The sequence below is a fragment of the Pelodiscus sinensis genome, chromosome 3 (genome assembly GCF_052426305.1).
Source record: "Pelodiscus sinensis isolate ZL-2025 chromosome 3, ASM5242630v1, whole genome shotgun sequence".
Taxonomy (NCBI): domain Eukaryota; kingdom Metazoa; phylum Chordata; order Testudines; family Trionychidae; genus Pelodiscus; species Pelodiscus sinensis.
The window spans coordinates 3,004,970-3,075,926 of NC_143054.1; the positions used below are offsets into that span (position 1 = coordinate 3,004,970).

The 70,957-nt window shown below is 50.7% G+C and overlaps 2 protein-coding genes across 2 annotated transcripts in view; one reads left to right on the plus strand and one right to left on the minus strand.

The window, feature by feature from the left end:
• Window positions 1-3,453: 3,453 nt before the first annotated feature.
• LOC149524597 (interferon-induced very large GTPase 1-like) lies at window positions 3,454-30,096 on the minus strand. Its single transcript, XM_089776977.1, has 2 exons — window positions 30,026-30,096; window positions 3,454-14,365 (listed from the first exon to the last, which is right to left on the minus strand). The coding sequence occupies exon 2, from the start codon at window positions 14,296-14,298 to the stop codon at window positions 7,051-7,053; it is 7,248 nt and encodes a 2,415-aa protein (XP_089633103.1). The 5' UTR covers window positions 14,299-14,365; window positions 30,026-30,096; the 3' UTR covers window positions 3,454-7,050.
• A 7,009-nt stretch (window positions 30,097-37,105) lies between these two features.
• Window positions 37,106-70,957, plus strand: part of LOC149524598 (interferon-induced very large GTPase 1-like) — a 35,807-nt gene continuing 1,955 nt past the window's right edge. The window contains exons 1-4 of the mRNA XM_089776978.1: window positions 37,106-37,305; window positions 60,690-60,768; window positions 61,712-61,865; window positions 62,616-70,957. The exon at window positions 62,616-70,957 is cut by the window's right edge and continues 1,955 nt beyond it. Coding sequence (XP_089633104.1) covers window positions 60,748-60,768; window positions 61,712-61,865; window positions 62,616-69,922 — 7,482 coding nt within the window. The 5' untranslated portion in view covers window positions 37,106-37,305; window positions 60,690-60,747 and the 3' untranslated portion in view covers window positions 69,923-70,957. The remainder of the gene's footprint in view (window positions 37,306-60,689; window positions 60,769-61,711; window positions 61,866-62,615) is intronic.

The window sequence follows — 70,957 nt, forward strand, 5'->3', positions numbered from 1 at the left end:
CTCCATCCCTAGAGGTGTTTAAGCCTTGGCTTGACAAAGCCCTGGCTGGGTTGATTTAATTGGAATTGGTCCTGCCTTGGGCAGGGGGCTGGACTTGATGGCCTTCTGAGGTCTCTATGAGTCTATGAGAGAAGCAAAACTGCACAAAAGAGGCAAAATTCCCAAATAAGGAGTCAGAGAGGGGAGAACTTGACAAAGGACATTCCATTGCTTATTGCTCATGGCTAGGCAAGCAGAATTGGGTGTTGTAAGCAGGATTTTCCAACATCAGTTGTGAACACGTTCACAGACCTCATCCCCACTCGAACTGTCCCTCGTTGAGGAGAATATATACCATTCCAATTTGCCACATGGGTTGGAGTCCATCGATTTGGTATATTGGGGGTGACGTGCATGCCGGACTCTTGCCTCAACCAAATTCACCAACAGTACCTGGGGTTTGGCCAGCCCGTGTGAGTGGTGTGTGTGAATGTGCTTATGAGAGTGTGTATCAAAATTGGGCTAAGAATCAGAGTGTGACATTGGATTAAGAATTAGACTGTTAACTATTCAAGTTAAGTACTGCTTTTGAGCTGCTTTCTAATTGCTTACTATAGATTTAAACATTGCTTTTGAACTGCTTCTTAATTATCTGTAATAAAGTTTGTTAAAGGCATATTTTGTCTGCTGTGAATTTATTGTTCCGTGTCAGCCTGACACATCAGAGTGTTGTTAGCCTGATCAACCATGCAACAGGACCCTCTTGTGACAGACACCTCATGCTCCTTACTCCCCACCCCCTTACTCCTGCAGAAAGGGGGAATAGTAGCACTCTGCCAGCAAGTGGGGTGTGCCAGACCCACTGGGGCAGTACATGAGCCACTGCCCTGTTCCGCTGGCATGCTCGTCCAGACTCTGTCTCCCCTACCACCCACAGGATCATGCCTTGGCAGGTCCCTTCTTGTGCCTGCCACCAAATTGAGTTCAGATGTTCCCTGAGAATTCTTGTGTACCTGCTGTACGGTGGTCCCGTGAAAACATACCTGTGGCCTTGCACAGAACACGTCTCCATTGTTTTCGGTACGTTAACAGATTAGATTTTATCTCCTGAAATGTGTGCCCTTCTAACTATTCATTACTGAGGGAACAGCACCCAGCCTGCTGCCATTCCCCCAGCCCAGCAGCTTTGCACCTTGCACAAATCCAAAGGTGAAAATGGAAAAGGGAAGACTTGTTCAAGGAGCGAATGCAACTTGCCCAGGGAGCCCGTAACCCAGTGGAAGGATACGATACGGGGATAGGGGAGGCAAGCAGAGGATCAGGAAAGGAGAGAGGTGTGTCTGGAGAGGAGAGCATGCTAGTAAGCACCAGGAGACTTGTCGTCCCCTGATGGCTGTGATGGACCACATGTCTCCTTTCCATTACATGTATATGTGCAGCATCACCCCCGTTCCGTGCAGACCAACTTTCCTGCCTCACCCAGTTGCCCTAGATCACCGGAGGTGGTTCTCAAAGGCAGCCTCACACTCCAAGGAGCATCACAAAGCAGAAGCTGCCCACTCATATTTCTGATCCCCACCGCCTGAGTGTCCCGCCATGGACTCCTTTTCTGTCCCTGCTGGGTTCCCTAAATAGAACCACATGACTTCTGAGCAGTGCTCTCTTTACTGCTTTGTATTTCAGAACTGGAGGGGTTTCCAGGCAAGCACACTGAGGGCAGGGGCACCTCGCTGAGATGTGCATGGCTCTCAAAACTGGCCATTCCGAAAACCTTCTTTCAAAGCCTCTCTGATTTGCACTGCCCAGCGCTGTCCCGGCTACTGCCCGGTACTTGGCTGCTCAAAACCTCTGGCTTGGTGATCTTCCCCCGCCCTGCCAGAGACCTTTCCCCCTTGTTCTCACAGAGATTATGGAGCACGCAGCAGGCTGCCACCAGCAAGGGAACGTGGCATTCGCTGAGGTCTAACCCAGTAAAGAGACTCTAAACCCTTCCCTTTAAACGCCCCAATGCACATTCCACCCCCGTTCTGCACTGGCCTAGCATGTAGTTGAAGAGCCCTTGCTGGGGTCCAGGCACATTGATGTCAGTGCCACCAAGGAGTACCTCAGGCAGTTTGTGTGTCCTTGGCCAGGTGGTCTGGTGCACAGAGGGGGATGTGCGTTCCCTCTACTGCCCCACTGCACTTAGGGAAGCCCATCACAGCAAAGGCATCCACTGTGGCAGCCACGTTTCCCAGTCACTACCCTCCATGGCAGACAGATATTGATCTTGCACATGCAAATGTTTTGAAGTTACTGCTGATCGTCCTGTACCTGCATCACCAGGTGATCCCACCAGTCTGTGCTTGTCTGAGGGCATGGCGTGTGGTTCGATATTTAGATCCAGGGGAAACCAGGACACTCCAGTGAGACTCAACCACTTTTTATTTATTACAAGCTTTAAGCAGTTAACGTTGTTTACATTTTACAAGCCTTAAAAACAAGACTATACAATTGAACTCATAAATAAGGTACATTCTAAAGCAATTAATACAGCACAAAGCAATGCAAAAGCAATTAAGAGAAGATTACTGCAATACAATAATTAAGCCTAATTCACTGACACTTCACCCGCATGCCACCTTCAGTACCCAGCAGGAGGTCACGGTCCGTTTGATTCCCACCTGTCGGAACGTCACACACTGAGGCTGCCGGTGTGAAGGGTCTATTACTTCTAGTTACAACAAGCAAGACCTGTGGGTCAACCCTGTTCCCTCCCTCCCATCAATTCTTCTTACTAAGCCCATTTTATAGCAAAGCGAGACTTGGTCGTTCTAATGATACCTACCAATCAACTGAATACTGTGTATGATACCTGTTATGCTCATATTTGGGATACAGCCTGCTCTATGCCTGTATCTAATTGACAGCTCTATGCCTGTATCTAATATTTTCTTAATAAAAATGTTATGTACCAGTGCTGAGTTTTTCCCAATGCTCTCGGCATGGTTTCACCACAGCATACTCCCTACGCACCATTGTTTAAAGCACGCCTGACTCTCAGAGTTCACCCTTCCTCAGCCTGGCCTGTGTGTGTATGTACAACAGACCTGAGACAGGCCTGGGTTTGCTTTGTTAGAAATCCGCACTTTGGGCAAGACAGACATTGTTAGTCTGGTGGAGGCAGGGCTGGAGAATGCAGATATTCTTATTCTGGTCAATACGGGGTTGTCCAGGCCCCCCCCCCCCAGGCCACAGGCACCAGAATTGGTGTTTCAATGTGTCCAGATGAGCGAATGCCGGCAGCACTTCCATTTTGCTCAGCTCACGGGCTCGCATGAACAGCCTGTCCGTGGCCTCCCGAGATTCATCCTCATAGACTTATAGACTCATAGACTTTAAGGTCAGAAGGGACCATTATGATCATCTAGTCTGACCCCCTGCACAGTGCAGGCCACAGAATCTCAACCACCCCTCTTAGAATAATCCTCTCACCTATATCAAAGATATTGAAGCCTTCAAATACTTTGAAGACCCCAAGATGCAGAGAATCCTCTAGCTGTGATCTGTGCCCCATGCTACAGAGGAAGGCGAAAAACCTCCAGGGCCTCTGCCAATCTACCCTGGAGGAAAATTCCTTTCCGACCCCAAATATGGCGATCAGCTAAACCCTGAGCATGTGGGCAAGACTCACCAGCCAGACACCCAGAAAGTTCTCTATAGTAACTCCTATCATCCCTCCATTGACCTAGTCCCACTGATAATGAATGGTCAATTAGTTACCAAGATCATGTTATCTCATCAAACCATCCCCTTCATAAACCCATCTAGTTTAATCTTGAAGCCAGATAGATCTTTTGCTCCCACTACTTCCCTTGGAAGGCTGTTCCAGAACCTCACTCCTCTAATGGTTAGAAACCTTCGTCTAATCTCAAGTCTAAACTTCCTACTAGCCAGCTTATATCCATTTGTTCTTGTGTCCACATTGGTATTAAGCTTAAATAATTCCTCTCCCTCCCTGGTATTTATCCCTCTAATATATTTAAAGAGAGCAATCATGTCCCCCCTCAGCCTTCTTTTGGTTAAGTTAAACAAGCCAAGCTCCTTGAGTCTCCTTTCATAAGACAGGTTTTCCAGTCCTCGGATCATCCTAGTGGCCCTTCTTTGTACCTGTTCCAGTTTGAATTCATCCTTCTTATACATGGGAGACCAGAACTGCACACAGTATTCCAAATGGGGTCTCACCAATGCCTTGTATAACGGCACTAACATCTCCTTATCCCTACTGGAAATACCTCACCTAATACATCCCAAGATCGTATTAGCCTTTTTCACAGCCATGTCACAATGGTGGCTCATAGTCATCCTATAATCAACCAGGACTCCGAGGTCCTTCTCCTCCTCCGTTACTTCCAACTGATGTGTCCCCAGCTTATAACTAAAATTCTTGTTATTAATCCCTAAATGCATAACCTTACACTTCTCACTATTAAATTTCATCCTATTGCTATCACTCCAATTTACAAGGTCATCCAGATCTTCCTGTATGATATCCCGATCCTTTTCTGAATTGGCAATAGCTCCCAACTTTGTGTCATCTGCAAATTTTATCAGGGCACTTCCACTTTTGGTGCCAAGATCAGCAATAAAAAGATTAAATAAAATTGGCCCCAAAACTGATCCCTGAGGAACTCCGCTAGTAACCTTCCTCCAACCTGACAGTTCACCTTTCAGTATGACCCGCTGTAGTCTCCCCTTTAACCAGTTGCTCATCCACCTCTCAACTTTCATATTAATCCCTATCTTTTCCAATTTAACCAATAATACCCCATGTGGTACTGTAGCAAATGCCTTACTAAAGTCGAGGTAGATTAGATCCACTGCATTTCCTTTATCTAAAAAAATCTGTTACTTTCTCAAAAAAGGAGATCAGGTTGGTTTGGCATGATCTACCTTTTGTAAAACCATGTTGTAATTTGTCCCAATTGCCATTAGCCTCAATGTCTCTAACTACTTTCTCCTTCAAAATTTTGTTCCAAGATCTTGCATACTACAGATGTCAAACTAACAGGCCTGTAGTTACCCGGGTCGCTTTTTTTCCCCTTTCTTAAAAATAGGAACTAGATTAGCAATTCTCCAGTCAAATGGTACAAGCCCTGAGTTTAGAGATTTATTAAACATTTTTGCTAATGGACTTGCAAGTTCATGTGCCAGTTCCTTTAATATTCTTGGATGAAGATTACCTGGGCCCCCCGATCAGCAGAGTCCAAAAGGCCTTTAGGAAGCAGGGCTTTGAAACACAGCACTGAGCACCCCGCAGGACGTGCACACCCAGCCCTTGCGTGTTGTCCTGATTGTTCTCCATGATCGAGGGGTTGGCGGGGCTGCCACCGCTGCTGCTCAGCTTGGCCAGGCGCTGGTTGGTGGCTGTCAGCTCGGCTCGCAGGTTAGTCACCTCCTGGCTGGCGGACTGGATAGCTCCATCGATCCGCAAGACCAGCTGCTTATTGTCGTCCATCATGCTCAGGATTTTGGCCTGTTGGACACCCCCCTTCCTCCGCCTCCCTCTCCCCGGCAGCGGGCCATGATCCTCTTTCTGGCAGGCCATGACCACTCAACACACTCCACCATTAGGTGCCCCCAGGTGAACATCCTCCTCCCAGTGCGTTTATGCACAACGGGGTCCATGAAGAGATCCCTGCTCCTGCTGCTACGGTACCTGCATGGGTAACCAGGGCCAAAAAGGGCACAAACAGACTGTTTCCTGCTGATCTCAAGCAAGGGGGGAGGGAGTAGACAGGTGCATTATGGGATGCTGAAGACATGAACCCAGAACCACCCGCTGCACAGTTTTAGTCCCAGTGTGCATTGGCAGCATAACCCAGACTACAAACTGGCATAGGCATTGTGGGATAGTTACCCATAGTGCATTGCTCTCAAAGTCGGTGGTAATCTCCCTGCTGGGGACATGTTACTGTGTCGAATTCTTGCGCACTGCGGGGACTTGGACCTTTGATGCTATAAGATCAGGTGGGAAGAAATTGACGTTGGCCTTGTCTCGTAGTGCAGACATGGCCTGCGTCAGAGGGCTATGATATGGGAAAGGTTCATTTAACAGAAGGGTACAACTTTAATTTTAATTCAAGGGAGTGATGTGGATGGAGACTGAAAGACAGGTACTTGGCACACGTCAGAGCGATAGCTTTGCTATTTATGCACGGGAGGGGTTATCTTATTTTCTGTGTCACTCAGGTGAGCACGTAGTTGAGAAATTCTCTAGCAATGCTTGTCGTACACAGCCAATCTGCCAACTGCACTTTCCCCAAACTGAGGTACACCAACACACACGGCAGTGATCAAAGCTGGGTTTTATCCAGACCAGAGCTCTCCCATGCATAACACAGTTTGGGGCAGCTGCCTGGGCCCCACACTTTGGAGACCCTGTGGCAGCTCATTCAACCATCTTATGGATGGGATCCACAGGACCAAGGGCAGCCTGGGAGAATTACCTGGCTAGCCTGGTGCAGGGTAGCAGCAGGGGTCCCCCTCCTAAAGTGTCAGGAGCTGGAGTGACATGGCAACCTACTCCACTCTGCCACCACCTCCCAGCCTCCTTCACCGGGGCTGTGGGTGGAACAGATGCCAGGCCAGTGGGGGGGGGGATTGTCCCATGCCCCCCTAGAGATGGTCCTGATTCAGACACACCCGCACCCTCTAAAATCTAAACACTTGTTGACAATAAGTATCTTGTAGCCCTACTGAGCGCTACTGGACATACTGTTCCATGAAGAGTGAATCACACGCATTAGACTGGGTGCTAACAATCCCCCGTCCTTTAATTCTCCCCTGCGCCCAAGACACAGATCTCCCCAATTTTTTAGAAAGGGCTCTGGCATGTCAACTTATAGTTACTTAAATTTGTGAGTTCAATCCTTGAGGGGGCCATTTAGAGATCTGGGGCAAATCTGTCAGGGATGGTACTTAGTCCTGCTGAGAAGGCAGGGGACTGGACTCAATGACCTTTCAAGGTCCCTTCCAGTTCTAGGAGATTGGTATTTCTCCATTCATATGTTCTTTCTGACTGACTGAAGATTACACACGGCTCAGCTCTCTGAGCAGAGCATCCTTAGTGATGGTTCCCCATTGAGGAGGGATTTCTCCTTTGCCTTCAAACTTTCTACCATGGAGTTTTTCTAGCTCAGTTTTGAAATGACACACAAACCATTTCCAGTAAGGTTCCTCTGAAGTGTCTGGTGTGATGCTCCACTCAGAGTAAGGGGGTCCTGCTTCCCAGTACCTCTTGTAGGGAATGCGTTGATCGTTGTTACGTATGATTACACAATCACTTGATACAGAACTGGAACAAATATCAGTAACGAGCTGGTCTGTGTTATGCCAACACCTGCCACTCAAAGCTTCAGGCCGATGGAAGGGCACACTGTGTTTTCCATCATGGTCAGAGATGGTGTTTGTGCAAACAGCACTGCAAAAGGGACACTTCTCCCAGCACCCGCCAAGCCCTTCAGCAAGGATCTCGTGGGGTTTTCTTGGAAATGGCTCCATATCAATAGCTGCAAAGTCTTTTCGCAGGTTTTCCACCACAGGATCCAACGCCTTACTCAGGGCTTCCTTAAGAAACTCCATGTCAGTTACCTCCTGATGTTCAATGCTTTTTAGCTCACTTCTGGGAAGAGTTAAATACTCTTGAAGCCCTCTGCAGAATTCATCCAGCCAGAAGGAGACGTTGCCACTTTTGTCTTTAGTAACTTTAGTTGAGTCACGAATAGCTGAAAGGACATGTCTATGGAAATCATCCAGGGAACTGTTTAGGAAACACTGCAGTTTTGGATTGTTCTTGTCTAAGCAATAACGATCAACATTCTGCTTGATAAAATCCTCAAAAAAGTATTTTGGGGACTGAATGTATTGCATGTACTCTGCAAAGTTTTCCTTCTCGGCCAGAGACATAAGAATATGGTTTTCTAGCTTGGATCTGTTCCCATTGAAAGCTGGATGTCTAGACTTCATCTCACTGGCGATGTCAATGACCGTCTTGTCATAGACGGCCTGGCGGAGAGCTGCAGTGAGCTTGCTGCATAAGAACTCAGCAAATGCTGTGATGGAGGTTGCTCCTTGGCAGGAAATCTGGAAGCACTTGAAGAAATCTTCCCTTTTGCTCTCCAGGTAGACGGTTGGGTCGTGTGCTTTTTTAAATGCCCTGTGCATGGCTTCAAACCTTCCTCCCGCCATTTTGCATAAAAATACTGATAAATCGGCTGTGTACTCAGGAGTCAATGTGAAATTTGGGTTCTTAGATATAGACTCCACCTCTTGTATTATTTTATTAAGTATTTCATGAATGTAACTGGGACTGTAATCCAGTCTCTCACGCTCCTTGCTACTGATGATCGCTCCAACCCCCTGCATGATACAACCTGTATCCTTCTCTATGCGGTCTCTATCACACTTATCTAAAGTCTTTTTGAACACAAGCAATGTTCTCTTCGTGGTGACATGTTTGGACAAATCAGTGGAAAACCTATCACTAGATGAAGCCTTAAGTTTTTCCACATTAACAGATTTCAAACGCTCGAGCAGGATGTTTTCTATATCAACCTTAATGTTGGGCTCCTGAGCAGGAGGGGCGTCCGAGGCCACTTCACAGACCCATTCGTTCCACAGGCGGTTAAAGTTCTCTCTCAGTTCATCGTCACTCAGTTTCTTGCCTTTTAACTTCAGAGCCAGCTCTTGGCTCTTTTTAAAAAGCTCCTTTTCATACCCTGCCTTCCTTTCATCCAGTTTGCTTTGGCTCTTCCTTAGCCTGATAAGTTCCTCAGATTTCTTCTTCATGTCGTCAATAAGAGACGATTTAAGCTCTTTCAGTTTCATTTCCATGTTTGCTTTCCACTGAATCAATATTTCAGCGTCTGAGTCTTCTCTGAAAAACTTTTCAAGTTGATCCATAGTGGCAGTGTATTTTTCTCTGACTGCTCCTTCAAGGCTTTCTCTGGTGACTTGGAGCATTTCTTTGTTCCTGATTTGATTGTTCAGTTTTATCTGCAGCTCTAGCATGTGACTTCTCAGCTGCCAGCTCCATTGGCTGAATTTTGTTTCTAACCTGTTGTAGGCTGCGATCTCCAGCGTGTTCTTAAAGCTGAAAACAAAGTTCTCGTTCAACAAAGCCTGCCACAAATCACCGATTCGGACTTTTAATTCCGACAGCCTTAAAACTCTGCCCTGGGATTCCTGCTTGGCAGCCACGAGAATCTTGCTCTTTAGCTCCTGCACGTTTTGGCTGTAGCTGGGGTTAGGCGGCGCCATCGGGGGGTCCCCTTCCCAGAGGTGAGCAAAGTAATGGATGTGAGTGTTCACATCAAATCGGATAACGTCACTAAAGCAGGTTACATCACAGAACTCTTCCTGGGCTGCAGTAACGGCCATTTCATCTAATTTCTGCTGGAGGCGTCTTTGCCCTTCCATATTCTTCTCATTTGCTGTTATTTCTCCAACATTCTGGTGCACGAACAAGCAGCTCGGGGAGAGCTTGACTTGCTTCATCCTCAGAAAGGCCTGCACAGCGATCTGCAGGATATCTTGTATTTCCGAAGGGTTCTCGCCAAAGATATTGATCACTGTCATGTTACCAATCCCAATGACAAAGGTGGCCAGTTCGTTATCATGACTAAGGGATAAATTATTGGCCATCTCTATGGCCCGAAGCCCTTCTGTATCAACAACCAAAATATAATCAAAGTTCAAATCCTGCTGGAGATTTTCCTCCACCTTAATCAGCTGCATGAAGGCTCCCCTGGTGCATCTGCCCGCACTGACGCTGAACTGGAGACCAAACATGGCGTTCAGGAGGGTGGATTTCCCAGTGCTCTGGATGCCAAGCACAGAAAGAACAAACACCCTCCTGTCTCCCAGCTTCTCAATTACTGAGTCAAAAACTGCTCCTACCCATTTCAGTGGCACGTAGGAAGCGTCACCGTCCATCAGCTCAATGGGATACCCCGACACCATCAGGTCAGCTGCTATTTGAGGTAGTTTAAGAAAACATTTATTCTTTGTATCCATCGTATCCAGCGCTTCGTAAATCTGGCCTGTCTCCCTCAAAATGTGTTCAAGGCCAATTGTGGAATCATTTATCTCAGCTGAGAGTTTATCTAGATCCTTTTGTGACTGAGTTTTCAAACTATTTCCTTCTTTTTTCTTTATCAGCATTTCAGACCATAGCGTATGGAATTTCTGGTGCAGTTTTGCAAGGCAGTCCGAGGACAAGTCATCCATAAACACTTTCATCCACTGCAGGAAGTACTTTTGAGAGGGCTCTGGATGTGAGTGGAGATATTTGAGCACTGATTTCATTAGCGTATTGAGGGGGAAGGCCTTACTCAACTGATCACGTCGTATTGCAGCTTTCTCCGATTCCATCTGGCTCCTGTGCTGTTCAATGCTTCTGTTCTTTTTATCATGCAAGCGGGTAAGTTCCTTGTCCTTCCTACACCACCGGTGCCATAATTCTCCTTGCAGAGGCAAGAGCTCTCCCTTCATGCTTGCTAAGGGATGCTTCTTCAAGAGACCCATCAGTTCCTGGGCCTTTGCCTTGGCTTCCTTGCACTCTTCCTTGTCTGTATCAACGAGGAAGCCCTGCTGACGAGCCGCAGTCACACAAGCATCCAGACTGCGAGTGGTGATGGAGCCTGCCAGTAAGTCTCTGATTGTTGCTGTGATTTCGTCTATTAATTCAGCCTCGTTTCTGTTCTTGATGCCTATTCTGATGTTCTGGCTCGATTTGCCAGCCACAGTGTTCTCCTTTTCAGCAAAAAGGCAGATCAAAGGCTTTTGAGATTGCCAGAGATTACGGAGAATTGTCTTGCCCCTCGTGTCCTTCTGATCCGTATCTGACAAGAGAACCACGTTGACCGACGCGATCTCCTGTAGGAATCTGGCCTGTGGCTCGTGCTCTCTGGCATCCCCGTGCAGGTTGGTGAATGCTACGCAATTGTCGAATCTGTCGTCGTCCTTCCCCCCCGGGCAGTACCAGGCGATTTCCACAACCCCCTTCATGAGCAGGCAGTCTCTGCTGCTGCCCCTGCAGTGACGGTGGAAAAACACGTCATGCTTGTGCTTACTCAGCAGGGCGTTCAGGATCTGGGATTTAGAAGAAAGAGGCGACTGGCCAATCCGGGTGAAGGACACCAGGGGCGTCTCTGCTTGGTAAATCAGTTTGTTTTTATAATTCTGACTGGTACTCTCCACTCCTGACTTTTTGGCACTTTTCCAGCTCTTTTGAACCTGGCTCAGGGCCCACAGGGGGAATTCTATTTGTGCCGTGTGAGGATTTGGCACCAGCAAGGGGAGAGCAAACTGGCAGAAAGCGAGCTTCGTTGCAACATATTGTCTCATGAAATCATCGGCACAGTGAAAAATTGCCATCTGGAGATCCATTGGGTGCACGTGTGTCTGGCTTGTAGCAGATTCGTGGGCTCCCTCACTAAGATCATCAAAAAAGTCATCAAACGTCTCTGAGTCACTCTCTTTGTCTGTGGCATTCAACCCCCTTGTTATAGCTGGTTTGGTTTGACCCTCATCCTTACAAACCAGGTACCGGACCCGATAGTCCACCATTAACAGCTTTTGCAAAAAACAAAATGGCAGCTGATCCTCTGTGTTGGGCTGGCTGTCTTGCAAAGACATCTCAGTAATGATATGGAAAGTGGCTGTCCCCATTTTCCTAGGGTAGTACTTATCAAGTCCAAGTTGTTTCAGTAAATTCAAGAACTCCTGATTTTCATTAGTTTCACATGTTTCAACACCAGTAGATGGCACTTTGGGTTCTATTTTTGATTCCTTTTCTCTTTGACAGACGTCTTCTAGTTCTCTGATTATCTCCTGTTTCTTCAAACTAACATTCTCAGCTTCAAAATTCCCATTTAAAAGGCAATTTAAGTCTCTTTCCAGAACTTCCCAATTGTCCTGAGCACCGTGCTTTCTAAGAAGATTTGATATTTCATTGGACAGTACGTTTCCCATGTGACATTTCATAAATGTCAAACGTTTAGTCTTCTCCTCCAGAGTTACACTGTTGAATTCAGGGGTCACTGTCAGACCTGTCAACAGCAGGAATGCCTGGGCTCTGGAAACACTTTGATCCCTGTGACTCAAATACTCTGTATGTGCCCTTTGCATTGTTTTTAACAGGAAGGTAATTTCTGGGCACCCAAGGAGATACTTAAAAGTGTGACTGTCCACGTGGTACCCTGTGCTGGCTGCAATGCAGAGCAATAACAGCTCGATATCCGTCTGTGATTTCCCTCTGAGCGCTTGTAATAGGGAAGACAAAGCCAGGCTCACATTTAAGGTGGCCTTTACCTTAGCTTTCCGCACTGTTGCTTCAGAGGATGTAGGGCCATGGGTAACTTCCTCTATGTGAGTGTTCATGTGCTGTAGGACTTGCAAGAGACCTCCTAATTCGGAGATAGACTCATTCTTTAGCTGCGTCTTATCTTCATGAAAGATCCACTGCATAATGCAGGAAGATTTGGGGAAGTTCTTAACTGAATAGACATGAGGGTCCAGAAGGAAGTGCAGCAGAGATCTGATGTATTCAGTATTTTGTGATGGCAAATCTTTGCACCGTGACACTGTATTTGCCAGGAAGTCTTGGAGCGCCATATCCGACAGGCACACGTCAATCCACACGCCGTAGTTCTTGGTTTTTGTAGTCAGGCTTTGTTTGAGATTGAGCAGAGTCACCAGCTGTTCTTCATCCCCCGTGGCTTCCCAGGATTTCACTCCCTCTAAGAACGCTCTGGCCTCATCCACTGCACTGGCTAATCCCTCCCCCAACAACGTATCAACGCTTTGGTTAGTTAGGGCGCCATAGGCATCTCTGAGCCTGCTGCTGACTTGATGAACATCTGCAAAGTCTGGTCTGTGATTGGCCAGGATTATCTCCCACACGGGAACTAGCTGAGAGCCTCGGTTGATGACACTCCAGGTCTTGTTACTGGCCACAAGCCCAGATTTCCATGCTGCGAGTGAATCCACTCCAGGGGGGCCGCCCGTCTTGGTCACACGCAGCTGAATCTCTGTTTGCTCCTGTTTTCGGTCTGTGCCCTGAAATGAGGCTTCAGCCCTTGACTTGGATGCAGTGACACCGGCTGCAATACCCCAGCCCAAGCCGCTGTAGCTGCCCCCGACGTAAGAGCTCAGCGTGTCAGATGCTCGTTTCTTCACCTCGTCCAGCTGCTCTGCCCGGAATCCCTGTGACGCCGCTTTCCACCAGAATATCCCGCCCAGGTGGAGGGGGCCCTGGTTCACGTGAGACCCGAATCGCTTGAAGAAATTCCCGGCCCGGCTCTTCAGCAGGGGGAGCTTGTCGGGCTCTGTGGTGAGACTCAAAAGCTGCTCGATCTCTTTTAACTCCTGCAGTGCGGCGCTGGACAGTCGGAGCCGGTCCTTGGGGAAGTGGCAGGAGGCCAGGGGGATGTAGCTGTACTTGGTGGTGCAGAGGTAGGTGCGCTCAGAGCGGGACCTGTGGGTGCTTTCGGACTCTGACGAGCTGCTGCAGTCGGTGCTGGTTTCTGCACTAAACCCCCCAAACCCACCCTTGGCTGCGAGGCTCAGGCTGTAGCCCAGCGTTTCCATGGTCCGTGTGAACGTGGACTCTGCTGTGGCCGATGAAAACTCCTTCGTCTCACACAAGGGCCCTTGCTCTGGGCCAAAGAGCTCCAACCCGTCTGGGAGCTCTAGGAGCTGCTCGCGCTTCTCCACCATCTCGGCAAGCTGGTTGGTTTTGTAAATGCCCTGCAGGGCCAGCCCCCCCGACGCCCGTCTCACAACTTCCCTGTCAGGGAGAGTCTCACTCTGGGACATCGACTGCTCCAGGAGGTCTAACTGCTTGTGCGCGTTCTCCACCACCTCTCCCAGCGACTTCTGAGATGGAGCCCAATACTGGGGGGCTACGTCCATCGCTCGCCGCAGCTCCTCCTCTTTCCTCCTTACAACCTCGTCCTGGCGGCTTCTGCCTTGCTCCTGCATCGCCTTGAGCTCCTGCAGCGCCGACTTCACCTGCTCCTGCCTCTTCCTCAGCCCCTCCACGCGCTCCCCCTGCAGCTGCTGCATCGTGGCCTTCTTCTCAGCTATGTTAAGAAGGCTTCGGAGAGCCTGCTTTTCCCACTTGTGCTGAACTTCCCCTTCCAGCGTGAGGTAGTCTTCGTACGTTTGGTGTTCCAAAGCCTGTGCAGAGGTAACCCCCAATCTGTCTCGTAGTTTGGGCAGCCAATACTCCGTACTCAGTCCCACTCCAACGAGTCTCTGCCCCAGCTCTTCCATCCCGGGGTGTTTCTGTCCCGTGGGTCCCTGGCCAGGGTGGGCGCGGTTCTTCTCTGCAGACAAGGGTCTGAAAATGGAAAACATTTTTGTGTCACTTCATGAACATGTTTTCCAGCTCTCAGATCATTTCCTGCAGCTTCATGCACTGAAGTAGTCTGACAGTTTGCCAGCACTCACACTGGACAAATTACAATATCCGGATTCCCCCCAAACCAAGACACACTGCACTAATGTGTGTCTCTGTACACTCATACACCCACTAACTCTCCATACACTCATCCTGCAGGGCGAGAGGGGGACTGCCCCTTTTTCTTCAGGAGAGTCTGTGATCCTTAATGGTCTATTTTTTCTCTGTGCCTGTTCTTTTATTCTTTCCTTCTATACACATTAGTTTAGGTATAACATGGGCAGTTGGTGAAGTTTCCACTTGGGGAGGCAATAGCTTCCCAGGCCCTGACCCTTCCCACTGTGTCAATCCTCTTTTCTCTGTATATCCCGTGTCCCTGTTCTCTGAGGATTTGTCCCCTTCCAGCCAAATCCCTGCACCCAAGCAAATTATTTTTGAAAAAACCCTCCGCTTTATTGTTTTCTCAATAAAATGGAGCATATTTTGTGCCACATGCCAGACATACAGAAGATACCTAAGAACAGCACTACATTTGGGAAGAAGGAATGTCAGTCACAGGTTTATTAGATACCCTCATAACTGACATGCAGGCAGCTTGGAAATGCCCCAAACGCCTCCCATTGATCCTGGGGAACACAGAATGGCAAGCACCAGTTACAGCTAATTAAGAAATCTCTGTCCTTTCTTCACGCCATCAAATATGTTGTCAGGCCTCACCCTCCGCTGGCATTTGCCTGCCGACAGGAAGAAAGTGACTAGAATCTGACTGCAAAATTTGCCACCTCATTTTCACTTCTTGTGATGACGTGTTGGGGTTCCTCCAACTCCTGCACCCCAGTAGTGGCATGCACAGACTCCACCAGCCAGTAGAATAGAGGGAGTTTATTGCTTCTCCAAGGATACAGCACAGCATAGATGTCATCTGGTTACAGGGCCAGGCCTAGGATGCCTCAGCCCCCCTTGAGATGGGGGAGACTGGGCCCCTAAATCCCAGCCCCCCCCTTGCGTAGGCTGCTTCCTCCATGATTCCAGACAGAAACTGCCTCTCTTTCAGCCCTGCCCCTCAGACAGGGGTTGGATCCCGCCTTCCTCCCTTTGTCTCTCTCCCTGGGAGGCAACTTGTCGGACAGGTTGTGAGACCCTTGCCTAGTGACTCATCCGCTGTCCTGTTGGGCTGTGCTACAAATAGCCACCAGTGGAGGTCACCCGCTGCCCAAGCCCAGCAACCAGCAAGGCACCACCATACTGCACTGGGTTACAGAGCAGACAGCCCCCCCACTACGTCACACTTCTTCACACAGACAAGTGAGGGTCCTATGTTGATTGTTTCAACAGCAGTAAGCACCTCAGACAATGAACAAGAATTGCCAAGGGACAGGCCAGTAAGATACAGGCTGGCTGCTGCTTTAACAACAGCTCCTGTTCAGCTCACAGAACCAAGAAGGCAAAATGTCCAACTGAGGCACCATGATGGCGCTGGCTTTGTGTACCACACTGAGAGGCCCGATATCCTCAGGGGTGAAGGAACCAATTCCCCAGCCCAGTTCTCAGCAGGCAAATGTCATCTCCCAACCACTGGAAAGCGCTGAGCCCGATCCTACCAATAGCTAATCTCCTCCCTGCCACCACATCCCTCCCCCCTCTGCCCCCCTTCTTCCCTCCACACTAGGGATGTAAAAGTTGAAAAAGCGTATAGGTTAATGCTATAGACTACATGCATTTCCCCCCACACACTTGTCAACACATTTTTTAGCAGGCTGGCCAGCAGCCCAGCTCGGTCCTGGCTTGTGATGGGTCTGGGACCTGCACCCACTGCGACTCTGTATTTTAAGTACATTAGGAGCCAGGCAGGCAGGCAGCCCGGCTCAGTTCTGGCTCGCGCCGGGTCTGGGAACTCAGACCCCATCGGTAGGGGAAGTTGCTACTCAGCGATGCTTTCTAACCATTAGAGGAGTGAGGTTCTGGAACGGCCTTCCAAGGGAAGTAGTGGGGGCAAAAGATCTATCTGGTTTCAAGATTAAACTAGACGGGTTTATGAAGGGGATGGTTTGATGAGATAACATGATCTTGGTAACTAATTGACCATTCATTATCAGTGGGACTAGGTCAATGGAGGGATGATAGGAGTTACTATAGGGAACTTTCTGGGTGTCTGTCTGATGAGTCTTGCCCACATGCTCAGGGTTTAGCTGATCGCCATATTTGGGGTTGGGAAGGAATTTTCCTCCAGGGTAGATTGGCAGAGATCCTGGAGATTTTTCGCCTTCCTCTGTAGCATGGGGCACAGATCACAGCTGGAGGATTCTCTGCATCTTGGGGTCTTCAAAGTATTTGAAGGCTTCAATATCTGAGATCTAGGTGAGAGGATTATTCTGGGAGGGGTGGGTGAGATTCTGCGGCCTGCACTGTGCGGGGGTGTCACATTACCGAATTGGAGGGAAGCAGCCAGATCGCTGCTGCACCCCTAGGTGGGGGTGTTGGCCCCAGAAATCTGTATGAAAGGGAGCCATGGGGGGGGGGGGTATTGAATGGGAGCTTGTTGTTTTCTGATCCTGTGTACACTGTTTATGTGAGTGTATAATGTCTCTGTGTGTAGATCTGTAATCTGTGTGGAAACTGAAGATTTCCCTGCATGTGGTTAAGCATTGGGCAGGGCCCAGCCTGTGGAGCCTGTGGACATGCTAATTACCTGTGGAACAATGGTTCTCAATGGGCCAAAGACACACCCAAAGAATGGGGGCTGTCCTGAGAGCAGCCAGCAGGGAACACAGAGAGGCTGAGGACCAGGTGACCTGCTACATACTAGAAGAGGCCAGGAAGGAGTATAAAGAGGCCATGTGGTCGATGCCATTTGGTTCTCAGCTCAGCACTTCATCCCAGAGGCAGCACTGCAGGGATTGAAGAGCCCGGAAGACCTGTGAACCCATCCTGATCGTAGGATGTGCAATAAGAACTTTTAAACCAGCAGCTGCAACATCTCTGCTAGAGCCTGCATCGAGAACTGGGAGATTCGGTGCATGTAACGTACTGTACTTTAATAACCTTACTCTCAGGCTTTTCTTTCTTGTAATAATAAACCTTTAGATATAGATTCTAAAGGATTGGCCCAGCGTGATTTGTGGTAAGGTCCAGAGGGTAAATTGACCCGGGATCTGTGGCTGGTTTCTTGGAACCGGACAGAACTTGTTCGGGGTAGGTGGGATTGGGTGCTAGGACCCCCCACCTGTGTATAGGCCCGGGGCCATCTGGGGCACGGATATTGCTGGGGTGTCGGAGGGGTTTTGCTCGGGAGGCTTCAGGCAGGCAGCTGAAGCGCTCTGTGGGACTGGTTTGTGGCCTGTGTGAAGAGGTCGCCAGTCGGGGGCTGTAAGGAGCCCCGGATTTGAGCAATTCGCCCTGAGCGGACGCCCTCAGCTGTGCCCAGACACGGCCCGGTCCGTCACAGGGGGGTCAGAGTAGATGATCATAATGGTCCCTTCTGACCTTGAGGTCTATGAGTCTATGAGTCTTTCTCAGAGGCAGCAGTGCAGGGTGACGATCAGCCCGTCTGCGAGGGGAACTGGTTTTTAAACTGGCATCCCTTGTGGACCAGCTCCCGCCTGGCACTTCGTGCTGCCTTACAGCGGCAGCAGTGGAGAGCAGCAGGGGCTCCTCGGGTGTCAGGGTGGAGCGCACTGGCTGCCACTCCCATCAACTAACCAATAAGAATTCACGAGGTTAATCGACTATTCGCTTACCGGAGATTCAACATCCCCACTCCACACCCCTTTCCCCTCGGGCTCCCATGGCTCAAGATCACCGCCATCCCCACCCAAGGGCTCCCCCTGCCCTGCCTGTAAAAAAACAAACTGCCCCAGCTCAGGCCACTGCTGACCTGTGGGAAAGTGCTGAAGGGTCCCTCTGGCCCAGGGGGAGGGGGATCTATTGCTCCTGGCCATTGATTGTTCTGCTCACGCCCACCTACCCAGCCAGCACTGGGCCCCTGCTGCCATAAAGGCTGCAGCCCTCCCTGCAGCACACACAGCATAAGGCTGGCTGGCCAGTCTGCACCCTTGTCTAGCCCTTTGAGAAGTGATGACGGGGGAGGCTGGGTGGGGCCCTGCTCTCCCTGCCTCTGCCTCTTCTGGCAAACTGCTGCAGCATTGCCCAATGGGCAGAGTCATCAGCCCATAAAGGCCCAAAGTGAAGTTCTCCTGCAACCCGGGAGCAGCGGCTACTCCAGGAATAACACAGAAAGATTCTGAAATTGTACAAAACACTTTGCAAAATTGCCCTTCTCAGCACTTTCCCTCTGCTGACATCAAAGCACCCGGCTAAACCCAATGGATTTACACAAACTCCTGTGCGGCAGGCAAGTGTTATTAGTATCCCTTCTGTCAGATGGAGAAACTGAGGCACGGAATAATTAAATTCCTTTTCCGCTGTTTCTTTTTAAATTGGGGCGGGCGGGGGAGGGGGCAAGCAGGAAACCATTGAGAAAACCCTCCATCTTCACATTCCTAGCAGAGGGGAGCACAGGCCACCCTGAAACCCCAGCCTCCCCCACCACAGGGACTCGGCAGTGAGGCTGCGCCTGACCCTGGCAGTGTGAGGGCTGGCCTGCCCCTCTGTGCCAGGCCTACCAGGTGTGGCTGGGCAGGCGCAGGCCAGCATGAGCCAAGTGTGGAGGGGTTGTTGTGAGGGGGTTCATGTGTGGGACAGTCTGGGTGTGGGCGGCTCGGTGGGAGATCTGGATGCACAAGGGCACATTGGGGGGCTCTGGAGCAGGGAACTGGGACTCTGGCTCAGCTCAGTGGAGGAGTTGGGGGGAAGTGGGGTTTGGAGTGGGGGCCAGGTGCTGGGGAAGTGGGACCTCATAGGACCGGGGCTCAGACTGCAACTTGCTGTGGCTCAGAGGGGTGAGAGTCTGGGTATGGGGAGCTTGTTGGATTAGTCCAGGTTTAGGGGAGCAGAGCTTGTCAGGGTGAGGCTCAGATGGGCCTGCTTGACCAGGGAGCCCCAGCTGCTGGTGAAAGGACACTGCATGTCGGACTCCTGTACCCCCCACAATCCCTCATCCCCTTTTCTTCTCCACCCCCCCATAAGAATGGCCATCCTGTGTCAGACCAAAGGTCCATCCAGCCCAGGGTCCTGTCTGCCCACAGTGGCCAGCACCGGGTACCCCAGAGAGAAGGAACACAACAGGGAATTCTCACATGATCCATCCCCTGTCACTCATTTCTGGACAAACAGAGGCAGGGATCCCATCCCTGCCCATCCTGGCAAATAGACATTGCTGGACCTAACCTCCACGAATCTATCTAGCTCTTTTTTAAACCCTGTTAAAGTCCTGGCCTTCACCACATCCTCTTGCAAGGAGTTCCACAGGTTAACTGTGCGCTGCATAAAGAAAAACTTATTTTTCTTTGTTTTAAACCTACTGCCTATTCATTTCATTGGGTGACCTCTAGTTCTTATATTATGGGAATAAGTAAATAGCTTTTCCTTCTTCTCTTTTTCCACACCAGTCATGATTTTATGGACCTCTACCATATCCCCCTTTAGTCTCCTCTTTCTTTTCTAAACTGAAAAGTCCCAGTCTTTTTAATCTCTCTTCATATGGGACCTGTTCCAAACCCAGCATCATTTTTGTTGCTCTTTTCTGAACCTATTCCAGTGCCAATGTATCTTCTTTTGAGATGAGGTGACCACATCTGTAAGCAGTATTCAACATGTGGACGTACCATGGTTTTATATGGAGGCAATAAGATATTCTCTGTCTTATTCACTATCCCTTTTTTAATGATTCCCACCAGAGCAGCATGCGGAGGACAGCGCAGGGCCCTGGCAGCAGTAGAAAGTGGCCCAGGACTGGGGATTGACCTCCGGGAGCTCAGCCCGTTTCGGGTGGAATCCCCGCTGGGCAGGCAGCATGCGCTATCGCAGCCAATAGGGCCCTGGGCTGGGACCCGGTGGAGTGGGAGGGCCTGGGTCCCCCTTCTGCCTCCACCCCACAGCAACCCAGCTCCCAGGCTCCTCGGGAGGCCCGCCTGGGAACCAGGCCGTCAAGGGGGTCCGTACCCTGAGGGAGGGAAGCTGTGTTTGGGGACTAGGCTGCAGAGGCCGTATTGACCCTATAGGGGTGCAATGGACTTGTGTATTGACCCTACTATAGGTGCAAGAGATTTGTGACTAGGCCCAAGAGGCCATACTGATCCTATAGGGGTGAATTAGACTGGTGCCCAGGCCCAAGGGGCTGTATTGAAGGAATGCCTGGCAGAGCACTGCAAGCGCCACTGACACTAAACCTGTGGGGCACTTGGAGAGAATTGTAACTGTAGCCAAAAAAGGAGGGGCAAAAAATCACAAGAAGCCCAGAAATCAGCGGAGAAATATGTCATGGGAGTTAAGTGGTTTGAGGAAAGGGGGAGGGGGATGTGATGTTGCAACAACCCAACATTCCTAGGCACTAGATCCAGAGTGTCCACCACACCGGCCACTAGCCACGTGTGGCTATTTGGCCAGTTGAGTGTGGCTAGTCGATTACAGCAGCAGCCACTCTAGTGGCTACTGCTTCAGCACTGGTTGGACTGCACAGCCCTCGATACTCCATAGCCCTCGATACTCCATAGCCACTCGATACTCCATAGCCACATAGCGAAGCGGACAGGGGACTGCAGACAGGGGAGTTGAAGAGGGAGAGCAAAGCGACCCCACCGCCGAAGAGGCTACCCGGTGAGAGTACAAGCTGTGGTGTGAGTGTGTGTGTGTGTGCCTGACTGTTTGAATTTTACAGTTTGAAGTGTGAATTGAGTCTGATTCCAGGGAGTGCTAGCAGTTTCAGTTTCAGCTTCTGTGGCAGTTGGGACTGAGAGCCTGCCATTGTTCCCTTGATTGCCTCTGATTAGCCTCAGGCTCAGCCTTCCCCTGTGTGACTCAGAAGGGGGCAGGCCTGACCTAGGCAAGCAGGCTTTAAAAAGCCAGAGCAGTGCGACCAGGGGAGCGAAGCGGACAGGGGACTGCAGACAGGGGAGTTGAAGAGGGAGAGCAAAGCGACCCCACCGCCGAAGAGGCTACCCGGTGAGAGTACAAGCTGTGGTGTGAGTGTGTGTGTGTGTGCCTGACTGTTTGAATTTTACAGTTTGAAGTGTGAATTGAGTCTGATTCCAGGGAGTGCTAGCAGTTTCAGTTTCAGCTTCTGTGGCAGTTGGGACTGAGAGCCTGCCATTGTTCCCTTGATTGCCTCTGATTAGCCTCAGGCTCAGCCTTCCCCTGTGTGACTCAGAAGGGGGCAGGCCTGACCTAGGCAAGCAGGCTTTAAAAAGCCAGAGCAGTGCGACCAGGGGAGCGAAGCGGACAGGGGACTGCAGACAGGGGAGTTGAAGAGGGAGAGCAAAGCGACCCCACCGCCGAAGAGGCTACCCGGTGAGAGTACAAGCTGTGGTGTGAGTGTGTGTGTGTGTGCCTGACTGTTTGAATTTTACAGTTTGAAGTGTGAATTGAGTCTGATTCCAGGGAGTGCTAGCAGTTTCAGTTTCAGCTTCTGTGGCAGTTGGGACTGAGAGCCTGCCATTGTTCCCTTGATTGCCTCTGATTAGCCTCAGGCTCAGCCTTCCCCTGTGTGACTCAGAAGGGGGCAGGCCTGACCTAGGCAAGCAGGCTTTAAAAAGCCAGAGCAGTGCGACCAGGAGAGCGAAGCGGACAGGGGACTGCAGACAGGGGAGTTGAAGAGGGAGTTGCAGAGGGAGTGACTGATGGTGATGAAGACCCGTAGCGCTTGTGCCAGTACTTCTCCTGTCTCCTCCACCTGTGCCTGTATCCAGACAGAGAACCTGAGCATGGATGCCTCTACCCAGGTCCTGGTGTGGTCTTGCTGTATTTGTGGCTTGCAATTCCCACTGAGTGATCTCCAGGCTGGGGGAGACAACCGTTGTGAAAGGTGCCTGCTGGTGGAATCTCTCAGGCAGCAGGTGGGAGAGCTACAGGAGGAGGTGGCCAGGCTGAGGAGCATTCGAAGCCATGAGGAATTCCTGGACAGTATTCCTGTGGAGTCCACGGAGGTCACTGTCCTAGGATGTGGGACTGTTGACCAGCCACTTATGGAGGAGGCAGTGGTGCAGGGTGAGCACTGGCAGCTGGTTACTTCCGGCAGCAGGCAGTGTTCCACCCCTGCTCCTAACCCTCCCACTGTGTTGTTACATAACCGTTACACTTTACTTTCAGTAGGAGACAAGGAGTCACCCCCCACAGTGGAGGAGACCAGGCCTTGCACCACCAAGGTTGAGCAGTCTCCTGCCACCACTGCGAGGAGGAAACGTAGAGTAGTGGTGGTTGGAGACTCTCTTCTGAGGGGAACGGAGGCACCCATCTGTCGCCCTGACAGCTCATCTCGAGAGGTATGCTGTCTGCCAGGGGCCCGTATCCGAGATGTTACGGAGGCATTGTCGAGGATTATCCGGCCCTCTGACTACTACCCCATGCTACTCATCCACGTGGGCACAAATGATACTGCCAGGTGTGACACTGAGCGGATCAAGTGTGACTACAGGGCTTTGGGAGTACGGGTGAAGGAGTTTGGAGCGCAGGTGGTATTCTCTTCTATCCTTCCTGTCAAAGGTAGGGGCCCGGGCAGAGAGAGGTGCATCCTGGAGGTGAATGCCTGGCTGCGACGATGGTGTTGCCAGGAGGGATTCGGCTTCCTTGATCACGGGGTGCTCTTCCAGGAAGGACTGCTTGGCGGAGACGGAGTTCACCTTTCCAGGAGCGGGAAGGCCTTGTTTGGACACAGACTGGCTAACCTTGTGAGGAGGGCTTTAAACTAGGTTTGTCGGGGGCAGGTGAGCAAAGCCCACAGGTAAGTGCTGAATGTGCGGGACTGGGAGATGGGTTGGAAATGGGGGGGACTACGGCCTATAATGGCAAGGAGAAAGGAGGGTCAGGGCACAACAGGGAGGCAAGATCAAATCAGTATCTTAGATGCCTATATACAAATGCGAGAAGTATGGGTAATAAGCAGGAAGAACTGGAATTGCTAACCAATAAATACAACTATGATATCATTGGTATTACAGAAACCTGGTGGGATGGGACGCATGATTGGAATATTGGTATGGAAGGGTACGGCTTGCTCAGGAAGGACAGACAGGGAAAAAAGGGAGGAGGGGTTGCCTTGTATATTAAAAATGTACACACTTGGACTGAAGTGGAGATGAACGTAGGAGATAGCTGTGTAGAGAGTCTCTGGGTTAAGCTAAAAGGGGTAAAAAACGAAGGTGATATCATGCTAGGAGTCTACTACAGGCCACCTAGCCAGGTGGAAGAGGTGGATGAGGCCTTTTTTAAACAATTAACAAAACTATCCAAAGCCCAAGATTTGGTGGTGATGGGAGACTTCAACTATCCAGACATATGTTGGGAAACTAACACAGCGAGGCACAGGCTATCCAATAAGTTTCTGGACTGCATTGGAGACAACTTTCTGTTTCAGAAGGTTGAAAAAGCTACCAGAGGAGAAGCTGTTCTGGATTTGGTTTTAACAAATAGGGAGGAACTAGTTGAGAACTTGAAAGTGGAAGACAGTATAGGGGACAGTGATCACGAAATAATAGAGTTCATGATCTTAAGGAAAGGTAGAAGGGAGACCAGCACAATTGAGGTTATGGATTTCAGGAAGGCAGATTTTGATAAGCTCAGAGAACTTGTAGGTAAGGTCCCATGGGAAGCAAGACTGAAGGGAAAAACAACTGAGGAGAGTTGGAAGTATTTCAAAGGGACGTTGTTAAGGGCCCAAAAGCAAACAATTCCGCTGTGTAGGAAAGATAGAAAATATGGCAAAAGACCAGCTTGGCTTAACAAGGAGATCTTGCATGATCTCAAAATAAAAAAGGAGTCATATAAAAAATGGAAACTAGGACAACTAACAAAGGAGGAATATAGGCAAGCAACACGGGAATGCAGGGGCAAGATTAGAAAGGCAAAGGCACAAAATGAGATCAAACTAGCTACAGGCATAAAGGGAAACAAGAAGACCTTTTATAAATACATTAAAAGCAAGAGGAAGACCAAGGACAGGGTAGGCCCACTGCTTAGCGAGGAGGGAGAAGCAGTAACAGGGAACTTGGAAATGGCGGAGATGCTCAATGACTTCTTTGTTTCGGTCTTCACCGAGAAGTCTGGAGGTGTGCCTAACGTAGTGAATACAAGCAGAGAGAGGGTAAGTTTAGAAGATAGGATACACAAAGAACAAGTTAAAAATCACTTAGGAAAGTTAGATGTCAGCAAGTCACCAGGTCCTGATGAAATGCATCCCAGGATACTCAAGGAGCTGATAGAGGAGGTATCTGAGCCTTTAGCTATGATCTTTGAAAAATCATGGCAGACAGGGGAGATTCCAGAAGACTGGAAAAGGGCAAATATTGTGCCCATCTATAAAAAGGGGAATAAGAACAACCCAGGAAATTATAGACCGGTCAGTTTAACGTCTGTCCCAGGGAAGATAATGGAGCAGGTAATTAAGGAAATCGTATGCAAACACTTGGAAAGTAATAAAGTGATAGGGAATAGCCAGCATGGGTTTGTGAAGAACAAGTCATGCCAAACTAATCTGATAGCTTTCTTTGATAAGATAACGAGCCTTGTGGATAAGGGAGAAGCGGTGGATGTCATATACCTAGACTTTAGTAAGGCATTTGATACGGTCTCGCATGATATTCTTATTGATAAACTAGGCAAATATAACTTAGATAGGGCCACGATAAGGTGGGTGCATAATTGGCTGGATAACCGTAGTCAGAGAGTTGTTGTTAACGGTTCTAAATCCTGCTGGAAAGGGATAACAAGTGGAGTTCCTCAAGGGTCTGTTTTGGGACCCGTACTATTCAATATCTTCATCAATGATGTAGATATTGGGATAGAGAGTACTCTTATTAAGTTTGCAGATGATACCAAACTGGGTGGGGTTGCGACTTCTTTGGAGGATAGGGACATAATTCAAAATGACCTTAGCAAGTTAGAGAAATGGTCAGAGGTAAACAGGATGAGGTTTAATAAAGAGAAATGCAAAGTGCTGCACTTAGGAAGGAACAATCAGTTCCATACATACAAGATGGGAAGCGACTGTCTAGGAAGGAGCATGGCGGAAAGGGATCTAGGGGTCATAGTGGACCACAAGTTGAATATGAGTCAACAGTGTGATGCTGTTGCAAAAAAAGCAAATATGATTCTAGGTTGTATCAACAGGTGTGTTGTAAGCAAAACTCGTGAAGTCATTCTGCCGCTCTACTCTGCACTAGTTAGGCCTCAGCTGGAGTACTGTGTCCAGTTCTGGGCGCCACATTTCAAGAAAGATGTGGAGAAATTGGAAAGGGTACAGAGAAGAGCGACAAGAATGATTAAAGGTCTAGAGAACATGACCTATGAAGCCAGGCTTCATGAACTGGGCTTGTTTAGTTTGGAAAAAAGAAGATTAAGGGGGGACATGATAGCGGTTTTCAAATATCTAAAAGGGTGTCACAAGGAGGAAGGCGAAAATTTGTTCCTCTTGGTTTCTGAGGACAGGACAAGGAGTAATGGGCTTAAAGTGCAGCAGGGGAGGTTTAGATTGGACATTAGGAAAAAATTCCTAACTGTCAGGGTGGTCAAATATTGGAATAAATTGCCAAGGGAGGTGGTGGAATCTCCCTCTCTGGAGATATTTAAGAACAGGTTAGATAGACATCTGTCAGGGATGGTGTAGACGGAGCTTGATCCTGCCTTGAGGGCGGGGGGCTGGACTCGATGACCTCTCGAGGTCCCTTCCAGTCCTATTATTCTATGATTCTATGATTCCTGAAGGCTGGTGCCACATTCCCCAGTACCGAGCTAGGGTATAAACGCACTGTGTGAAGCTGGTTCAGGGGCGCACAGCCCCTCTTAGCGATCAGGCCAGAGGGACAGGCTGATGAATAGCCGTGTGTTCACCAGACTACCATGGAGAAGATGAAGGGGATAAGTAACCATGTGAGAGGGTCAACGCATAAACTGTTTGTACCAATGGACTAGCAGTTCCCTCAGGGCAGGGGGCTGGGTGCGGGAGAGTCAGGGTAGGGGTTTGGGGGTGAGGCGGGCTCAGCACAGAGAGCTGTGAGTGTGGGGGATGCAGGAATCAGGGAAGGGGAGGGGTTGGACGGTGTGGGAGGCACAGGGGAGGGGCTGGGTGTTGTGGGGGATTCAGGGGGTGGGGTGCCTAGCAGCTTTCTCCTGGTCCAGCCAGGGATGGCAGGGGCCATGCAACCATCCTCCATTTCTCTCTGGGGCTGGCCGAGGGGGGGGGTGCAGCACACCCATGGGTGCTCCTGGGGCTTGCCTAGCACCATGGGGGCCATGCAGTCTGCCCACCAGCTGCTCCCTGAGTCCAGCTCAGAGCAGCAGGAGAGACCGTGCAGGCTGCTCCCCAGGGCTGGCTCCGAGTGACGGGGCCACACGGCAAGTTCGGCAGCTGCACCCGGGGCAGGGGCCCTTGCTGCCCCTCTGTGTCATTTGTGAGTATCACTGTCTGCTCCCGCACCCCTCCCTTGGCATGTCACACGGAGCAGCCCCCTTCCAGGCACCTCCCACTGTCCACCCACCCTGACCTGGCTTTCAGTGAGGAGAAGAGGAAGGTGCACAGCAAGTTTGTTGTCCTAGTGCAGCGCCCCCTCTCCACCTGGTTACCTTCTTTAAAGCCAATCTCCTTACAGGTTTGGATGGACAGGTCTGGGTTCTTCTGGATCCCGCCACCCACTCAACTTTATTTTTTCTGATGGATTTATTTGGTGGTGCCTCCACCCCCCTCACTCCTTCCTGGCAGGGTCACCAGGGCATCTTGGGAGGAAAATTCTAGCCCAGGATAATCCCCACGTATTTGCCAGATAGTTGGAGACTCCCAGAAAATAGCCCAAACATATAGGCTATGTCTAGACTGGCCACAAATTCCGGAAAAGGGATGCAAATCAGGTAAATCAGCATAGGGAAATCCGCGGGGGATTTAAATATCCCCCGCGGATTTAAATAAACATGTCCGCCTCTTTTTTTCCGGCTTGGGGAAAAGCCAGAAAAAAAGCGTCTAGACTGGCGCGATCCTCTGGAATAAAGCCCTTTTCCGGAGGATCTCTTATTCCTACTTTCAAGTAGCCAAAAAGTAGGAATAAGAGATCCTCTGGAAAAGGGCTTTATTCCGGAGGATCGCGCCAGTCTAGACGCTTTTTTTCCAGCTTTTCCCCAAGCCGGAAAAAAAGCGGCGGACATGTTTATTTAAATCCGCGGGGGATATTTAAATCCCCCGCGGATTTCCCTATGCTGATTTACCTGATTTGCATCCCTTTTCCGGAATTTGTGGCCAGTCTAGACATAGCCATACACTATAATAAACACAAGTATATTAAACAGGAGACAATTATAACAGAACAGGGTAAAACACTATTTTTAGGGTCACCGGTGCCCAGCAACTGTGAGGTTAGTGTCTCGTTGGTACGCGTACTTTGGTGGGGCCCTTGATGACTTTTGACCACACAATCCTTCTCTGCAGTGGTGTAGCAGTGGGGCTGACTAGGTCCAGCACAGCCCAAAGGACTCACAAATGGGAGAAGGCAGCAAATCCCTCCACAGGTTTAATATGCAGCAGGTAATAAAATCCCCAAACAAATTCCCTGCCTGACTAACTAAAAGATGGTGCACTCACACACTCCAGGAATGAGGCTCAGTTTGAGAGATGACTCAGTCCCTGCAGAGGGGCTGCTCTCTTCTCACAGGGGTCCTCTTGAGGCAGGAGTCAGGCTGCTTCGGTCCCAGAATTTCCCCTCCCCGCGAAGGGGTGCAGGGCTCAAGGTGCAGGCCACACAACTGCACCAAAATTCAAACTAAAACCTCCTAGCCCAGCATGCAGACCCACCCAGCAGGCAGCAGCCCTGAACTCGCAGACAGAGCCGAGCTGACCATGCAGTGACTGGTCTCACCCAGGGAGCTGGAGCCGACTCAGCCTGGCTGGGGAAGCCTCCCAGCAAACTCCACAAACTGGGAATCAGCAGTGGAGACATAAACCCAGCTGAGGGATCCTGCCTTCAGGTCCCTAGAGGCCAGTTCTCAGGGGGACCCTGCATGCAGGCCTGGGCTTACTAGCTCCCACACAGCCAGCCCCCCCTTGCCCGGGCTGGCTCCAGACTGTCCCAACCATGGTCTCTCCTTCCCCCTGGGAGGGGCATCTCACTCCCTATGGGCTGCCAGGCAGACTCTGGCCCTGGTAGGGAGCGGGCGCCCAGGCAAACTCAGAGGCTATGTCTAGACTGCAGGCAGATCTTTCGAAAGAGAAATCCGCTTTTTCGAAAGAGAGCACCCAGCGAGTCTGGATGCTCTCTTTCGAAGACGGCCTTTTTACATTGAAGAACGCCTTCCTTCGAAAGAGGAACTTTCGAAGGAAGGCGTTCTTCCTCGTGAAACGAGGTTTACCGCCATCGAAAGAAAAGCCGCGTTCTTTCGAAATAATTTCAAAAGAACGCGGCTTGAGTCTGGACGCAGGGGAAGTTTTTTCGGGAAAAGGCTACTTTTCCCGAAAAAACCCCTGAGTCTGGACACGGCCAGAGTGTCTCTCCCAGATCTGCCAGCAGACAGAGCCCTAGAAATCTAGGGAATCTCCTTGGGGGTTACACTAGCTTGTACCGTCGCGGAGCAGTACTTGAGCAAGCCGACTGACGGGTGCACAGACAGACAGACGGACGGAGGCACAGCGTACAATAGGAGTCACAGGGGGGCTGTCTTTGTCTGGCTAAGGGGAAAGGGACAGTTCCACAGATCACCGAGCTGGTCAATTGTAACAGGTCTCCACGTGCTGGTGGCCCTGCAGAGTCTATGGGGCGGCCGCTTCCCCCTCCCCCCTGCCTTGGCACAGCTGGGGAGCCCTGAGCCCGCAGGGGAAAGAGGCTCCGGGCCAGCCCAGAGGCTCCGGGAACAGCAGTTTCAGGGGACTCCTGCTTGGCCCTGCAGCGCCGCGCTGCCCCATGCTTAGCACTGCCGGCCTGGGGGCGATTTCCCTTCGAACCGCAGGCACGTCTCCGCCGGGAACCATCTCCAGGGACTGGCGCTGGGGCACGGCTGGGAGAAGGTTCCCGGGGACGGCGGGAGAGGCACCTTGCTGCCAGGCTGCCCCTCCGGCGCATGGCCGGTCCCTGCTCCCAAGCTGGGGGCCACTGCCCGTCTCGAGGGAGAGTCTGGACAAACGTTAACGGGGCAGCAGTGAGTCTTGCCCCAGGCCTGTTCGTGGGGGGGTGAAGCTTTGGCTGAACCTTTGCCCAGCGGAGCCCGGCAGGGAAACCTTCACTCGGACAGTTCCCCTTTGGCTGCGTTAAATCACCTGGCAACAAGCGTCTCTGTGGAAACGCTCGGCCCCATAGCTGGGGGAGCCCCACCCCCACCTGTAAGACTAGAGTCCGGTGTATTCTGATGGCCTTTGACCTACCAGCTGGCCCCTGTGTCCAGGCTCCCCGTCCTCAGAGACTCCACCGGGCTGTGCTAACATCCAACCCTTCTCCCCATTGCACCCTGCGTCTTGGCCCACGAGCCCCCTCTGCCCTGGCAGCTCGGATCTGAGGGTCCCCAAAGCCAGAACGGTACCTTCCAGCCCAGAGTGCCCAGGTCTCTGCTCGGTCCTGCGCCTGCTCTGCTCTCGCCTCGCTCGCAGGGCAGGACTGCGCGGCTACTTATACACAAACACTCAGCTCTGGCAGCTTGCCAGCCACCGGTTGCTGATTTCCTATAAAGCAGAGTGTGCAGGGAAGGGAAGCAAAGACGGGCACTTTGCCTGAAGATGCCAGGAGGGGATCCAAGCCCTGGGTCCCTGCTGTTTGAACCTCTGTGGGTCTCCCCAGGCTCCAGCTCTGGCAATGTCCCCTCAGTGACTGTGTCTGCAAGGAATCATAGAATCATAGAATAATAGGACTGGAAGGGACCTCGAGAGGTCATCGAGTCCAGCCCCCCGCCCTCAAGGCAGGATCAAGCTCCGTCTACACCATCCCTGACAGATGTCTATCTAACCTGTTCTTAAATATCTCCAGAGAGGGAGATTCCACCACCTCCCTTGGCAATTTATTCCAATATTTGACCACCCTGACAGTTAGGAATTTTTTCCTAATGTCCAATCTAAACCTCCCCTGCTGCACTTTAAGCCCATTACTCCTTGTCCTGTCCTCAGAAACCAAGAGGAACAAATTTTCTCCTTCCTCCTTGTGACACCCTTTTAGATATTTGAAAACCGCTCTCATGTCCCCCCTTAATCTTCTTTTTTCCAAACTAAACAAGCCCAGTTCATGAAGCCTGGCTTCATAGGTCATGTTCTCTAGACCTTTAATCATTCTTGTCGCTCTTCTCTGGACCCTTTCCAATTTCTCCACGTCTTTCTTGAAGTGTGGACGCAGGTATAGTTTTGTCAACAAAAGTCCACGTTTGTCGACAAAACCCTGTAGTCTAGACACACCCTCAGAGATCTCCTGTGTTGACCAAGTGCACGGGGTCTAGCACTCTAGATAAATGGAGTACCGATTGTTATGCACGCAGCTGAAAGTTTATCACCACTAACGGAGTAGAGGTCCTGTCAGGAGCGCACCAAGATGACCCTGACCAGACCGACGCTGATACTGACACTTCAGACTGAGTTCAGAAGCAGCAGCCCGAGGCAGGGCATTCATAGAATCATAGAACCACAGAGCTGGAAGAGACCTCAGGAGTCATCAAGTCCAGCCCCCTGCTCTAGGCAGGACCAATCCCAACTAAATCAACCCAGCCAGGGCTTTGTCAAGCCGAGACTTAAACACCTCTAGGGATGGAGACTCCACTACTTCCCTAGGGAACCCATTCCAGTGCTTCCCCACCCTCCTAGTGAAATAGATTTTCCTAATATCCAACCTGGACCTCTCCCACCACAACTTGAGACCATTGCTCCTCGTTCTGCATCTGTCACTACTGAGAACAGCTTCTCGCCAGCCTCTTTGGAACCTCCCTTCAGGAAGGGACCCGGAACCCGCCCCCAAGGTGCGCGGTGCAAGCGCAGCCCAGTTCGGCCCGGCCATCACGCGTGCCAGGCCGTGAAGAACCCCGCGGCCGTGGGGGAAAGGGCGCTACAGGCCGGCGCCATAGGGATGCGGGTGGGCCAGCGCTGCGGGAGCCGGGCACGCGGCTCCTGATGGCAGCTGTAAGGGACACCACGCGCCTTTACAGCTGCCATCAGGCGCCCCCCAGCAGTTGGCGCCCTGAGCAGCTGCCCCACTCGCCCATGCCTCAGTCCGGCCCTGGACCCAGCTGCAGGCAAACTGATTTAAGCGTCAGGTGAATCTGCATGCCCAGTGCTCCACTCCCACCCCGGCCCGGCACCGCCCTAGCCCCCCCTGCCGCCCCCTTCACTGAGGGTATGTCTACACTACAGCACTAATTCGAACTAGTGCATCTAGACCTAAAAACTAGCTCGAATTAGCGTTTTGCTAATTCAAACTAGCATGTCCACACTGAGTGGACACTGAACCAGGCTTAAGGCTAGCCGGAAGCAGTGCCGGCAGGGCATCAGAGGAGGACTTAGAGCGTGGAGATGCTGTCTCAGGCTAGCCGAGGGCTGCGCTTAAAGGGTCCCGACCCCCACCCCAGACAGACAGTTCTAAGGGGTGCCCCGCTTGCAAAGCAGTCCTGGCTTGGAGTGCCCTGAGTACCCACACTGGGCACATCACAGCACTCGGCCATCAGACCGGCTGCACTAGCCGCAGGCTGCCATCTGGGGAGAGGGGGCAATCGGGGGGCTGCAGGAGAGTTTCCACCCCGAAGAGCCCACAGAGCCAGCCCAGCCCTCCCCATCAGGGGCTCGTACCCCATTCCTCCCTCACCTCCTTCCACTTACCCCTTCCTAGCCCCCCTTCCTGATGTACAAAGTAAAGGACACGTGTGTTCAAAAATAGAAACTCTCTTTATTGAACAAAACTCGGGGAGACTGGGAAAAGGAGGTGGGAGAGGGGAAGAGAGAGGCTGGGAGAGGGGAGGGCAACTACAATGATCAGGGGTTGGGAACAGGTCCCATATGAAGAGAGGCTAAAGAGACTGGGACTTTTCAGCTTAGAAAAGAGGAGACTGAGGGGGGATATGATAGAGGTCTATAAAAGCACGCGTGGTGTGGAGAGGGTGCATAAAGAAAAGTTCTTCATTATTTCCCATAATAGAAGGACTAGAGGACACCAAATGAAATGAATTGGTAGTAGGCTTCAAACTAACAACAGAAAGTTCTTCTTCACAAAGGAAATAGTCAACCTGTGGAACTCCTTGCTGCAGGAGGCTGTGAAAGCTAGAACTAGAACAGAGTTTAAAGGGAAGTGAGATCAATTCATGGAGGTTGGGTCCATGGAGTGGTATTAGCCAGGGGGTAGAAACGGTGTCCCTGGCCTCTGTTTGTGGAAGGCTAGAGATAGATGGCACGAGACAAATGGCTTGGTAATTGTCTTCGGTCCATCCCCTCCAGGGGACCTAGTGTTGACCGCTGTTGGCAGACAGCCTACTGGGTTAGATGAACCTTTGGTCTGACCCAGCACGGCCATTCTAAGCTCAGGGGTCTCAGTGGACCACCTTGATTTTCATGCAAACCTGCTCCTGGGTGGCCAGGCTGGCAGCTCTCCTGCCCTAGACGGCCACTTTCCTGTGCCTAGTGTGGAGGATGAGGTCCACAATGTCTGCACTAGACCAGGCGGGCGCCCGCCTCTTCCAGACCTGGGCAGGCTCCTGGGAGCCGCCAGCCTGGTCCCGGGAAGAGGCGGAGGCTGGGTGGCAGCGGGTGGCTGGCTCGAGCTGTGCCAGGTGCAGGGTCTGCTGGCTGGGTGCTGGCAGACTTGCACCTGGCACGGGCACCGTAGCCAGCCCGTGCCCCTTTAAGGGCTCCGGGGCTGGGAGGGGGGCAGACGAGTTTCCCTGGTGGTGCCCAGAGTGGCCACCAGGGCAAGCTAGGGAGGGCTAGCCTCCCACTAGTTCGAATTAAGTGGCTACACAGCCCTTAATTCGAACTAGGCATTAGTCCTCATGGAATGAGGTTTACCTAGTTTGAATTAAGCGCTCCGCTAGTTCGAATTAAGTTCGAACTAACGGAGCGCTAGTGTAGCGCCTATCTAAGTTAATTCGAACTAACGGCTGTTGGTTCGAATTAACTTTGTAGTGTAGACAGACCCTGAGCCTCTGGAGTGGGGAGGGGTGGGGGAGAGAAAGGGCTGTGCAGAGCCAGAACTCCAGCAGCCGCTCCCAGGAGCAGCTTGCCGGGTTTATCCCCCTCCTCCTCCGGCAGATGCCAGCCAGTCCTTCGGCCACCGGCCCAGGGGCTGGAGCAGGCAGCTGCAGCAGTAAGCAGCTGGTGGTGTTAAATTCATGCCTGTTCCTGGTCTCATACCTCCCTGGCCCCTGCAGCACCCTCATTCCCAGGGGGTGACCCCTGCCCCACAGAGTTTCTAAGCGGGGGGTCAGTAATTTCTGATTGCGGTTTCTCTTTCAGTCTTACCCTGGTTCTAATTCTCAGAAGTGCTGCCTATTACTGAAAACAGCACATCCTGTTATGTGCGATATGAAAAGCCGCTCAGTTATCAGTTTGCCCAACACCTTCCGGCTCTTTTCGCATCTTCCCGCCTTTTCCCTGGGGAAGCCAGAAGTCTGTGGAAAATGGAGGCTCCCCTGTTGTTTTAACACAAACAAGATGGCAGACCCATTTCCCAAGCCAATGAACAGTTTAAACATCCCATCTGAGCGAGTTACCTTGTGGCCAAGGCGGCCAGCAAGGCACCCTGGGAAGGGCTGGAGCCCCTATTTCGAAATAAGTGTCTACACAGCAATTATTTCAAAATAGCAGTTTCGAAATTGGCACTATTCCTTGTGGAATGAGGTTTACCAATTTCGAAATAACCCCTTCACTATTTCAAATTAATTTTGAAATAGCAGTTGGCTTGTGTAGACGCTAGGAAGGTTATTTTGAAATAATTTTGCTGTGTAGACATACCCATATACAAGCAAATATCAATGCAAATACCTTCTTTCAAACTGATGGGCATGGATACAAACCTTAAAGCAGGACTACACAACACACAGGCCCCATTTAAGTCAGTTTCACTATTAATAAAATGCAACATTTACCCCATTTCCACCCATATAACAGCATTTTCACAAGCAATGACAGTCCAAGAATTTAACTACGCATCTCAACTGAAGATCATTACGTTAACGACTGTTTTGTTTTGTCTTCAACCCACCGGCCTCGTATTGATCCCCACATAAACCCAAACTGCACTGCAGACCGCAAACAAACCGGCCATGGGCAGCATGCGGCCAATGAGACATGTTTTGAGTAGCCCTGGGTGCTTGGTCCTGCCGTGAGGGCAGGGGACTGGACTTGGTGACCTCTCGAGGTCCCTCCCAGCTCTGGGATTCTGGGATTCTATACTGCCCACATGGGGTAAGATAGGGGCTGGTGCCCCCTAGAGGGAACGGGTCCCCAGAGCCCATCCATACCTCTGTGAGCCAGCCTGTGCCCCTTGCCCTAGGACTGAACCGGAGCCAGCGCCCCATAGAGGGGTCCTGTAGCCTCCTGTGCACCAGTGGGATTTTGGTGCCAGGCCCCTCCCTCAAGTGGATCCCTTGAACTGGGGGTCAGGTCAGGCCCTGTTCTCTCCCACACTGTGGGGTGCCAGGGCTGCCCTGTGGTGCCTCCAGGCGGGTGTCATGGCACAAGGGGAGTGAATTGGCTAGGTCCGAAGCCAGATTACAGTGAGCCAGGTTATGCTGGTCTGTGCTGCACTCACATCTTTGCTATCCTTGTAGCCAGTGCCTGACCCTCTGGAAACTGAGCTTCTAGCCCAGCCTGGTGTGGGACCTCAGGCATGTCACAGCCCCCACCGTGCCTCAGTTTCCCCAGCTGTAAAATGGCAACAATGTTGGCCTCCTTAGGAAAGTCCTGTGAGTGCTACCAATGGGCGGAGAAAGGGCTGGCAAGGATTAGCCTTGCCTTGGTCATGCAGGCTTGGTACCGATCCAGTGGGCGGATGGCGCCGTCAGTTGCTTGACAGTGTTTTGCGTCCATACGAAATCAGGGGAGGTGGTCCAGTGACAGGTGAGTGGCTGAAAGTCAGTGGGCAGGGAACCAGGTGCCAGACAGCGGCTCACTGGCAAATTCAGCGTATGGGGCAGGGGGCTCCCCACGCCTCCTCTCCCAGCACTTGTGGGCGGAGTTCACAAATGACAAAGATCTTCTCGCTTCCCCGCCAACCGAGCCATTGCTTTACTCTGGGTCCTTAACACCTGCTGTCCCTTGCCTGGGGTGGGCACTGCTCCAGGGCGGGCCAAGCTCTCCTAGCCCGGAGTCACAGAAGTGCCCAAAAAGTGGGGTTGAGGGGCACAAGCACCCAGACCTGTGATCCCCCACCCTGCTGTTCTTGCCCCCAAGACCCCCTCCACACTGTCCCACCCCCCCAAAAATGCTCCTGAGCTACCTCTTCCTCCCAAGACCCACCACCCACTTGTGCTCTCCCCCTGCCATTGCTGCCCTTACACGCCTCTGGCCCCCACCCTCTGCTCCATGCCCCTTGGCCCTGGTCTGCCCGACCAGGAGCTGCTGCTGGAGACTGGCAGGTTTTCTACCAGCTGATGCCAGAGCCAGGCACCCCTAAGTGCCCCCCCAACCAAATCTCCCTCCCTCAGAGTCAAGCAACCTCAGCCAGCACCCCCCACCCCCAGCCAAATCTCCCACCGAGAAATTCCCAGTATCCCGCTGGGCCAGTCCCCCCCGAACATTATACCGGCCCCTGTTTGCCGTTTACAACTTTTTAGTTGATCTAAGCAGTTCTCACATCACAGAACCCTGTAAATCAGCAGCTTGCAGGGGAACGGAGACGTGACCCCGACTCAGACTTCAGAGCGAAGGGGGACAGGCATGGAGGGAAGGAGGGGAGCACGGCGAGCGCACAGAGTATTCACGACAAGGTACAGCTGTGCTGAGCAAGCAGGGACGGCGGGATCAAACCCAGTGTGTAAACCAATAGAGGCAGACCCGTGCCCCATCACCACCATCTCAGTTACCAAGACCCCTTATTTAGCCCCGAACACCTCAGCAAAGACACCGCGTGTGGCTGACACCAATAGCGGGGGAGCGAGTGGGGTTTGGGGGTTTGTTACCGTGCGAGCGACGAAAGGCTGGGCAGGGACAGGCCACAAAGAGCCTCCGCAGCGAAGCCCAGGAGTTTGCGGATGGCGGTGGCGGAAGGGGGCTGGGGGAGAGACACAGAGCGTCATGTGTCTGCACCGACAGGCCAGGTGCTTTCTGCAGGACGTGCCTCGGTGCAGACAAGGCGAGCTGGGGCGAGGGGCGGCGTGCACAGGGTGTTTGGTTTGCTCCGGGTGCTCTGCTCTCTGTGAGCTCGTGTGGGTCAGTGACGGGCGGGGCGAGTTCACAATGCGGGCAAGGACCTCATTGCTGCTGGGGCAGAGGAGGGACCCCAGAGGCTCACAGGCCTGGTGGGATTCTGGGGGAGGACGTGCTTAAGTCCAGAGGTCACTTGCGGGTCAGGGCTGCTCCTCGTGGGCACGAAGGTGAGTGGCTCCTTGCAGACACAGTCACTGATGGGACATTTGCCAGAGCTGGAGCCTGGGGAAACCCACAGAGGTTCAAACAGCAGCGACCCAGGGCTTGGATCCCCTCCCGGCATCTTCAGGCAAAGTGCCCGTCTTTGTTCCCATTCCTTTACAGAGTGTTTTACAGGAAATCAGCAACCGGTGGCTGGCAAGCTGCCAGAGCTGAGTGTTTGTGTATAAGTAGCCGCGCAGTCCTGCCCTGTGAGCGAGGCGAGAGCAGAGCAGGCGCAGCACCGAGCAGAGACCTGGGCACTCTGGGCTGGAAGGTACCGTTCTGGCTTTGGGGACCCTCAGATCCGAGCTGCCAGGGCAGAGGGGGCTCGTGGGCCAAGACGCAGGGTGCAATGGGGAGGGGGGTTAGCACAGCCCGGGGGACACAGGAGCCAGCTGGTAGGACACAGGCCATCAGAATACACCAGACTCTAGTTTACAGGTGGGGGTGGGGCTCCCCCAGCTATGGGGCCGAGCGTTTCCACGGAGACGCCTGTTGCCAGGTGATTTAACGTAGCCAAAGGGGAACTGTCCGAGTGAAGGTTTCCCTGCCGGGCTCCGCTGGGCAAAGGTTCAGCCAAAGCTTCACCCCCCCACGAACAGGCCTGGAGCAAGACTCGCTGCTGCCCCGTTAACGTTTGTCCAGACTCTCCCTCGAGACGGGCAGTGGCCCCCAGCTTGGGAGCAGGGACCGGCCATGCGCCGGAGGGGCAGCCTGGCAGCAAGGTGCCTCTCCCGCCGTCCCCGGGAACCTTCTCCCAGCCGTGCCCCAGCGCCAGTCCCTGGAGATGGTTCCCGGCGGAGACGTGCCTGCGGTTCGAAGGGAAATCGCCCCCCGGCCGGCAGTGCTAAGCATGGGGCAGCGCGGCGCTGCAGGGCCAAGCAGGAGTCCCCTGAAACTGCTGTTCCCGGAGCCTCTGGGCTGGCCCGGAGCCTCTTTCCCCTGCGGGCTCAGGGCTCCCCAGCTGTGCCAAGGCAGGGGGGAGGGGAAGCGGCCGCACTCAGGTGCAGACAAGACAGACACCGGGAAAGGGGCGGGAGCAGAGGAGGCCTGGCCAGGGGGCTGAGTGGGGGGGCTGGGGAGAGCCTGGGGCCTGCTGCCTGGTTGGAGAGTGTCCAGGTGGGCCCCAGGGAGGGGGAACTAGTGACCCATCTCCGTCTGGTTCAGACTCACATTGGCGGAGCCAGTCAGCCTGGGCGTAGGGACCCCCCGACCCACCCGGTAGAGGGTGGGAATAAAACTCCTTGTGGCCTCCCCCAGCCTAACTGTTCAATGGGCCCGTGATGGAGCCTCCTCTGCTGAACACCCTCAGTCTCTGGGAGCCTCTTAAAGGGCCCCCCTGTGCCAACGGGACAGCCTGGGCAGCGATTAAACAGCGCCCTGCTAACGAAGGCGTCTGTCTGGAGGAGACTGGCTAGGGCCCTTACGCAGCAAAAGTCTCCTTGCTGTTGTCTCTGTCGCTCGCAGGGTGCTGGTTCCGTGGTCTCCCGGGACAAGCCGGAATCGCCGTGTTGCTTTGTGCTCTGCTCTTACGCCCCAGTGACACTGTGTAAAATCCTAAACAAATGCTGAAATGTTAACCAGTTGCTGAGGCTCTGTAACAGGGAGAACTGCAAGGGTATGTCTACACTGCCACCCTGGTTCGAACTATGGTGGCTAATGTAGGCATTCGAACTTGCAAATGAAGCCATTTAAATATTCCAGGCTTCATTTGCATGTCCCTGAGTGGGAGCCATTTTTAAATGCCCGTAGTTCAAACTACCTGCCCGCGGCTACACGCGGCACGGACTAAGTAGTTTGAATGAAAGCTCCTAAGTCGAACTACCGTTATTCCTCCTGCAAGCAGGTTTAACGGTAGTTCGAATTAAGAGCTTTTTTTCGAACTACCTAGTCCATGCCGCGTGTAGCCGCGGGCAGGTAGTTCGAACGACGGGCATTTAAAAATGGTGCCCGCCCGGGAACATGCAAATGAAGCCCGGGATAGTTAAATAATTTTAAAAATCCTTTGCAACTCCAGTTGCCTGATTTGCCTACCTAGCCTGAATTAACAAGCTAGTGTAGACATATCCTAAGTCTGTCAGGACCAGCCTGCCTGTTCCTCTGCCCCGGCCTGTGGCTCATTTGCAAACTTCTCTGTTCTCCCTGAGGGTATGTCTACACTACAAAGTTAGTTCGAACTAACGGACGTTAGTTCGAACTAACTTTAATAGGTGCTACACTAGCGCTCCGCTAGTTCGAATTTGAATCGAACTAGCGGAGCGCTTAGTTCGAACTAGGTAAACCTCATTTTACAAGGACTAACGCCTAGTTCGAACTAGCTAGTTCGAACTAAGGGCTGTGTAGCCCTTTAGTTCGAACTAGTGGGAGGCTAGCCCTCCCCAGGTTTCCCTGGTGGCCACTCTGGCCAACACCAGGGAAACTCTATGCCCCCCTCCCGGCCCCGGACCCCTTAAAGGGGCACGGGCTGGCTACGGTGCCCGTGCCAGGTGCAAGCCTGCCAGCACCCAGCTAGCAGACCCTGCACCTGGCACGGCACAGAGCCACCCACCCGATGCCCCCCAGCCCACCCCCTCTTGCCGGGACCAGGCTGGCGGCTCCCGGGAGCTTGCCCTGGACCGCAAGAGGCGGGCATCTTCCTGGGCTAGTGCGGACATCGTGGACCTTGTCCACGATCTCCGCACTAGGCACAGGAAAGTGGCCGTCTAGGGCAGGAGAGCTGCCAGCCTGGCCACCCAGGACCAGGTGTGCATGAAAATCAAGGGGGTCCACTGAGACCCCCGACTCTGAGCCGTGAGCTTACAATGGCCGTCCTGGGTCAGTCCAAAGGTCCATCTACTCCAGTAGCCTGTCTGCCGACAGCGGCCAACCCTAGGGACCCTGGAGGGGATGGACCGAAGACAGTGACCAAGCCATTTGTCTCGTGCCATCCCTCTCCAGCCTTCCACAAACTTTGGGCAGGGACACCACTCCTACCCTCTGGCTAATAGGACTCCATGGACCCAACCTCCATCACTTGATCTCACTTCCCTTTAAACTCTGTTCTAGTTGTAGCCTTCACAGCCTCCTGCAGCAAGGAGTTCCACAGGTTAACTATTTGCTTTGTCAAGAACAACAACTTTCTCTTACTAGTTTCAAGCCTGCTACCCATTCCTTTCCTTTGGTGTCCTCTAGTCCTTCTTTATGGGAACTCAGGAAGAACTTTTCTGAATGCACCCTCTCCACCCAACCCCTGCTTTTAGAGACCTCTATCCTGTCCCCCCTCCGTCTCCTCTTTTCTAAGCTGAACAGTCCCAGTCTCTGTAGCCTTTCTTCATCTGGGACCTGTTCCCAATCCCTGATCATGTTAGTTGCCCTCCCCTCTCCCAGCCTTTCTCTTCCCCTCTCCCACCTCCTTTTCCCAGTCTCCCCCAGTTTTGTTCAATAAAGACAGAGTCAATGTTGGAAGAAACGTTATCTTTATTTTGTACATCAATAAGAAGGGGGGCTAGGGAAGGGTAAGTGGAAGGAGGTGAGGGAGGAATGGGGTACGAGCCCCCGATGGGGAGGACTGGGCTGGCTCTGCGGGCTTCTGGGGGTGGAAGCTCTCCTGCAGCCCCCCAATTACTCCCTCTCCCCAGATGGCAGCCTGCGGCAAGTGCAGCCGGGCTGATGGCTGAGTGGTGTGATGTGCCCAGTGTGGGCACTCAGGGCACTCCAAGCCAGAACTTCTTTGCAAGCGGGGCACCCCTTAGAACTGTGTGTCCGGGGTGGGGGTCGGGACCCTTTAAGCGCAGCCCTCGGCTAGCCTGAGACAGCATCTCCACGCTCTAAGTCCTCCTTTTATGCCCTGCCGGCACTGCTTCCAGCCATCCTTAAGCCCTGTTCAGAGTCCACTCAATGTGGACTTGCTAGTTCGAACTAGCAAAATGCTAGTTCGAACTAGTTTTTAGTTCTAGATGCGTTAGTTCGAACTAGCTTAGTTCGAATTAACTAATTCGAACTAAGTTAGTTCGAACTAGCGCTGTAGTGTAGACGTACCCTTGATGTCTCCCTTCTTTCTTCTGCTGTGGTTTTTGGCCCATGATTAGAACTGGTCCATTGCCCCTGTGTGACGGAGTGGGGATTGTGTTGCTTTGTTGTGCTGCGTGTGATTCCTATTGTCCTGGGCACTGCAACACTGTCTGGAGAAAGGGAGGGGACATGACTCACTGAAGAAGCATATTCAGCCTTTCACACCTACAAGCCAAATGATAGGAGATAACAACTCCTGCCCAGGAAGAGAGACAAAGAGGAGGTGAGGCTGACACCAGGCTGGGGACTCGGGCTTGGGGGAAGGCTCAGTCTTGGCTGGGTTAGAATGGGAGAAGGGGCTTGGAGCAGAAAGGGGGGAGAAGGACCCAGGACCCCTTCTCCCCGAGAGGAATAACACTGGCTGCTCTTGGTCCCTGTTAACATCCGTTCTATGCTGCGTTGTGTCCCTGGGAACCAATGAACCTTCCGTTCTACCTGCCGCCTAAGAGTCCCCTCTGGCTGCGGATGGGGGCGCAGGGCCTGGGAACTCCTCCACACTCCGTGACACTCTGTGCTCCAAGGCCTTGGGCAGCCTCCCAGATGAACCCTGTCAGATACAAGTAGGGAGACACTGGCCCAAGGGAATTAGGTGCCTCCGCAGCTTTATGGCTCTGGGCCTGGGTGACCCCTGCTGACCTCCTGATAGTTATTTTTCAGTGGCTCCCTCTTTAGATTTATTTTCTGAGCAAGGAATCACATTTCCCAGTGGCTGCATCAGCCTGGCCAGGGTGGGGACTGTCCCACGAACCTTCCCTAGCGAGTAGGGGAGGGAAGCTATGACCCTGACTCGGCCCCCAGGCTTCCCTCTTCTCTCTTGGGGCTTGAGAGAACTTAGCCCATCCGGGGCCTCCTCAGCATCACTGACCCTCACGAGCACAGCTTTCATCTACATAGTAGCCCAATGTCTGTGCCTCTGTAACGCTGTAGCATTACCAGGTGCCTCTAGGGGGCGCTGTTGCCTCCCGCCGTGGCGCTCAGCTGACTTCTGCGCCACTCAGCTGGGCTGCTGCATGGGTGTTTGGGCTCCACAGTCCCCCCGAGTGAGAGGCAGGAGGGGGAGGAGAAGTGAGAGAGAGAGAGAGAGAGAGAGAGAGAGAGAGAGAGAGAGGCAGGAGGAGGAGAGAGAGAGAGACACGGAGCGAGAGACCGGAGGCTCAGGAGAGAAGACCAACGAGGAGGAGAGACCTGAAAATCCCGACTTATAACGGGCTAATTGGCTAGTTTCAAAATAACAGCCCTTATTTCGAAATAACTTTGCTAGCGTCTGCACAGCCCAACCGCCATTTCGAAATAAATAGCGGAGCGCTTATTTCGAATTTGGCAAACCTCATTCCAGGAGGAATAGCGCCAAATTCAAAATAGCTGAATCAAAATAAGTGCTGTGTCGACGCTTATTTCGAAATAGGGGGCCTTCAGCCCTTCCCAGAGAGCCCTGGTGGCCACTCTGGGCACAACCAGGAAAACTCTTCTGCTCCCCCCCGCAGCCCCGGAGCCCTTAAAGAGGTACAGTCAGTTTGACCACAGGGCTTGTGCCAGCTCCAGGCCTGCCAGCACAGAGCCCGCAGGCGCTGCCCCTGACCCAGTTGCCAGCATGAGCCAGCCAGGCCGTGCCAGCCAGCCCTCCACCGCTCCCCAGGAGCAGGCTGGCAGCTCCCAGGAGCCTGCCAGGGGCCGCAAAAGGCAGGTGCCTTCCTGGTCCAGTGTGGAGATCGTGGACCTGATTACGTTTTGGGCGGAGGCCTCCAATGTCCATGATCTCTGCACTAGAAGCAGGAACGCGGCCGTCTACAGACGGATGGCTGACAGCCTGGTCGGCAAAGGCCACATGGGCACCCAGGAGCAGGTGCGCATGAAGATAAAAGAGCTGCGGCAGGCCTATGCCAGGGCCTATGGGGCAGCTCCCAACCAGGGGCCGACCTGGACCCCTGCCCCTATTACGATAGCCTGGACTGCATCATGGGGGGGTCAGATGGTCCGTACCCCCCAGGTGGTCATCGACCCTGGTGCAGAGATTGCTGCCTGCTGCCGCTCCAGCCCCTGCAGCGACCCCAGCTACTGCTCCTGCTCCCCCTCCTTCCTTCTCCCCCTCCCCATCTACCCTCCCTTCCATACCCGCTCTGCCCCGGGGATACCGAGGCCCCCTCACCCGCAGTGCTGGGAGAGAGGTGGGCCAGCAAGACCCCCAACACTAAGCTTCTCCTCCGCATTCCTCCTCTCGCCCCCCCTTCCAGCTCCCTCCTCCCAAGTTTTCCCCTCCCCTGTCACACCCTCTCTCCTCCCCTCTCCTGCCCTCATTCCCCCCCACCCCAGTTATGTTCAATAAACAGAGTTTGTTTGTGGCAACACATGTGTGTTTATTTTACATCAGGAAGGGGGGCTAGGGAGGGGAAGTGGAAGGAGGTGAGGGTGGAATAAGGCACAAGGCCCCAGTGGGCAGGCCATGGAGACTTCACTCCTCTGTCTGGAAGCTCTCTTGCAGGGCCTCCCAGATACTGGTAGCCCCCCGATGGGCCTCCCGGCTGGCAGCTATACGGGGCTGCGCGTACAAGCCAGCCAAGTGGTCGGCCTCTGCCATCCAGGCTGGCAGGAAAGCCTCCCCCTTCCTTTCGCACAAATTGTGCGGCACACAGCACGCTGCCACCATGTGTGGAATATTCCTCTCGGAGAGGTCCAGGCGAGTAAGGAAGGCACCTAAATTGGGCCTTCAATCGGCCGAACGCCCCCTCCACAATGATGCGGGCCCCGCTGAGGGGTTGAGGTGTCCTGTGTAGGGTTTCATCAGCCAGCACTCTGTTGATAGCCTTGACCACCTGCAGAGGGATACACAAAACTGAGAGTCACTGGGGTGCCAGGGGGCCTGAGAGTGCTCCTTCCCCGCCACTGCCCTGCACCCCCACCCCCCCAGAGCAAACCCCCTGCAATCCTGGCCACCGCGGGCAGTCCACAGTGCTGCTGGAGAGAACAAACCCTCCCAGGGAGGGGACTTGCACCACCTCCCCCCCTTTTCCCTGGGGCAGCCCATCACTTCCTTCCCCGCCCCCCCAGGGACAGTGGCTGGAGACTGCCATACCTGCATGATCACTGCTCCGTCGGTGGATCTCCCCACGCCAAACTGGTTCCCCACAGATTGGTAGCTGTCCAGCGTGGAGAGCTTCCACAGGGCGATGGCCATACGCTTGTGGAAGGGAATGGCGGGCCTCATGTATATATCCCGTCGCTGCAGAGCAGGGGCGAGCCACTCGCAGAGCTCCAGGAAGGTGTCCCTCTTCATCCTGAAGTTCTGGGTCCTTTGTTGGTCTCCCCAGTGCTCCAGGATGATGCGGTCCCACCAGTTGCTCCTGGTGTCCAGACGCCAGATGCGGCGGGACACGCTGGCATCCGGACAGTGCTGTGGCTCCTCCACGGCCCCCAGGGGAGTCGGGAAGAGGGCCTGGGGGTTGGGCTGCTGCAGATGGTGCCAGGCAGCCTCCAGCACTTGCTGCCAGGCTTGTAGCAAGACATCCAAAATGAGCACCAGAGTGTCCAGGGGCGGGTCTGGCCCCGTGGTGCCGAGTGCCGTGGTGTCCCAAGTCAGGGCAACCAAATCAAGCAGAGAGAAAAATGCTTTGCTGTCCCTCAGCAAGGTAGGCAAGCAAGCAGGAAAAGCTGAGAACTGGCTGTCCAGGGGGGTCCCTTTAAGCACAGGTCTCAGAGAGCCTCAGGCAGCAGCCACACAAAGTAACTCCTGACCTGATGCCCTGTTGGAACCGGTTTCAACTGCCCTTAAATGCGATTCAACATCCAATCAGTGTGGACGCGCTATTTCAAAATAGCAATACGCTATTTCGAAATGCATTTTGTGTGTATCCCTTCTGCTAGGCCGAGTTAATAGCAGCAAGGGCTGGGTTCAGTACTTAGGGGTCCCCTCCCAACAACATAATGCAACATCGTCTCGAGCCCCCACTCAGTGACCTGGGAAATCATACACACACCCCTGGGTACCCAAACAGGCAATTCTTCCCCTCTCGCAAGCACAGAGCCTCCGTATAGCAGCAAATCTTTAATAACAGGAGGTAACTGACATCAGCATTAAATTGGGAAAACACCACAACTAGGATTCATAGACCAAACCGTGAGCAAAGACCCACCCCCAGCCAATAGTCACCCAAAGTCCCCAAGAGTCTCTTGAGTCCAGCAGCCCCCAAAACCACCCAGAGTCCCAAAGTCTGACACCCCAAAAGTCTCTGTCCCGGGTCAGTGCCGCCCCAGGGTTTAAAAGTTTTATCTGCAGGGTTTTTATCTCCCAACCTGGGTGGAATGGAGGGGGTGGGGGGTTGATACACCTTACGTGGTCCGCCAACGGCCCCGCCTCTCCGCAGAGTTTGGCTGCTGCCTTTAACACAAGTCACCCTGCCACACGCCACCTGCTGTTCCACGAGGTGCTCCAGCCGTCCTGCAAACTGCTCTGCTCCGCCTCTCTGTCTCATACCACTCCACTGTCCGCCTGCCAGTCGTCCCCAGAGCTGCTCCGCTGGCCGCCTGCCGCCGCTCCTACCGGCCGCCTGCCGATCATTCCTACCAGCCGCTCTGCAGTCCTGCCTGCCGCCGCTCCTACCAACCGCCTGCCAGTTCTTCCTGCCAGCTGCTCAGCTGGATCATTCCTGCAAACTGCTCTGCAATTTAGCACTCAGTGATTTCAGCTCATAGTAGATGTGGGCGTCTGCACAGCCATTCCACTATTTTGAAAGAATTTTGAAAGAATTTTGAAATAACGGGTGGCTTATTCCAAAATCTGTGAACCGTACTCTATGAGGAATAACACCTATACTGAAATAGCTATTTTGAAATAAGGCGTGTGTTCATGTTCCACTGCTGCTATTTCAAAATGGCCCCTCCCCAGGGCCTTTCTGTGTTACTCCTCCCCAGTGCCTCCTGGGCTCTAAATCGAGATAGCACGTCTACATTAGGGAAGGAGAGGCATAGCGAGGGGAGGTGGGGGGGAGCAGCTGCCCCCTGGGGCCGTGCTAGCGGGGCTCCAGGCTGGGGTGGTACCAGAGCGCATGCCGCACAGGCCCACGTGACACATAGAGCAGCGAGATGGGAGCTGAGCCACGTGCTGCCTCCCTGTACACACTGCAAGCTGAGGCAGCTGGACCAGGCGGCAGGAGTGGCCACTTTAAATGCAGGATTAATTTACGCATCAGAAGGTCATTAGGAGGCGGGTGAGAGATTGTTCTTACCCAGTGAGGGCAGGACCAAAAGCAATGGGTGTAAATTGCAATGAGAGAGATTTCGGTTGGACATTAAGAAAAACTTCCAACTGTAAGTGTTATATTGGAGCTAGACAGACACAGAGGGAGCGGATGGACACACAGCTCTTTGCTCTATTGTTCTGGCTGGAAAACTGAAACTAACACAAAGGGAGGCTTCCTGTTGGGGTCATGTCTATGCTAGGAAATTATTTTGAAATAACTACATCATATATATAGTGTTACACTTTGATTCCGTGATGTGATGGGAGCCTCAAGGGTTAAAGCCGACTACCCAGTGAAAACTACTGGATGATGGTGAAAAATTATTTTTATTAAGCGGAATGATTTTTTATCAAAACTAACAATTAGCAAATGGTTTTTTAAACTAGCAATTGCCCAATGCTTTTACAGGGTAGAAAACCCTAAACTTAGCTGTACTTAACTAATTACAAACGTCTTTGATTACAATTCAACTATACCAAATCACTGTCTCTAATTTGCTTAAGGCAGCGCAGCATGCAAACGAAAGATACAAACCCAAAGCCAATATAATGATAATAAAAACTCTGTCCAAAGCCAGCCCCTCTACGGTTATTTTAGGGCAGCTGGTGGAGTTAGTCATAAATCTACTTTTACAACTTAACAACTTCTGGGCTTCTATTTCTAACACTTATACTTAGCCTAAATACAACACTGCTAAACAACACAAGATTATACAATTTACACAGTGTGGTTAACAGAACTTAGATACCCTTTACAGAATTACACAGTGAAATTAACACAATTTAACTATTAATTAAACCAATAACCAATACATTTAAGCAATACTTACAAATCCAGCAACGATAACAACACAAAGACACACTAGAACTCGGAGCATGCTCAGGACTCGCGCACCCCTATCTTTGACTCGAAGGGTGGGGAGGCAGCCTCAGAGTGATCAATCCTTTAACCAGGCAAAAAAAGACACATGCCCTCAATACACAGAACCTCCGTCGAACAAAGGGGTTGAGGGTCTTTTATACAAAAATTCTATGTCTAATGCCATGCTCTTAAAATAAGGAATAAGGGATCTTTCGGAAAAGGCTTTATTTTCCAAAAGCATCTAGACTGGCGCTTTTTTCTGGCAAAGCGCCGAGCCATTTTTATGCAAATGAAGCAGGAGGGGGGGGGGGGGATTTAAATCCCCACTTCATTTGCAATTGCGATGTGTCTAATTTGCATCCCTTTTACGGAAAAGGGAAGCAGTCTAGACACAGGCATGGAGTTGCCCCAAAACAGTTAACTGCAGCATGTACGGGCCCTCCTGCAATCCATTTAGCCTGCAGACAACAGCAACAGAGAGTGGGGGAACAAATTCAGTTTTTATAAGAGCAGGTAACTAACCCCACTCTTCCCTCAGAGCCACGATAAAAAGTCAGGGTGAGGATTACCAACTGTCTTGACTCACCGAACCACACCCCATGCTTAGCTAAGGATACAGCCTTCTTTCTCAAATACTTTTACACACCAGTATGTTTTCCTTTATATTCTCTGTTTGCTAAATTTACTGTTGCCTTCTGTGCCTTAAAACAACTTAGAAAGTCTCTCTCTCTCAGTTCAGGTCTCACCACCTTCCTTAATTGCTCCCACTTTTCCCCACCTCTTCTCACAGCTTAGCTTTGCTTTATGTCAGCCATGTGTAACCCTTCTGCTAGGTAGAGCTGGCAGCAGCCCGGGTCGGGTTCAATATCTAGGGGTTCGTCTCACACAAAACTGGCTCGACCCCCCACCCAGTAGCCTGGGAAATTCACACACCCCTGGGTGCCTCTGAGAGGCAATGCTTTCTCGCTCGCAAGCACAGAGTCTGAGTGTGGAAAATAAACTTTTAATGAAAGAGAGAGAGAAAATACCACAAACAGGGTTCATAACCCCCCATGAGGAACAACAGGCAGGGGAGAAAAGGAGGAGGAGTTGCACTATATGTAAGAGAGCACTACGATTGCTCTAAACTCCAGTATAAAGAGGGAGAAAAACCTGTTGAGAGTCTATGGGTTAAGTTTAAAGGAGCAAACAACAGCATTGATGTTGTGGTTGGTGTCTGCTACAGGCCACCAAATCAGGTGGATGAGGTAGATGAGGCTTTCTTCGGACAACTGAGTGAAGCTTCCAGATCGCAGGCCCTGGTTCTCATGGGGGACTTTAATCACCCTGACATCTGTTGGGAAACCAATACGGCAGTACACAGGCAATCCAGGAAGTTTTTGGAGAATGTTGGGGATAACTTCTTGACATAGGTGCTGAAGGATCCGACCAGGGGCCATGCACAGCTTGACCTTCTGCTCACAAACAGGGAGGAACTAATAGGGGAAGTGGAGGTGGGTGACAACCTGGGAAGCAGTGATCATGAGATGGTAGATTTCAGGATCCTGACCAAAGGAAGAAAAGAGAGTAGTAAAATACACACCTTGGACTTCAAAAAAGCAGATTTTGACTCCCTCCGAGATCTGATGGGCAGGTGGAAGAGGTGGATGAGGCCTTTTTTAAACAATTAACAAAACTATCCAAAGCCCAAGATTTGGTGGTGATGGGGGACTTCAACTATCCAGACATATGTTGGGAAACTAACACAGCGAGGCACAGGCTATCCAATAAGTTTCTGGACTGCATTGGAGACAACTTTCTGTTTCAGAAGGTTGAAAAAGCTACCAGAGGAGAAGCTGTTCTGGATTTGGTTTTAACAAATAGGGAGGAACTAGTTGAGAACTTGAAAGTGGAAGACAGTATGGGGGACAGTGATCATGAAATAATAGAGTTCATGATCTTAAGGAAAGGTAGAAGGGAGACCAGCACAATTGAGGTAATGGATTTCAGGAAGGCAGATTTTGATAAGCTCAGAGAACTTGTAGGTAAGGTCGCATGGGAAGCAAGACTGAAGGGAAAAACAACTGAGGAGAGTTGGAAGTATTTCAAAGGGACGTTGTCAAGGGCCCAAAAGCAAACAGTTCCGCTGTGTAGGAAAGATAGAAAATATGGCAAAAGACCAGCTTGGCTTAACAGGGAGATCTTGCATGATCTCAAAATAAAAAAGGAGTCGTATAAAAAATGGAAACTAGGACAACTAACAAAGGATGAATATAGGCAAGCAACACGGGAATGCAGGGGCAAGATTAGAAAGGCAAAGGCACAAAATGAGATCAAACTAGCTACAGGCATAAAGGGAAACAAGAAGACCTTTTATAAATACATTAAAAGCAAGAGGAAGACCAAGGACAGGGTAGGCCCACTGCTTAGTGAGGAGGGAGAAGCAGTAACAGGAAACTTGGAAATGGCGGAGATGCTCAATGACTTCTTTGTTTCGGTCTTCACCGAGAAGTCTGGAGGTGTGCCTAACGTAGTGAATACAAGCAGAGAGAGGGTAAGTTTAGAAGATAGGATACACAAAGAACAAGTTAAAAATCACTTAGGAAAGTTAGATGTCAGCAAGTCACCAGGTCCTGATGAAATGCATCCCAGGATACTCAAGGAGCTGATAGAGGAGGTATCTGAGCCTTTGTTGTACCAAATAAAAGCAAGCAGGATCTTATGAGGGGGATAAGGCAAAAAGCCACATTTATTGTAAAGATAATAATAAAAAATAAAGAAAAGATAGAAGCAAACAACATTGTTTAACTACTTAACCCTTATACATATAAACATTCATCCATTCATTCAGGTTCTGTGTATTTGTTATAGTTACCAGCCTGGAAGTTGCTTGTGACAGAATACTGGCCAGGTACTCTGTACACAAGTGATGGGAGTGGGGAGCGAAGTCCTGATCAGATGCGCATCTGAAGCTCCTGGTAGGCTGGCAGCAGAACCTTGGACTCTGATTCCATAGTCTTTTAGTCCAGTTCTTATAGGAATTTCTTTCTATGCCAGTCTATGGAAATTGCTGCATCATGCTGATGTCTCCAGGGTGGCTGTCAGGTGCTCGTCAGTGATCTCATCGGGTGGACCTCCAGTACTTGGTTTTCTCCACTTGACACCTTTTGGTTGCACTGGCACCTGACGCCTTCTTCAGCCCTTTGTTGCAGTATTCTCAGTCTGGCACCTCTCAGAACCATTCATTCATCATCCAAGCACTCTCTCATACATTCATACAGTATTTTGTATAATAATAAAAGTTGTAGTTACAAATGTTTCTGGGTGGTATTGCTTAAAACATTCTCTGAGTGCTGAGTAAAGTTACAATGTTTTAAAGAGAACAGGCGTCAATTATGTAACAATGCCCTTAGTCAATTACAGGGCTTGGCTCCCATAGCAGAGTTAGTGGTTTGACAATGCATTGTTACAATGTATCTTTGCAATGTCAATTTCAAGCAGCCCCTTGCACAAGCTTGAGCATGCCCTGGGGCAAAGAGGGGGGGGGGGGGTTGTTTCTGGCTACATAGGATTATATTCTTAATAATTCCAAATTACATGACCTAATACATTATATTCTAAAGGGGCAATAAATATAATAAATCTAAACATTTAACAATCTTAACAAATAATAATAATAATAATAATAATAAGAAGAAGAATTAATAATAAATCTAAACACTTTAAGTTGTGGGGAACAAATTATGGGGAGTCACTTCCATTTGGAGGAATCATTTTCAATACATTAATATGTTATCCCTACACCTTTAGCTATGATTTTTGAAAAATCATGGCAGACAGGGGAGATTCCAGAAGACTGGAAAAGGGCAAATATTGTGCCCATCTATAAAAAGGGGAATAAGAACAACCCAGGAAACTATAGACCGGTCAGTTTAACGTCTGTCCCAGGGAAGATAATGGAGAAGGTAATTAAGGAAATCATATGCAAACACTTGGAAGGTAATAAAGTGATAGGGAATAGCCAGCATGGGTTTGTGAAGAACAAGTCATGCCAAACTAATCTGATAGCTTTCTTTGATAAGATAACGAGCCTTGTGGATAAGGGAGAAGCGGTGGATGTCATATACCTAGACTTTAGTAAGGCATTTGATACGGTCTCGCATGATATTCTTATTGATAAACTAGGCAAATATAACTTAGATAGGACCACAATAAGGTGGGTGCATAATTGGCTGGATAACCGTAGTCAGAGAGCTGTTGTTAATGGTGCTAAATCCTGCTGGAAAGGGATAACAAGTGGAGTTCCTCAAGGGTCTGTTTTGGGACCCGTACTGTTCAATATCTTCATCAATGATGTAGATATTGGGATAGAGAGTACGCTTATTAAGTTTGCAGATGATACCAAACTGGGTGGGGTTGCAACTTCTTTGGAGGATAGGGACATAATTCAAAATGACCGTAGCAAGTTAGAGAAATGGTCAGAGGTAAACAGGATGAGGTTTAATAAAGAGAAATGCAAAGTGCTCCACTTAGGAAGGAACAATCAGTTCCATACATACAAGATGGGAAGCGACTGTCTAGGAAGGAGCATGGCGGAAAGGGATCTAGGGTTCATAGTGGATCACAAGTTGAATATGAGTCACCAGTGTGATACTGTTGCAAAAAAAGCAAATATGATTCTAGGTTGTATCAAAAGGTGTGTTGTAAGCAAAACTCGTGAAGTCATTCTGCCGCTCTACTCTGCACTAGTTAGGCCTCAGCTGGAGTACTGTGTCCAGTTCTGGGCGCCACATTTCAAGAAAGTTGTGGAGAAATTGGAAATGGTACAGAGAAGAGCGACAAGAATGATTAAAGGTTTAGAGAACATAACCTATGAAGCCAGGCTTTATGAACTGGGCTTGTTTAGTTTGGAAAAAAGAAGATTAAGGGGGGACATGATAGCGGTTTTCAAATATCTAAAAGGGTGTCACAAGGAGGAAGGAGAAAATTTGTTCCTCTTGGTTTCTGAGGACAGGACAAGGAGTAATGGGCTTAAAGTGCAGCAGCGGAAGTTTAGATTGGACATTAGGAAAAAATTCCTAACTGTCAGGGTGGTCAAATATTGGAATAAATTGCCAAGGGAGGTGGTGGAATCTCCCTCTCTGGAGATATTTAAGAACAGGTTAGATAGACATCTGTCAGGGATGGTGTAGACGGAGCTTGGTCCTGCCTTGAGGGCGGGGGGCTGGACTCGATGACCTCTTGAGGTCCCTTCCAGTCCTATGATTCTATGATTCTATGAATCCCCTGGGATGTTAACATGAAGGGGAAAAGCGACGAGGAGTCCTGTGGCACCTTATAGATTAACTGAAGTGTAGGAGCATAAGCTTTCGTGGGCAAAGACCCACTTCGTCAGATGCATGTAGTGGAAATTTCCAGAGGCAGGAATAAACGTGCAGGCCAGGATCAGGCTGGAGATGACCAGGTGGATCCAATCAAGGAGGATGAGGCCCACTTCTAGCAGCTGATCTGGACCTCCAGATCAGCTGCTAGAAGTGGGCCTCATCCTCCTTGATTGGATCCACCTGGTCATCTCCAGCCTGATCCTGGCCTGCACGTTTATTCCTGCCTCTGGAAATTTCCACTACATGCATCTGACGAAGTGGGTCTTTGCCCACGAAAGCTTATGCTCCTACACTTCAGTTAGTCTATAAGGTGCCACAGGACTCCTCGTCACTTTTGCAGATTCAGACTAACACGACTACCCCTCTGATACATGAAGGGGAAAGGAGTCCAGGACAGCTGGCAGTATTTTAAAGAAGCCTTATTGAAGGCACAGAAAGAAACCATCCTGACGCGTAGTAAGAGAGGCAAACATGGTAGGAGACCGGACTTGCTTACAGGGGAAATCCTTGGTGAACTTAAGCACAAAAAGGAAGCTTACAAAGAGTGGAAACTTGGACAAATGACCAGGGAGGAGTTTAAATGTCTAGCTCGAGAATGCCGGGGGGTTATCAGGAAGGCGAAAGCGCAAATGGAATTGCGACTGGCTAAGGATGTGAAGGATAACAAGAAAGGTTTCTACAGGCATGTTAACAAGAAGAAGGTGATCAGAGAGGGTGTGCGGCCCCTAATGGACGAAGGACGTAACCTAGTGACAGACGATGTAGGGAAAGCTGAAGTACTCAATGCTTTCTTTGCCTCTGTATTCACGGACAAGGTCAGCTCCTGGACTTCTGTGCTAAGTGACGCAAGATGGGATGAAGATGGACAGCCCGTGGTGGGTAAAGAACAGGTTAGGAACTATTTAGAAAAACTAAACGTACATAAATCCATGGGTCCAGACTTAGAGCATCCGAGGGTACTGAGGGAGTTGGCAAATGTCATTGTGGAGCCTTTGGCTGTTATCTTTGAAAAGTCGTGGAGATCGGGAGAAATCCCGGATGACTGGAAAAAGACAAATGTAGTGCCCATCTTCAAAAAAGGGAAGAAGGACGATCCAGGGAACTATAGGCCGGTCAGTCTTACCTCGGTTCCTGGAAAAATCATGGAAGGGTTCCTTAAGGAATCCATTTTGAGGCACTTGGATGAGAGGAAAGTGATTAGGAATAGTCAGCATGGATTCACAAAGGGCAAGTCGTGCCTGACCAATCTGATTAGCTTCTATGATGAGGTAACTGGCTCGGTGGACATGGGGAAGTCAGGGGATGTGATATACCTTGATTTTAGCAAGGCTTTTGATACGGTCTCCCACAATATTCTTGCTAGCAAGTTAAGGGAATGTGGATTGGATAAATGGACGGTAAGATAGATAGAAAGATGGCTAGAAGGCCGGGCCCAGCGGGTAGTGATCAATGGCTCGATGTCAGGATGGCGGTCGGTTTCTAGCGGAGTGCCCCAAGGTTCAGTTCTAGGACCGGTTTTGTTCAATATCTTTATTAATGATCTGGATGAGGGGATGGATTGCACCCTCAGCAAGTTTGCGGATGACACTAAGCTGGGGGGAGAGGTAGATACGCTTGAGGGCAGAGATAGGGTCCAGAGTGACTTAGACAAATTGGAGGATTGGGCCACAAGAAATCTGATGAGGTTCAACAAGGACAAGTGTAGAGTCCTGTACATGAGACGGAAGAATCCCAAGCATTGTTACAGGCTGGGGACCAACCGGTTAAGTAGTAGTTCTGCAGAAAAGGACCTGGGGGTTACAGTGGATGAGAAGCTAGATATGAGTCAACAGGGTGCCCTTGTAGCTGAGGGGGAAATCTCGCTCCTCTGGGGTACAGAGCCCCCAGAAGGGTTCGAGGCTGGAGATCAAATCAAATCAGTGAGGCAGGAGAGAAACCTAGAAGAAAACTTTATTATGCACGCATGCAGGCTGGCAGCCGTAGCAGTCAGCCCTGAGTTACAGGGTTTTTGATCCTTTATACAGAATGCTTAGACAGTTCAGTTGTGGATTGTTATTCTTTAACATATCAAAGTCTCAGCAGAAGTACTCTGAGACTTCTGTTCACCCCAGGAGTGCTAGAAGTAAGTTTTACAAAACAAAGGCACATGAGAATGTGGAGTGAGTGGTCTTACAAGGCAAATTGTGACAAAGATAAGAGTTTACATGATAATTTGTGACAGACTAGGAGTATCCATGAATTTGAGATAGGCATTTGTAAGGGTCTTTGATTAGAGTTAATTTGATTTCACTCTGATACAGGGAGAGAGATCTGGAAAACTTTTAACCCTTACAGCAGTTTTCTTTAGAGAGTTTTGATTTCTGCACAGTCCCCCCTTGACACAATTGGAGTTATTGGATTTTCCCCACATAGCCAAGAAGGCTAATGGCATATTAGGGGGCATTAAGAGGAGCATTGCCAGCAGATCCAGAGATGTCATCATTCCCCTTTATTCGGCTTTGGTGAGGCCACATCTGGAGTACTGAGTCCAGTTCTGGGCCCCCACTACAAAAAGGATGTGGATGCATTGGAGAGGGTCCAGCGGAGGGCAACCAAAATGATTAGGGGGCTGGAGCATATGACTTATGAGGAGAGGCTGAGGGACTTGGGTCTGTTTAGTCTGCAGAAGCGAAGAGTGAGGGGGGATTTGAGAGCAGTCTTCAACTTCCTGAAGGGAGGTTCCAAAGAGGATGGAGAGAGGCTGTTCTCAGTAGTGACAGATGGCAGAACAAGGAGCAATGGTCTCAAGTTGTGGTGGGAGAGGTCCAGGTTGGATATTAGGAAAAACTATTTCACTAGGAGGGTGGTGAAGCACTGGAATGGGTTCCCTAGGGAAGTAGTGGAGTCTCCATCCCTAGAGGTGTTTAAGTCTCAGCTTGACAAAGCCCTGGCCGGGTTGATTTAGTTGGGATTGGTCCTGCCTAGAGCAGGGGGCTGGACTTGATGACCTTCTGAGGTCTCTTCCAGCTCTATGATTCTATGATTCTATGATCCCAGCTCAAATGGATTGAGCAATGTCTTTTACATCTGCACTTGAAAGGGAATCCTCTGAACTGTCATTCATGTTAAAATTCAACACTCTCCGGGAAGGAATGAACAAACACGCAAACTATCTTACCCATTACCAAGATAGCTTCCCCAATTATCACCTCTAATACCATTAGCTCACAGATGTCCCACTCTCCCCACCTTTAATATAATCAATTCACAGACACTTACCTTCCTTCCTTCCCCCCCCCCCCCCGCACTCCCCTCCTGTTCTGAAATGTGATTTGTCCTTTTCATATGTGTTCATTTTTTTTAATTGTATCCTTTGGTATATATGGTTGTGACTACTTTCTTCCACTATTTGATCTGAGGAAGTGGGTCTGGCCCACGAAAGCTCATCATCTAATAAACCATCTTGTTAGTCTTTAAAGTGCTACATTGTCCTGCATTTTGCTTCAGCTACCCCAGACTAACACGGCTACATTTCTATCACTATTTTGCCTCTCAGGCTCACTAGTCCAACAATGTAAGGGGTCCATTCACTTATCCAAACTTTGTCCGTACCCCATGTCAAACACCCCACTTACAGCTCTGTACAGTCAGTGCAGATCCAGACATATCACCCTGATGTCTCCACACATTGAGCCTGAGGCCACGTCACCTTTGTGCTGCTCCTGTGTCTACTGGTGCCACCTGCTGTTGCTCCTATCGGCCACCCGTCGGTCATTCCCATCAGCCGCTCCGCTGGCCACCTGCCGCCACTCCTACTGGCCGCCCACCAGTCATTCCTGCTAGCTGCTCCGCTGGCTGCCTGCTGCCGCTCCTACCAGCCGCCCACCAGCCACTCCACTGTCCGCCTGCCGCTGCTTCTACCAGCCGCTTGCCGGTCGTTCCCCCCAGCTGCCGTTCCTACCAGCTGCCCACTGGTCGTTCCTGCCAGCCACTCTGTTGGCTGCCCACTGCTGCTTCTACCTGCTGCCTGCTGGTCCCTCTCACTAGCAGTCTTGCTGGCTGCAATGGATCTGGCTCCAGTCCAAACCGGTGACTTCAGCCCTTAGGGCATAAGCGGGGAGCCGCCATTTTAAAAACCCCGCTGGTTCGAACCCCGTGCCGCGCGGCTACACGCGGCACGAACTAGGTAGTTTGGACTAGGCTTCCTAGTTCGAACGACCGTTACTCCTCATTTCACGAGGAGTAACGGTAGTTCGAACTAGGAAGCCTAGTTTGAACTACCTAGTTCGTGCCCCGTGTAGCCGCGCGGCACGGGGTTCGAACCAGCGGGGTTTTTAAAATGGCGGCTCCCTGCTTATGCAAATGAAGCCCGGGAAATTCAAATCCCGGGCTTCATTTGCAAGTGCGGTATGCCTACATTACCCCGCTAGTTCGAACTAGGAGGGTAGTGTAGACATACCCTTAGTGATTTCAACTCTTTAGCCACCACCTAGGCTTGCAAAAGATTCCAGCTTCCACTGGATTAGCAAAAAGACTCCTGATAGAATCTGCTTTACGTCTAGCCTTAGAACAGGGGGGAAAAGAAACAGCTTGAACTAGCCTTATGGCCACACCTGGCAGGCATGAAGCAGGCTGGCTCAAACCCTTTCCCCCCAACTCAGTTCACTCAACTCTGGAAGGGGAAGGCTTGTCCATCTGAGACAACTTACAATGATGGTTTCTCTCCTGCAAGCACTGGTGTCATATTTTACAGTTTCCACATTTAGGGGTAGCATGGTTTGTGACTCCACATCAGCCCAAATTAGTTACAATACATCACGTAGAATTCTAACATCTGATCCTCCATCAGCCCTGGCTAAACTGAATTTACATAACCACACTCCGGATTCCTTCTCCATCCCAGCATGAGCTGTTTTTACATATCAACAGTTATGCTGGGCTAAACAATTTGGCTGTGTCTAGACTGGCAGCTGCTTTTGCAGAAAAACTTGCCAACTGTCTACACTGGCCACTTGAATTTCCACAAGAACACTGACGATCTCATGTAAGAAATCAGTGCTTCTTGCGGAAATACTGTGCTGCTCCTGTTCGGGCAAAGTCCTTTTGCGCAAAGCTTTTGCGCGAAAGGGCCAGTGTAGACAGCTCAGATTTGTTTTGCGCAAAAAAGCCCCGATTGCGAAAATGGCGATCAGGGCTTTTTTTGCGCAAAAGCGCATCTAGATTGGCAGGGATGCTTTTCTGCAAAAGCACTTTTTGCGGAAACGAATCCATGCCAATCTAGACGCTCTGTTCCGAAAATGCTTTTAACGGCAAATTTTTCCATAAAAAGCATTTGCGGAAAATCATGCCAGTCTAGACGTAGCCTTTGGCTATGTCTACACTGCGCACTGTTGCACAAGAAGATATGCAAATGAAGCACAGGGATGAATATCACCACATCTCATTTGCATACCTAATGAGCTGCCATTTTTGTTCCTTCTTGTGCAAATAAAACCCCTCTTGCACAAAGCCGTTCTTCCTTTGAACGGCTCCTGCTCAAGAGGGGCTTGTTTGCACAAAAAGGAGCAGTATAAACAGCTGCTTCTTGCGCAAAAGCCTCTTCCACAAAAATGGTGGCTCATTAGGTATGCAAATGAGGCTCGGCAATATTTGTCCCTGCGCCTCATTTACATATCTTCTTGTGCAACAATGTGCAGTGTAGACGTAGCCCATGCTTGTTGGACTCCCATGTGCTTTGAGCAAGGTGAAGCCATCTGGTCATTGCTGGCTTCCAGGCCTTTGGTTCCAGGCCTCTGTGAGTCTGTTCAGCAGCAACAGAACCATTTCCAGTGACCCCTGTTTGCTGTCTTCCCTGGGGCAGAAGGCCTGCATCTGAGCTGACGTTACCTGGAGACGTAGCTGCTGAGCAACTGTGAAAATCCAGCCCCATCTGTCAGCCGACGGTCAGGGCAGTGAGTCCCTTATGACCGGCTGAAGTTCTTTTAAATTGTGCTTGGTTCTGTTACAGCAACTGAAGGAGTCAGGTTAAAGCTTAAACAGTTACTATTTATTGTTACAGGGTAAACTTAGTTGTTAAATGCTACTGCTGTGTTACAGATAACACAGACACTACAAAGGACAGGACAGAAATTACACTAATAAGTCACTTACAGGTACCATGAAACCCTTTGGTTCTCTGAGCTCTTATTAAATGCATGCAAAATAGACACATAGCAGGTATATATTCTCACCCCTGCGTTCCAGACTTGGCGTGGCCAGCGTCTTTCTCTCAATCCCTCGGGAAGAAGTAGGGCGAGGTTGGGCGTCCCACAGACCTCGGGAGACAATCAATACCTGCCAGCAGGTATAGATGATTGGAGCTCCAATGGGGTGGGCTGCTGAACCTCTTTTATACCCCTTGGGTCATGTAGGCTTCTTCCTGGGCTCAAGTGGCCAATTAGGAAAAATGGCTTTGAATGCCAAGTTTCCCACGAAGGGTGCAAAGCATAATTTACACCTGGGAAAATGCAGACAATGGGCACCTCTGGTATGTGATGGGCGAAGATTCCTCTCTGGGACAGTGCAGGCGTGTCAATTACTGGTACTAGCCATCAGGGCGACGGGAGGCCCCGGGTCGTCAGCTAGCCCATTTACTGTCTGGTTTCTGTTTATGGTAGAGTCAGGGACAGGCAGCACACCTGCGTTCCCAGGGCATCAAAGGCTGACTGCCTTTCTCTTGCTCTCTGGGGGGGCGAAACAAGATGGGGTTCGTGGAAAACCAAGATGGGGTTTGTGTCTGGCTACACCATCCCAACTCTTAAGCTGAGATGTCCAAGCTGGGCTGTCAAGAGGAGCGGCCATTTGTAGAACATTAGCGTGAGGTGGGTGGAGACATTGACTTAGGGTTGGATCTTGTTAGAGGCTTAAGCTGCCGAGGTGTGACGGACCGGGCCGGGTCTGGGCACAGCTGAGGGCGTCCACTCAGGGCGAATCGCTCAAATCCGGGGCTCCTTACAGCCCCCAGACTGGTGACCTCTCCAAACAGGCCACACACCAGTCCCACAGAGCGCATCAGGTGCTTGTCTGGCCAGCCAGAAACCTTATGAGCAAAACCCCTCTGACACCGCAGCTCTTGCTGTGCCCCAATCAGCCCCGGGCCTAACACAGGTGAGGGGTTTTAGGACCCAATCTCACCTACCCCGAACGGGTTCTTCTCAATCCCAAAGAAACCAGCCACAATTCCCAGGTCAATTTACACTCTGGATCTTACCCACAAATTACTCTGAGCCAACCCTTTAGAATCTACAATCTAAAGGTTTATTACTAAAAGATAGACAAGCACGAGAGTAAGGTTGTTAAGGAGAATAAATCACATCCATCGAATCACCCAGTTCTCGATGCAGGCTCTTAGCAGAGATGTTACAAACTGCTATCTTAAAAGTCTCTGGTTACATCCTATGTCAGGATGGGCCCACGGTTCTTCCCGGCTCATAGTTCCCTGTGAGATGGCATCTGGGATTAGGAACAAGATGGAGGATGCCGCATGGCATTTTATATTCCTTCCTGGTCTCTTCCAAGCTGGCGAGTCACATGGTCAGTGACCAGGCATTTAGCTTCATTCCCCAGGTTTATCTTTGGCGTCTAAAGGTCTATTGTTCCATGGAGCCTCGCTCATCAGCATGGCCATTGAGGAAACATTCTTGGCCCATTGCTCTGCCTCAGACAAAGAACTCTTCAGCATCAACACAGAGTCCATATTTATAACTCCACCCACAGACATTAGACAATTACATGAATAGCACCTATAGAGTCAGTAGAAGGTAAGCGTTCATTTGACACCTCACATGGCCCCCTTTGTACCAACTTTTGGGGCAATCACCCCCCTCATGGGTGCAGCAGTGATCTGGCTGCTCCCCTTAAAATCCAGTAATGTGACATGAGGGTCTGTGCAGTTCAGTGGATATTTAAGCAGGGCATCCAGAGCTCTTAGATGAGAGTCTTGCTAACTGCAATCCAAAGCAATGGCAGAAATATTATAGATGAAAATCCAGTCCACACGCTGCTCCCTCCGTGTTCCAGATGTCTCTTGTGCTTCTACACAAGACCTCACCACGCACCCTGGAAATTACTGGCTGCCTGGTAGCTGTTCTGTGAGGAGGACTCTGAAATGCCCCTTTGGTTTTCCCTTCCAGCAGCTGATGGTGCCAGGTGGTGGAGTTAACAGATGACGACAGCGCAGGCACCGGCACAATGAACAGCTCTATCCTCTGGGTAAGTCGCCCCATGCCCTGCCACTTTCCCTAGGCAAGCAAGGGCTCGATCTCCTGACACCGAGAGACTCCAGAACCTGCCCAACAGAAATTCTCTGGAGCTCCGGGCGGGTCAGACAGCAAGTGTCCGGGTGGGACCGGTGTGGGGGGAGCCATGTCCCAGGGGCCAGCAGGGGAAAACCACATCGGGTCATGCCCCCAGCCTATGGCATTAGCTAATCACCAAGACAGGAACATTTAGTGGAGACGGGGCGGGGGAGCTGGGAGACGTCTCAAGAGAGGCTCTGCCATCGCTGTCTCCTCTGCTCCCTGCGGCACGGAGCCTCACCCTGCAGAGTTCAGAGACTTCTGCTTGTCGTCCCATGGGCAGGCAGCCGCCAGCTCCCCTCCGTATTAGACGGGTGCAAAGGCATCAGCCCTCTATAAGCGATTGTCAGTCCCAGGTTACAGACGAGGCAGAGGGAGGACAAGTCTGCAAGTGTCAATGACAGGGCGTCCCTAGTCTGGGTATGCAGATGGCGAGAGCGCTGAGTGCAGATTGGCTGGGCCATGGGCTGTGCAGGGGGCTTAGCTCCTTTGGGAACACGGCTCTGGAGTCTGTGTGCCAGGCAGCGACAGAAACGCCCTCGGTCCCAGGGGGCTTCCCAGGGGGACACTGAAGGCTGCCTGGCAAGGGGAGGTGGCCGGGGCGGGGATTTTGGCTGTGGGGAGGGGTGTGAGGGATCATGTTCCTGGAGCGTCCTCCCTTGCAAGCAGCGTCACTGAGGGCAGGTGTCCGTCCTGCTACCTGGAGAAGCGGCGACCCAGGCCCAGGGCTGGGGAAGGTTAGAACAGCTCCACACGCCTGCAAGGCTCTGGCCCGCTCCGGAGGCGCCTCCTCGGCTGAGGGTGGGGGTCAGATTTCGAAGGCAGGCACTGACGCTGGGCGGGTGTCTCTGTTTCAGCTAGTGGTGGCCGTGCTGGGCGGCTTGTGCCTCTACGAACGCTTTCCTGGCTTCGTGGTTACCGCCGGCCTCTTCGCCCTCCTGCTCTATCTCAGAGGGCAATGGATGCGCTGGCTCCTCAGGCTGATGCTGCCAGGCTGTGTCCCAGCGCGGGGTGCGTATGGCTGGGACGGGGCTGCCTGGGGGCCTGGGGATTCTCAGAATGCTGCTGGGGCCCTGGCAGGGGACAGCGATTCCTTGGGGGGCACAGAGACCTGCTCCTGGCTGAGCTCTGCCGCCTCCATCATCTCCCCGCTGCCTCGCTGGGGCCGGGCCGGCTGGTGGGGGCAGCTGGCTTTGTACGTCAGCCCTGCCGCACCCAGCCCAGGTGCTGTGCAGAGCCCCCTCTTCGAAACCGACCGGCACCTTTCAGCAGGGCAATGGCATGTACAACCCTTGGCAGATTGTTCCAGGGGTTAATTCCTGCCCTCAGTTCCAGTCTGAATTGGCCTAGCTTCAGACCCCAGGCCTTGGACTGCCCGGGCCAGGATGGGCACTGGGGCTGGGTGAGTCAATAGCCAGCAGAAGTGAAGCTGATCCATGGGAGTTCTTGGGGTGGTGGTGGTCAGAGTTAGGAAGGGATGAGGAGATGGGAGGGGGGCTGGTAGGGTGGAACTGAGCTATGTGGTGTATGGGGGTGGAATTTGGGTGTGGTGAAGGGGGGAGGCAATGGAGATCGCAGGAGGATTGACAATCGGGGGATTACTGGGGCACGTATTATTCAGGGGGCCCAGACAAACATTTTAATGCTCCCAGTCTGAGCAGGCTAAATGGCCACATCTCCGAGTAAAACAGGGGTCAGTAAATTATCAGAGGTGAATGCGCAGGAAACAGGGACAGACGTGTGTGTTTTCCCTTTTCAAAGCAACGGCTGTGGCGGAAGAGGGCCCCGATGGTTCTGCTCAGACAGACCGTGAAGAAGAAAAACTTGCCGAGAAGGAAGGGCTGGTGGAGAGACTCGGAGCCGTGGGACTGAGTTCACTGGACCAGCTGCCCGAGCCACACGATGAACACGGGGTCACTTCTACACAAGCATTGGAACACCGGGGCTATGCAGGCGACCTAAAGCTGGCGTTCCAAGTGCAGCCCCCTTGGGAAAAGCCGGCACTACGACAAAGGCTAAACACAGCAGAAAGCAAGCTGCAGGAGCACATGGCCATGGGACAGAAGCAGAAAGAGCAGGTTGAGGCAGCACTGCCTGAATTAGAAGAAATGCAACATAAAGATAAAATGCACCAAAACAAAGCTGTACGAACAGAACAGGAGCAGCAGGTGACCATGAAAATACCCCAGGAGTTCAGGGAACCATGGGAGAAACCTCGGATGAAGGCCACAGAGAATGAGCACACACAACTACACCTATTGCCGGAGTCGGTGTCCCAGAGCGAGACTCTCCCTGACAGGGAAGTTGTGAGACGGGCGTCGGGGGGGCTGGCCCTGCAGGGCATTTACAAAACCAGCCAGCTTGCCGAGATGGTGGAGAAGCGAGAGCAGCTCCTAGAGCTCCCAGACGGGTTGGAGCTCTTTGGCCCACAGCAAGGGCCCTTGTGTGAGACGAAGGAGTTTTCATCGGCCACAGCAGAGTCCACGTTCACACGGACCATGGAAACGCTGGGCTACAGCCTGAGCCTCGCAGCCAAGGCTGGGTTTGGGGGGTTTAGTGCAGAAACCAGCACTGACTACAGCAGCTCCTCAGAGTCCGAAAGCACCCACAGGTCCAGCACTGAGCGCACCTACCACTGCACCACCAAGTACAACTACATCCCCCTGGCCTCCTGCTACTTCCCCAAGGACCGGCTCCGACTGTCCAGCGCCGCGCTGCAGGAGTTAAAAGAGATCGAGCAGCTTTTGAGTCTCACCCCAGAGCCCGACAAGCTCCCCCTGCTGAAGAGCCGGGCCGGGAATTTCTTCAAGCGATTCGGGTCTCACGTGAACCAGGGCCCCCTTCACCTGGGCGGGATATTCTGGTGGAAAGCAGCGTCACAGGGATTCCGAGCAGAGCAGCTGGACGAGGTGAAGAAACAAGAATCTGATGCGCTGAGCTCTTACGTCGGGGGCAAATATAGCAGCTTTGGCTGGGGCATTGCAGCCGGAGTGACTGCATCCAAGTCAGGGACTGAAGAATCATTTCAGGGCACAGACAGAAAACAGGAGCAAACAGAGATTCAGCTGTGTGTGACCAAGACGGGCGGCCCTCCTGGGGTGGAGTCACTCGCAGCATGGAAATCTGGGCTGCTGGCCAGTAACAAGACCTGGTCTGTGATTGACAGAGGCTCTCAGCTGACTCCAGTGTGGGACATAATCCTGGCCAATCACAAACAAGATTTTAAAGACTTTTATCAAATGGTCAATGGTCTCACAAAGGCCTATGAAGCCCTAACAAACCTAAGTGCCAGCCCATTGGCCGGGGAGGGAACCGTCAGCGCAGTGGATGAGGCCAGATCCTTCCTAAAGGAGGTGAAGACCTGGGAAGTCACGGGGGAGGAGGGGCAGCTGATGACGCTGCTCAAATTCAAAGAGCAGCTAATGGAGAGAACAAACCACGACAGGACCTGGATCGACATCTGCCTGTCGGACCGAGGGCTGCAGGATTTCCTGGCAAACACAGTTCTCTGGTGCAAAGATTTACCCACGCAAAACTCTATGTACATCAAGTCTCTGCTGCCGTCTCTTCTGGACCCTCACATCTCTTCGGTTAAGAACTTCCCCCAGTCTTCGTCCATCATGCAGTGGCTCTTTCATGCTGAAGAGAAGCCGGACAAGGCTCCCCCTGTTTCTGAATTGGCTGATTTTATTCAAGTCCTTCAGAAAACAAAGAATTCCATACGGGCCGTTACCTCCACGCCTACGTCCTCCCCAGCGGCCGTGAAGGAAGCAAAGGCGAAGGCCAGTGCGAGTGTGAGCTTAGCTTTGGGTTCCCTCCGGAAGGCTCTACAGGACCACGAGCAGACAGACATCGAGCTGTTATTGCTCTCCGTTGCCACCAGCACAGGCTACTGTGTGGACAGCAACACTTTTCCGTATCTCCTCGGGTGCCCAGAAATTAACTTCATGTCAAAGGAAATGCAACAGGCGCACAAGAGGTATTTGACCCTTAAACCTCAGAATGTTTGCCAGGCTCAGGCTTTCCTGCTGTTGACCGGCCTGACAGTGACACCCACAGAATCCAAAGACGTGTCCCCCGAAGAGAAGAGCAAGCGTTTGACTTTTATGGAACATCACATGGGCAACTCCTTGTCCACGGATGTTATAAACCTCCTTAAAAAGCACAATGAACACAATGACTGGAAAACTTTAGAAACTAACTTGAATTCCCTTCTACAAGGGGTCTGTGAAGACACAAATGACAATCTGCAGGCACAGGAGAAGACAAAAGAAGCAAAAAATATTGGTCAAAGAACTAAACAAGTAGGGTTACCACAATCAGAACCCAAAGAAATGCAGTCCACCGAGACACATGGTTCTGGTGAAACCCAGAAGTTTCTAAGTTTGATCCAGCGCCTTGGACTTGAAAACTACTATCCAAGGAAAATGGCAGAAGCTGATTTCCATGTGATCAACCAGATTTCTTTTCAGGAGAACCAGCCTCGCACGGAGAGAGAGCTTCCGCTTTATTTTTTGCAAAAATTGTTGATGCTGGACTATAGAGCAAGGAGTCTGGTTTGCAAGGACGACAGCAAAACCAAAGAAGGTTCAAATACACTGAACCCCACAGTCAGCGGGAACAAATCTTTAGATAATCTGGATGATCTTTTTAATAGTGACAGTGAAGAAGTTAGTGAATCTGCCACAAGCCAGACACGTGTGCACCCAATGGACGTCCAGATGGCAATTTTTCACTGTGCAGACGACTTCATGAGACAATACCTTTCCACAAAACTCGCTTTATGTCAATTTGCTATTCCACTTCTGGTGCCAAATCCCTGCACCTCTCAAATAGAATTCCCACTGTGGTCCTTTTGCCAGGTTAAGAAGAAATGGTCGAGTCATGAGAAACACAATGAGGTGACTCAGGTTAAGAAATGCAAAGACAAATGGGTATATCAAGCAAGGACACCAGTGGTGTCTTTCATAAGACTGGGAACGTCTTCATCTTCTAAGTCTCAGCTCTTAAATACTTTACTGAGCAAGCAAAAGCATAACATTTTTTTCCATCGTCACTGCAGAGGCAGTAGCAAAGGAGGTCTCTTGATGAAAGGTGTCACAGAAATCACCTGGTACTGTCCAGGCGGGAAGGATGACGACAGATTTGACAACTGCGTTGCGTTCACCAATCTTCATGGAGACGCACGAGAACATGTGCAGCAAGTCAAATTTTTACTGGCGATCGCTTCTGTCAATGTGGTTCTTTTGTCAGACACTGACCAGAATGAAACAGGCAAGAAATTTCTGCAAGAATTGCTGAAGTCTCCCAAACCTTTCATCTTCCTGTGTGTTGACAAAGAGAGAATCTCAGCAAACAGACAAGAAAACCGAGTAAAAATTGCTGTCAAGAACCGTAATGAGGCTGAATTAATGGACGAGCTGACGGCCAGAATTAAACTTGCTCTAGAGGTGTCAAATACCCCTTACAGTCTTGACACATGTGCTGGTATTGCTCGATGTCAAAAATTCCTCGTTGATGAAGATAACCCAGAATGCAGGGAAGGAAAGTCATTGGCACAGACAGTAATAAGCATTTTAAATGAAAACAAATTAGTAGAGGCCAAGGCCAAATTCTTGCCTCTCCAAGGAGAATTATGGCACAAGTGGTGTAAAAAGGACAAAGAACTCACCCATTTGCGTGAGAGTGAAAACATGGGCATTGAACAGCACAAAAGCCAAACCGAATCAGAAAAACGTATGCTACGCCATAAACAGTTCAGGACAGCATTCCCCCTCAACGATTTAATGAGGTCAATGCTTGACATTCTCCAGTCAAATTCAGAGACAACTAAAATGTACTTCCTGCAGTGGCTGAAAATATTTATGGATGACTTGTCTTCTGACCACCTTGCTGAACTACACCAACAATACCATGAGCTCTGGTCACAAAAGCTGGAAAAAAAAAATGCTGGAGATAATGAATTAGAAAAAAAATTGGAAGAACTATCTAATGAGATCAATGGATCTTCCCTGGGCCTTGAACACATTCTGAGAGAAGTAGGTCAGATTTATGAAACACTGGATGCAGTGAACCAAAAGGACAAAGATTTTGCCACTCTGCCCCAAATCGCAGCCGAGCTAATGATTTCAGGGCATCCCATTGAGCTGATGGATGGTGATGCTTCGTATGTGCCACTGAAATGGATCGGAGCCATCTTTGACAAGTTGACTGAGAAGCTGGGTGACCAAAAGGTGTTTGTCCTTTCAGTGCTGGGCATCCAGAGCACTGGGAAATCAACGTTACTCAACACCATGTTTGGTCTCCAGTTCAACGTCAGTGCTGGGAGGTGCACCAGGGGGGCTTTTATGCACCTCCTGAAGGTGGAGGAAGAATTCAGACAAAAGCTGAATTTTGACTTTTTGTTGATTATTGATACTGAAGGGCTCCGGGCCATAGAGCTAGCAAACCGAATGACTCTTAATCATGATAACGAGCTAGCCACCTTCGTCATTGGGATTGGCAACATGACAGTGATCAATATCTTTGGCGAGAACCCTTCAGAAATACAAGATATCCTGCAGATCGCGGTCCAGGCATTTTTGAGGATGAAGCAGGTCAAACTCTCCCCAAGTTGCTTGTTTGTGCACCAGAATGTCGGCGAAATAACGGCAAAGGAAAAAAATATGGAAGGGCGAAGACGCCTCAAGCAAAAATTAGATGAAATGGCCGTTACTGCAGCCCAGCAAGAGTTCTATGAAGTCAGCTGTTTTAGTGATGTTATTCAATTTGATGTGAACACCCACATCCATTACTTTGCTCACCTCTGGGAAGGGGACCCACCTATGGCACCTCCCAACCCCAGCTACAGCCAAAATGTGCAGGAACTAAAGAGCAAGATTCTCATGACTGCCAAAGAGAACGCCCAGGGCAGTGTGTTGAGCATGTCAGAACTGAAAGTTCGCATTCAGGACTTGTGGAAGGGTTTATTAAATGAAAATTTTATTTTCAGTTTTAAGAACACGCTGGAGATTGTAGCCTACCACCGGCTGGAAGCAGAGTATAGTAAGTGGACCTGGGTGTTAAGAAGCCACATGCTTGATTTGCAGAACAAGCTTAACAATCGAATTAAAAATGGAGAAATATCCAAGATAGAGAGTGGATTTCTTGAAAAGCCAATTGATAAAAAATACACGGAGGTCACAAAGGACCTGGAAAAGTACTTTGGTGAAGATAAAGACTGCAAGATATTGAATCAATGGAAATCAAATATTGAAATCCGACTGAAAATGTTTAAACAAGAGCTGGTTGACAAAGCTAATCGAAAAGGCCAAGAGCTTATCTGTCTAAAAAATCACCAAAGCGGTTTAGAAAGAAAGAGATCAACTTATAAAGATGACATGCTTAGAAGAAGCAAAGAGTTAGCTCTAAAATACAGAGACGTGAAGCTAAAGGAAGAAGACCTTAGAAAGAACTTTCTGTGTACATGGAAGAACTGGGTAGAAGAGGTATGTTCTACTGTCCCACAGGCGGAGGAACCTGCTTTTGGTACTGATGTGGAGAAGTTCTTAACTTGTAATTTTTCATCCACAAATGATTTATTAAAGAGGATTGAAAACTTCTCAAAATGTGTCATTTTTAGTATTGAGCCGACTCAGCATATCACAAAGAAAAAAGGGTTTTGGCCATGGAAAGGGTCTCGTGAAGAAAGCGATAAACAGACATTAAATACACTGAGGGAAATAACAGATAGGATAAAACAGCTTATAAATCAACACATAGAAAAGAAACAACCAGAGATAATGAATTACAGTTCCGGTTACTTTCAGGAGATTGTGCATATAATAAACCAAGCTATAGACTCTGAATTTACCAATGCAAATTTTACTGTAACGCCTGCCTACAGAACAGATGTATCCTTATATCTCTGCCAAATGGCAGCAAAGAGGTTCAGAGAGATGTACAAGGAATTCCAGGTAGCCAATGACCCAAAGACGTATCTTGAACGCGAGAGAGAGGATTTCTTCAATTGTTTTAAGATTGCCTGCCAGGGAGCAACATCCATCACCACATTTGCTGACTTTTTATGCAACAAGATGACTGAAGCACTCCGCTGTGCAACGTATGACAAAACGGCCATTGACGTAGCAGATGAAATGAAGTCGAACTACCCAGCCTTCAATGGCAGTAGAGCCAAACTGGAAACCCACATTCTAAAGTCTCTTGCAGAAGAGGAGAACTTTGAGAAGTACAAGGAATACATTCAGCGTCCCCGGAAGTTTTTTGAAAATTTTATCAAACAGTGTGTGGCTAATTATTTAGACACAGAAAAGACAAAACTTTTACATTTCTTAAATAGCCGTCTCCATGTTTTCTGCACGTCAGTTCATAAAGTTATTGATGAATCAACTAAAGCTGTCAAAGACAAAAATGGGAGTGCATCCTTATGGTTGGATGAATTTTGCAACAGGCTTGTAGGTGACTTACACTTTCCCCGAAATGAGCTCAAAAGCATTGAACACCAGGAGATAAATGACATAGAGTTTCTTAAGAAAAGTGTGTCTGAGTTATTGGATTCAGTAGAAGAAAATCTGAAATGTGACTTTGCTGCACTTGATACAGCACCATTTAAATCCAAATCTCATGAGATCCTGTTTGAGCAGCTCTGTGGATGCTGGAAGACATGTCCATTTTGCAAGGCTGTTTGCACAAACACACTTCCTGGCCACGATGGAGACCACAGTGTTCCCTTCCATCGTCCTCAAGCCGTGACCGGCATCCAGTGGCACAAAACTAATAATCTAGTTACTGACATCTGCTCCAGCCTGGTAGCAAGTGACTGCCGGTTGGTACTTAGTGAGGATAATAAAATTCCATACAGGGATTATCGACAAGCTTCTCCGGCATATGCCAAATGGAGCATCACCCCAGACAATTCGTTACAGTCTTACTGGAAATGGTTCGTGTGCCGTTTCCGCTCTCAGATAGAAAACGAATATTCTGGAAAATTTGTGGATAAAGGAAAAGTCCCCCCTGAGTGGGAAGAATTTACAAAGGAGATGGTCCTCTCTGATCTGGACAAGCCGTAGTCATTTATTCAGTCAGGAGGAGCGAGGTTTATGGTTTTTTCTCTTTCACTTTTGAAAATCTAGGACACTTACTGCAGGGTATTTTCCAATATGGTTGTTGTTGGTTTTGCTGTGGAAGCAAAACTAAGAGCTGCTCCCACCTCCATTAGTCTGGCCCTGTAGATGCCATTAACATGTAAGAAGTTGCTTCTTGTCTCCTGCCCTAGGCTGCTACCAGAGGGCTGCGTGCCACCTGGGTTATGTAGCCTGAGCTCTTTGCTGGGTCCCTCACCTCCACTGCCCATCCCCGGCTGAGATTCCTGCTCCAACTACGGCCTAGAGCCACTCAATCCCCCCTTGTCCAAGCAGGACCCCTCCTGACTCCACACATGCCTGGTCCAGCCCTTATTCTCACCCAGACTTGCAACACTCATAAGCGTTTCTCCTCCTCTCCTGAGTCTCCAAATCCTTCCAATTTTCCCTGCCACCCTCCAACATTCATCCTCCTCCCCTTGATGCAGTCCCAAACTCCTCTCACACCTATTGCCCCCAACCCTCCATCCCCTATTATGCCCCCCCAGAAGCAGTCGCATGTCTAATGTTTACTTTTTACAAAACCACTTTGATCACATTCCCCCTGTGATGGACCCTCCCCCCCATGCTTTATGAACTGGACTCATGGACATGAATATACATAACTCAAAGGTGGTTTGAGTGAATTATTTCATGTAACCCATCGATCTTCATGTCGTGATCTGTTTACCTTACTCTGTCGGATGTATCATTTGTGTATGTAAAATTAGTCACAGGGAGTGGGGAATAATTTGTGAGTTTCCAATGTGTAAATGGGAGACATGGAGGGTGTTTCCTGCAACTTCTAGATGAGCCGCTGTTAATCTTTTGTCCTTGAGTCTGAGTAGTGGTTGGTAGGGAGGGGCCTCAGCTCTTTAACAAAAGGAATAGGAAAACAGAGGCCTGGGACTTTTGGCTGGGCTACACCTGAAGGAAGGGGCCAGGGACTCCAGGTGGGGAGACAGCCCTGGTTTGGAGGGGCAG

Excerpts from the sequence above, each read along its gene's own strand:
- LOC149524597 (XM_089776977.1), bottom strand. The coding sequence starts at position 14,298 with ATGGAAGAGCTGGGGCAGAGACTCGTTGGAGTGGGACTGAGTACGGAG.